This window comes from Sciurus vulgaris (assembly GCF_902686455.1).
Source record: "Sciurus vulgaris genome assembly, chromosome: 3".
NCBI lineage: Eukaryota > Metazoa > Chordata > Mammalia > Rodentia > Sciuridae > Sciurus > Sciurus vulgaris.
Genome location: NC_136463.1, coordinates 78,499,350 through 78,571,438, shown reverse-complemented (window position 1 = coordinate 78,571,438; position 72,089 = coordinate 78,499,350).

The following is a 72,089-nucleotide window of genomic DNA, read 5'->3' as shown; positions in this document are numbered from 1 at the left end:
AAATAAGTAAAGCCAAAAGCTGGATTTTGAAAAGAACAAGCTGATAAGCTTGTAGCCAGACTAACAAAGCAAAAAGAGAGAGATGCAAATTATTAATAATAAAAGTGAAAGAAGAGACATCATTACAGATCCTATAGATATTAAAAAGAAATAAAGTATAATATAAATAATGTTGTGCCCATAAATTTGACAATCTGCATGAACTGATTTCTTGAAAGATGCAATTTTTTCAAACATGTAAGAAGAAATAGTTAAGTTGAATAGGAATATCTCTATTAAAGTAGTTGAGGGCTGGGGAGATAGTTTGGTTAGCAGAATGTTTGCCTTTCATGCACAAGGCCCTGGGTTTAATCCCCAGCACCATACACACAAAAAAGTAGTTGAATCATTAAGAGTAATTAATCATAAAATAGTTGATCATTAACCTTCCAAAACAGCCTAAGTCCAGATGTGTTCACTGCTGAATTTCTTCAATCATGTAAAAAAGAATATATACCAATACTTGGTTCTTTTTCAAAAGATAGAAGTAGAGGAAATAATTCCTAATTTTATGAAGTCAACATTACCCAACACACACACACACACACACACACAAACACATACAACATTATAAGTAAAGAAAACTGTAAACCAAAATCTCTTGAACATAGATGCAGTGTTCCTTAGCAAAATATTAACAAATCAAATCCAGTAATGTATAAAAATAATTATATGCCATGACCAAGTGAGATTTATTCTACTTATGCAAGACTAGATCAACATTTAAATCAATTAATGAAAAACTCCTTACCTAAAAAAGTGAAAGATGCACATGATCACATCAACAGATATAGGAAAAGCATTTGCAAGCAATCCATAAAAAAACTCAATTAAGGAAAACTTCCTCAACTTGATAAATGGAAGACAGTAGAATGAAATGGACATAAATTTCCTATGTCCACATATGAATACATCAGCAGTGAAAGTTCACATCATGCACAGCCATAAGAATGGGATCCTAATAATACTCCATGTATGTATGTTTCAGAAGTACTCTGTTGTCATCTATAACTATAAATAAGGGGGGAAATGTAAAAAATGCATAAAAAAGAATACCTACCCAAAACACTACAGTTTGCATTATATGTAATGGTAAGAAAGTGAAAATTTTTGCTGGACTTCTTGTCTCATGCTTGTAATCCCAGTGACTTGGGAGGCTGAGGCAAGAGGATCTCAGATTCAAGGCCAACCTCAGCAACTTAGCAAGGCCCTAAGCAATTTAGCAAGACCTTGTCTCAAAATATAAAATGAAAGAGGCTGGGGATATGGCTCAGTGGTTAAGTGTCACTGGGTTCAGTCCCCAGGATGAAAAAAGGAAAAAGAAAACTGGAAAACTTTCCTAAGATCAAGAAAAAAGTCCAGGAAGAAGAAGAAGATAAGATCAAGAAGATAAAACTGTTTTGTACACAAACATCATATAGGTGGAAATCCAGAATAACCCCCACAAATAGTTTCTGTATTTCATAAGTGATTATAGCAAGGTGACAGGATACAAAGAATTCAAAAGTATCTTTTCTATAAACCAATAATGAACAAGTAGGAATGAATTTAAAATGTTTCATATTAATTGATTTTCAAATGCTGAACCATTTACATTAGTATACAGTGAAAGTGAAATAGGTATAAATGTGACAAAATATGAACAAAACCTATATGAGGAAAACTATAAAACACTATTGAAAGAAAGTAAGAGAGCAAAGTAAATGGAGACATGTTTCCATTCAAGGATAAAAAAACTGATATTGCCAAGATATCAGTTCTTCCCAACTTATTCTATAGATTCAATGTAATACCAATCAAAATCCCAGAAAGTAATTTTGTGGATATCAAAACACTAATTTTAATGTTTATATGGAGAGTAGCCAATATAATATTGAAGGACAAAGTTGGAGGACTGAAATGACCTGACTCAACATTTATCATACAGTTACAGCAATTAATACAATCTGATACTGATAAAAGAATAGACCAATGGAACCTAATAGACACCCCAGAAATAAACCCCTATAAAGAGCATCAAGGAAGGAGCAAAGGCAATTTATTGGTATAGACAGCCTTTTCAACAAATAGTCCTAGAAACAAATTGATATTCTCATGCAAAAAACAAAATACAAGAATGAAGACAGATTCTACACCCATCACCAAAAACAACTTAAAATGATTTGTAGACCTAACTGTAAAATATAAAACTAAAACTCCTAGAATACAACATGATTGAAAACATAGATTACATTGGACATCATTATGACTTCTAAGATATGACATGAAAAGCATAATCCAGGAAATAAATGATTGCTAAAATTCAATTAAAATTTCTCCAGAAGCAATGTTAAGATAAAGTGAAGACAAGTAACTGATAAAAAGAACAGATTTACATAGACACCTGGTATAGGACTGTTATCCAAAATATACAGAGAACACTTAACAGTAAGCCATTAGTTAACAAATAACCCAAAAGAGTGGGCCACAGACCTCAACAGAAACCTCTCCAAAGAAGATATACATAAGGCAAATAAGCATATAAATTACTGATGCACATAATCTTTCATCAAGACAGTAAAAATTATAACAACAATGTTACACTATTAAAATGTCCAAAATCCAGAATACTGACTATATCAAAAGCTGGTGAGAATGTAGAGAAACAGAAATTCTCAATTATTGTTAGTGAGAATGCAAAATAGCAAGCACTTTTTTAAAAAGATGGTCTCTTCCTTTTTAAAATTTTTGAAGTTTTTTTTCAAATTTTATTTTTACATACCATATTTTGATTCACTCTACACAAATGGGTACAACTTTTCATTTCTATGATTTTACACAATGTAGATTCACACCATTCATATATCATACATGCACAGGGAGTAATGATGTCTGTCTCAATTCACTGTATTCCTCCCCCCTGCTTCTCCCCCCTAATTTCCCTCTACACAATCCAAAGTTCCTTAATTCATCTCTTATCCCCCTACCCCATTGGGTATCATTATCCACTTATCAGAGAAAACATTTGACCTTCGGTTTGTGGAATTGGCTTATTTCACTTATCATGATATTTTTCAACTCCACCCATTTATCTGCAAATGCCATAATTTTATTCTTCTTTATGCCTGAATAATATTCCATTGTGTATACATACCACAGTTTCTTTATCCATTCATCCATTGAAGGGCATCTAGATTGGTTCCACAATCTAGCTATTGTGAATTAAGCTAGTATAAACATTGATGTCTGCGTCACTGTAGTATGCTGATTTTAAGTCCTTTGGGTATAAACCAAGGAGAGGGATAACTGGGTCAAATGGTGTTTCCATTCCAAATTTTCTGAGGAATCTCCATACTACTTTCCAGAGTGGCTGCATCAATTTGCAATTCCACCAGCAATGTATGAGTGTGCCTTTTCCCCCCACATTCTTGCCAACACCTATTATTGCTTGTGTTCTTGATAATAGTCATTCTAATAGGGTTGAGATGAAATCTTAGGATAGTTTCAAAGATGGTTTCTTATCAAGAAGCATAATCTAGCCATAAGATCCAGGAATTACACTCATTGATATTCACATGGTAGTTAAAAACTCCTATTGACATAAAAACCTACACACAGATCATTACAACAACTTATCAATAATTGTCAACACTTTGAAGCAACTAAGGTGAATATGTGAATAAATCATGATACATCCAGGCAAAGGAATATTATTTGGTGCTAAAAAGAAATGACCTATCAAATCATGAAAAGACACAGAGGAAAAGTAAATACATTTTACTAACTGAAAGAAGTTAATCTGAAAAGACTACCCTTTTCAGACATCAACCATATAATACTCTGAAAAAGGCAGAACTATGGAGACCTTAATAAAAGTCAATGGCTGACAGGGGTTATAGGTGGAAGGAAAGATGAAGAAGTTGGAAACAGAGGATTTAATGCATCAAAATTACTCTATGTAATTCTATACTAGTAGATAGTGGTGGTCACATTGTTTTGTCCAAACTTAAAGAATGAAGAACGGCAAGAGTTGACACTAATGCAAACTATCTCGGGTGATCATGGTGTAACGACAGAGGTTCAGCAGTTGTAACCAATGGATCACTCTGATAGGGATGCAATAACAAGGAGGGCTGTGCATGTGTGCGGTCAGAGGATGTTTGGGACCTGTGTTCCTACTCTCGATTTTGCTGTGAATCTAAAATTGCTCTAGAAAATATTTTTTAAAAATAAATAAAGGTAGTTTCATAATAATGTAAAGGATGATATAAAGCAAGATACCAGGATATTTGTCATTAACAGTTTCCATTTGTATTATGGTTATTTTTAAAAGGTAATATAGATGAAAACAAAGTACCTTTTTCCTTTAGTTATGTTCTTCTCTAATCCTGAGTATAAAATTACTTCACACAAATACTGTCCATATTTCCTTATTTAAAAGTGGTATCTGGCATATAATAACATTGTCTTTTATTTTACAGTTTTTTTTTTTTTTTAAATCAGGGAATATTAATAATATTGTGGTTCTCGATGTTATCACATTGTATTTCTGTTCTAGGCATTTGCATATATGCTTTTCAAACTGAAAAGCATTTAATTGGTATTAAAAGAATGCTTAGCAGAAAATCTCTAGTATCCCATTCTGTTTTCCCAGTTCTTTTACCATTCATACATTCTCTTTCTTTTGTTCTAAGTTGTTTCCTTCCCTCTCAATCCCTCTCACTGATTCTTTGTTCTCCATGCAATCCGGCCACAAACATCCCCAAAATAGCTGTGCTGGTTTTTAACACACACCTCTTGCTCATTCTTCCTGCTTAAACAATCCATCCTTTTCTCTTCTCCATGTGTCGTCTCCTTGGGACACATCAAAATCCAAACCGCAAGCTGTCTGTTTCTAGAGCTGATGAAGTGTTCACAGGTACAATAGGAACATTGCCTAATGTTTCTGAGGTTGTTAACTCCTTTTGTTCCTTGGGGTGTATTCTGCAACTGACAGGCTGGCTTTGGGACTCACCCAGAAGGAAAGACAGCCTAAAGGCAACAGAGGCCCTTTCTGACTGAGGAAAAGGACCCTCCATCCCTTGCTCCCCGAACAGAGCAGCTGGGTGTGAGCTGCCTGCCAAGGAGTGGTGCACCTGTGTGCTGCGTGGGACGGTTGTGTCAGCCCTGGGTGTCCCACAGCACTCAACAACCATCTGGAGAGCCAAGTGAGTGCCAGGGAATTAGCGAATTTGGAAACAAACCAACTTACTTAAAAGAAAGACAAAACTTTCTCAATGTTTCTTCTTTAGAAAGTGATAAAAAGTAATAGGTTTAGAGCCAAACAAAGATAGGTTAAAATTACCTCTTTACTCCTTAAAAGCTTTGTTATCTTAACTTTAATTAGTCTAATCTTACTGTACTATCCATAAAATTAAAAGATTAATAGTTACATAAAGCTCCTGACCTTTTATGTGTTACACCTAATATTCATTTATTTTGACTTCCCAAACTCTGGAGATACAGGTCAAGTTTGGCAGTTTGGCCTGGGAAAATTAGATACTTACCTTGTACAAATAATTATATAAATTCTTCCCTCTTGATAAATGGACTATAATGGCCCTCCTCTAAGTAAGGACTATAAAGGACTATAATGGCTGTGACTTCCTTCTTTAAAAACAGTAATGGAAAAGCCTGAGGGAGAATGACTTTTCAGTAAAGAGAATAAGCAAAAACTCCCTGGAGTCAGTGACAAGATATCTGGATAGCAGGAACTTTTGAAATGTGTTGAAAAGTGTGCTTTCTCCTATGGTCTTGCTCCTGTACACCCATTACCATAGTCTAATCATGAAAGAGAGATCAAATAGTCCTAAACAAAGGAACATTCTGCCAAAAACTGCTACAACTGTTCAGGGCATCAAAACATAAGGCAAGTCCAAGTAAACGCCATGGTCTAGAGGAGCCAGAGTCTGGTCTTCAGAATGGGATTCTAGAACAGAAAAGGACAATATGTAACAATTAAGGAAATACAAATAAGGTCTGAACTTTAATCATTCATTATGTGTCAATATCAGCCATTAGTTGTGACTTACGTGCTATAGTAATATAAGACAACAGTGGTAAGGGAGACTGAGTGTGATACAGACAGGAATACTGTGTACTTCCCTTTGCTACTGTTCTATACATTTAAAGTCATTGTGGAATCAAATGGTGATTTTTAAAAAGATATTATTATTTTGATTCATTGTACACAAATGGGGTACAAATTTCATTTATCTGCTTATGCACGAAGTAGAGTCACACCATTTGTGTAATCATACATGTACATAGGGAAATGGTACTTGTTTCATTTTATTATCTTTCCTTTCTCCCCACCACCTTCTCACCCCTCATTTTCCTCTACACAATCCATCCTTCCTTCATTCTCTCCTAACCACCGCCCCCCCTCCCAGTTTTGTATCATATTCCACTTATCAGAGAAATCATTCAGTGTTTGTTTTTTTTGGGATTGGCTTATTTCACTTAGCATGATATTCTCCAGCTCCATCCATTTACCTCAAATGCTATAATTTTATTCTTTATGGCTGAATAATATTCTATTGTGTATATATACCAAAGTTTCTTTATCCATTCATCTATTGAAGGGCATCTAGGTTGGTTCCACAATTCAGTTATTGTGAATTGAGCTGCTACAAACATTGATGTGACTGCATCACTGTACTATGCTGATTTTCAGTTCTTTGGGTATAGGCCAAGGAGTGGGACAGCTGGGTCATATGGTTGTTCCATTCCAAGTTTTCTAAGGAATCTCCACACTACTTTCCAGAGTGGCTGCACCAATTTGCAACTCCACCAGCAATATACAAATGTGCCTTTCCCCCCACATCCACACCAACACCTATTGTTGTTTGTATTCTTGACAATAAACATTCTAATTGGGGTGAGATGAAATCTTAGGGTAGTTTTGACTTGTTTTTCTCCTATTACTAGAGATGTTGAACATTTTTTCATATGTCTGTTGATTGCTTGTAGATATTCTTTTGTGAATTGTCTGCTCATTTCCTTAGCTCATTTAGTGATTGGGTTATTTGTATTCTTGGTGTAAAGATTTTGAGTTCTTTATTAATTCTGGAGACTCTGGTCAGAGCAATTAGACAGACCAAAGAAATCAAAGGGAAAAGAAAAACTCAAATTATCACTATTTGCTGATGAAATAGTTCTATATTTAGAGGAACCAAAAAATTCCACCAGAAAACTTCTAGAATTCATAAACACATTCAGCAAAGTAGCAAGATATAAAATCAACACTCATAAATATAATGCATTTCTATTCATAGGTGATGAATCCTCTGAAAGAGAAATTATGAAAACTACTTCATTCACAATAGCCTCAAAAAAACTAAAATGCTTTGAAATCAATCTAACAAAAGAGGTGAAAGACCTCTACAATGAAAACTACAGAATACTAAAGGAAGAAATTAAAGAAAACCTTACAAGATGGAAAGATCTCCCATGTTCTTGGATAGGCAGAATCAAAATAGCCATACTACCAAAAGTGCTATACAAATTGAATGCAATTTCAATTAAAATTCCAATGATGCACCTCATAGAAATAGAGAAAGCAATTATGACATTCATTTGGAAGAATAAAAGACCTTGAATAAGCAATGCATTCCTTACCAGAAAGAGTGAACCAGAGGGTATCAGAATACCAGACTTTCAACTATACTACAGTGCAATAGTAACAAAAACGGTGTGGTATTGGCACCAAAATAGACAAGCAGACCTATGGTAGAGAAAAGAGGACACAGAGACAAATCCACATAAATGCAGTTATCTCATACTAGACAAAGGTGCCAGAAACATACAATGGGGAAAAAAATAACCTCTTCAACAAATGGTGCTGGGAAAACTGGAAATCCATCTGCAGCAAAATGAAATTAAATCCCTATCTCTCACTGTGCACGAAACTCAACTCAAAATAGATCAACGACCTAAGAATTAGACAAGAGACCCCTGCACTTAAGAGAAGAAAAAGTAGGTCCAAATCTTCATCACGTCGGCTTAGGACCAGACTTCCTTAACATGACTCCCAAAGCACAAGAAATGAAAATGGGTATCGATAAATGGGATAGATTCAAACTAAAAAGCTTTTTCTTAGCAAAGGAAAGAGTCAACAATGTGAAGAGAGAGCCTACAGAGTGGGAGGTCTTTGCCACACGTACTTCAAATGATGATTTTAAAAATCAAACTTAAACAAATTCATAGTAAGGGAGATTGTTACATGGTATTGTCTCTATTTCTCTCTCTTACCATGACTGGTTCTTTATGAACATTAGGCAGAAAAGTGAATTTTTAAAAAATCATTGTATATAGGAAATCAATTTTGTCTAAAGCAAAAGTTTCACTTATAAACAAAATGCTTTTTAAACTGTTAATTATCAAAACTTGCTTTTGGTTAAAACTTTTATATAGGGTATAGTATACAATTCTGTTTAGGAAAATAAAATCTAGTAATACTTTGCTCATATTCCCACTTGAGTTTGGATTTTGCATCATGCAAAATTCAATGAGCTTCTTAGATGAAAGGGTAATGGAAGTCATAAAATCATGACAGGTAATTTATACTTGATGAATTTATCCTTATAAAAATTTGCAACAAAAAATTAAATTTAGGTAAAGCTTGTCAAAGCAAATGTGTATAGGCTCTGAATAATGTAGGTTAAAAAGGCCTTTGAACCAGCTGGATTCTGGTCATAGGAATTTTGGGGAAGTTGAAAGGAAAATGGTTTGTCTAATTTGTCTATGTTTCCAATATTTACCTTGTGGATTTGTCAAAGAAAACTGACTATAATATGAAATAAAATTTACTTTCCTATTCACCAAATTTCCATTTGGGCCAGAGAATTATCTAGTTACTTCCTCTGAGTCAATGATTTCCGTACCACATTTCTGGTGTATATCCATTCATATGAGCAAGTAGGAGAGGCTTGGGAGTCTGAAATACCTGTTTTACAGTCTGACTGTAATGTTCAAATGAAACAGGCAATCTGTTTGGCTTTGAAATCTTACTTTCCTCTCTTCACATGAACATTCATAATTACTCAATGCACAAGTGCCACCAGGCACTATTTATGAAACAAATATTAGCTTTCTTATTTTTTTATTTCCATACAGTCTCCTGCCCTTTCCTCCAAATCAAAACAAAACAGATAAAACATGTAAGGTCTGTTTAATCTACAGAGTATTTGCCAGTTTTTAATTATTCTGTCCATAATTTCCATCCAAAGAATAACATTTGTTGCAACCTGAACATGTTTGGAATAATGATGGTTATGTTTTTGTCTCTCTAAACTTAATTTGAAAATATTACTCTGTGTTCAGGTTTACAGGGTAAATCCTCACATGAAACAAAAGTGACAGAAGATGGAATGGATGTACTTATTAATATGGTATTAATATAGTGCTAAAGAGAGAATATTGAATCAATATTTGCCATTAGTAATGAGTTTGACATAGTTATGACTTTATTCCATTTAATTCAATTTCAAGTTTTGGATTGCAAACAAATGATAGCTAATCCTCAAAAGATATCCAGTCTGACCAGCTAAATAGCATCCTTTTATAAATATCATCTCTTAAGGTCCACTACAATTGACTTATTAGATAAAAAATTATCCCTTTTATTTCAGTATAACACATTTAATATATTTTTAGGTCTCTTCATTAATTCTTACTGCTGTGAGTTTACTACTACAAAAATAATACCTTTTTCCTTTTCTCCAGGAGCATCCTATGTTATGCCCCATGTGTCTACACAAAATAATTTCAAGTATTTCCACGTGGCCACCATCTACTTAACCTCCAAAGGTCACCTTGTGCCACTCACCTACTTGCAATTTATGTTCTAACAATGATGAATTATGTGAATATACCCAAACGTTCCATGCTGTTTTATGATTCTGTTCATTAACTTATCTTTTTCTATTTGTCTTAATGAATGCCACCTCTTGTTTAATTCTTGTTTAATGAATTCTTGTGACTTGCTCCATTATAGGTGCTGTTTTCTTCAGAAAATGATAAGCCTCAAAATCTGAATTTGTGTATTTTTTTCTATTGCCACAAAACATTTTTGCTTTATTCTAACATGGTTCTTAAATTATTGACTAGAATAATGTTTACCTACAGACCATAATGACTATCACCTTATTTGAATAATTATGATAAAAATTCTAAAATGATCAATATTTTTGTTTCATAGATATAAAAAAATTAGGCTCAGGGGTGTTGAATATGTTGCATGAGAACACATTGTTATAACACTCAAATATAAAGACTGTATTCTTTCAAATATGCCACTGTCTTAGTCCTATCTATCTCTTAAGTAGTTCTGTTTCATGATTGTTTTTCTGCTTATTGTAGAAATACAAAATGTAGCTACTTTGATACAAAGAGAAAATAATTAGTCATTGTGCCAGGGACTGGAAAAGAATTTATGAAGTGAAAGGGAACTTGGCAGATAACTGATATAGAACAGGATGTACAGAGGCAGGAAATTTGGAGAAAGAATGAGATTTCAAACAGGCACTTGACATCAGTAGGATATCATAAGGTTCATGTTTCTTGATTTTGGTATTTATTTTGTTATCAGGAGGGGAGGAAAGGAAGAATATGTTCACATAGAGAGATGATACTCATTAAAAAAAAAAAAAACTGAGATCAAAAACTCCAGATTATAAACCTAGATTTATGAGAAGATAGTCATTGAAAGATTTTTTCCTTTTACTTTTCAGATATTTAGATATACAGAATAAATGAGGAGCGACCAGAGATTACCTACATATACCATACCCAAATTTCCTTCTACCATCTTACATTATCCTTTAATTTTAATATCATTAATGAAACAATATTGAAATATTATTATTTAGTAACCTCTTTACATAGTATATTTAGTATATTTGGAATTTCTTAATATTTACCCAATGATCTTTTACTGTTGCGAATTCCATAATAGACTCGTACCTGACATTTATTGATATGTCTCTTAAGACGTTTCTTGCTTGTCGCAGTTTCTCACTTTCCTTACTTTTCATATCATTGACAATTTTGCTGAGGAATTCCGTGGGATGCCCTACTATGAGGTGTTCTCTACTATATCAAAATTTCTACTCTCCTAAACGGCTGTCTAGTAAAGATGTATGATTTATCAAAATTGCTTGGAAGAAATATACTTTACAAATAAAAATTATAAGCATAGTTTTATATTATAGCTATAAGCTGGGGACCAGGCAAAGCAGGAAACACTGGCAGAAGAATGGGCAATAGGGTAGTCGAAGTTGACTTCAGAATCTGTAATTAACACTACCTATTTGTAAGAATAATCTAACTCTTGCTTACTTCTTTAAGGGGAAACATCACCCTACAAAACTTTAACAGTGTTGGATGTGGGGAGAGTTCTTTTAAACTATTGGTGGGGAGGGGTCTTATTTAGGATGGGCATGATACTTCAAAATGGGTCAAATCTTTAAGGGAAAAAATTTAAGATGAGAAATTCAAGGAATCTTAGGGTGCTTTCTCAGTCAGCTTTTGCATTGCTGTGACCAAACTATATTATGAGAACAAATTAGAGGAGGAAAAGCTAATATGGGGATCTCAGTTTCAGAGAGCTCAGTACACAGATGGCCAATTCCACTGCTGTGGGCTCAAAGTGAGGCAGAACATCATGGGAGAAGGGTTCAGCAGAGAAAAGTTGCTCAGGATCAGGAAGTAGAGTCAAGGGAGGGGCTATGGGGGAGATGCACCCCTCCAGGGCAGGACCCCTGTGACATACCTCCTCCAGTTATGCCCTACCTGCCTACTGTTACCTCTTCACCATTTAAAGTAGGATGGACTGATAACTTACAGCTTTCATAATCCAATCATTTAACCTCCGAATATGCCTATATTAACAGTAGTTTTGGAGGGGACACTTACAAACCATAACATTCTGCCTGACCCTCACAATCAAAATACATTTAGCCCATTGCTAAAAGTCCCATTGTCTTAAAAGTCTTATCATTGCCCAAAATCCAAACCCTAAGTCTCCTCTGAAAAGCAAGGCCAACTCTTGGCTGTGAGTTTGTATGAAAAACAAAAGCAAGTTATTCAATGTACAGTGTTATGGAGTAAACATTCACATTCCAAAAGAAAGGAATAAAGTTGGAAAAAGAAGGGATGGTGCTGAGATAAGAAAGAAACCCACCTGTGCAAATAGGTCATGGAACACCACCTGTAACTCGACATTCAGCAGCTAGGAGAAATGCCTGTGAGATATGCCTCCAAAGAACTTGAGTCTCTTTGGCCTGCCTGGTTCCAGCACACATGGGCTTTATTTTAGCCTGGCTCTCTGAAAAGCCTGCAGCTTATTTTGGCATACAGTTGGCATTACTGGCAACACTTAGTACCTGGAGACTTCATTCAAATTTCAGCTTCACCTTCACAGGTTCATACATAAGTCTCTCAGGGGCAGCCCACAGGGACTCTGGCTTTACTACATATTGTCTGGTCTCCCAGGCCTTCCTCTGAAATCTCAATGGAAGCCTCTATGACCCCCTTAACTTTGCATTCTGTATTCCTGTAGAAGCAGCATCACAGAATGATGCCAAGGTCTGCTGCCACCTTGCTCAATATCTGGGCCACCTGGAATCATGGCTGTTGCAAGCTGTAAGTGCCAGTGTGGCTCAGCATGATAAAACAGTTTCTTAATCCATCCTGCGCTAGCAGGGTGCTCCCATGATCTCTCTTTAATTTTCTATTTGTTCTTTTTAGTTACACATGACAGTAGAGTATATTTTGACATGTTTCTACAAACATGGAGTACATCTTATTCCCATGATCTGTTCTCAAAGGGATTTTCTCATCTGTATTCTGAAGACTATGGTAGTTGTGTTCTTACAAATTACTGAGATATGCCTTAGGTATCTTTTCTATTATCTTTGTGTGAAGTACTTAACATCACTTTAGTACTCAGCTATAATCTCTTTAACAGGCAACATTCCTTGCTTCCAACTTTATACAAACTTATATCGTTAAACCTCAAGTTTTAAAATTATTCAGTTATGCCTGTCTAAAAGCTACCTTAAACATCTTGCCACTGTCTTAATTCTATGCTGCCTTAAGATTTCCTCCACTATATTAATTAATCCATCACTTTTAAATTCATCCTCAAGAAAGGTCTGAGGATATGGGAAAAAGGTAGCCAACTTCTTTTATAGCATATAACAAAAATGGTCTCTCTTTCAGTCCCCAGCAGAATCCTTATTTCCCTCAAAATTTTCATGAGCACAGTATGAACTCCTGTCAGCATTATGATCTTCTAGAGCTCCACCAGAATCACCCAGTGAGCTAAGGCTTTGCTAGCCTGTATTTCTTCCTGAAAACCATTACCAAAGTTTCTGAATCAATAATCAAGTTAGTCACAGCAACAGCCCCACTCTTGGTACCAATTTCTATTTTAAGCAACTTTTGCATCACTGTGATCAGAGTACCCAATAAGAACAACTAAGGTAAGTAAAAATTTATTTGGTGCTCATTATTTCATAGATCCCAGTTCATAGGTGACTGAGTTCATTACCCTGGGTCCAAGGTGAGGGAATACGTCACTGCGGAAGGGTCCTGCATAGGAAAGTTGCTGAGCTCAGAAGCATCAGAAAGCTGAGTTGAGAGGACATAGGGAAGGTGCAACCTTCCAGGGCATGACCCAGTGACATACCTCATCCAGTCCTAATTTACCTGGCTACATTTACCATCCTGTCAGTTCATACCAACTAGAATGAACTTCTTAGGTTACAACTCTTGTAAAATAATCATTTTATCTCTGAATATTTCTGCATTAACAGGAAATTTTGATGAATACCTCATGTCTAAAAGGCACAAACTATCTATCTTTTAATACTATGCAATGAAAAAATTGGATGGTCTTTTGAAAACTTCTTGCAATGAACAATTCAATTTACCTGGTAGAAGACTGAATGTCATGGCAATAAAAACAAAGGAATAGCAAAGTTTCGGAAACAGAAATAAGGTAAGAGCACTGACTGATGCTACTGTAGGCAGCATGATGCAGTTTTCATTCTCAGTATCCTGGTTAAATGTGGGATACTTTATTTCAGTTCTTAAAGTAGTTAAAATCATGCATAGCAAGTGAAAGGAAGAAATAAGATTAGCACAGTACAGCATACTCCACTGGATATAGAGTGTTCAGCCAGGCTGCCACTATATCTTTAACTTATTTAAACCTCATATTTACTGTTTCAGGTAATAGAGTGAAGGCATTCATACTCCCTTTTCCTCAAGTAATCATCTTTCTCAAAAAAGAAGAATGAGGAGCAAAAATATAAATTTATGTTTAATGAATCTAGGAGATATTTATAAACCTAAAAAGAGGTAAGTTCTATGGAAATTAAATAACCAAGTACAAGACAGATAAAAACATATTGTTAGCCTGCATATGAGACACTGCTAAAGCAGACTCCAATATTCTTGCTGAAACAAGCAGAAACAGTTGAACAGTATGATGGTGGGAGCTTACCTGATGTTCACTTGATACCATGAGCAATTAAGGAATAAACTACCAATTCGAGACAAAATCATGGTCCCTTTCAAAGTAAGACCCTGTCCATAGATTAAGTTCCTTCCACAGAAAGTGGAAAAGATTCTAAATTGTGAACATTTTTACACAGCTGGTGACTTCCTTGCACATGTAATTTCTTTTCATAAGAACTTGCATTTTAAACTTTGAATTATCATAGAAAACTTTTCTTCCCAGAACACTTTTCTGGTTCCTTCCCCAGAAGAATTTCCTGTAAAAAGTCCATTTAAAAAGAAATTGCCTCGCTAAAATGTGATTAACAGTAAAACATAAATCAATGCAGTGCTATATAATAATGCAAAAGGAAAGAGAGCTGAAAGATTGGGGATATAGCTCAGTGATAGAGTGCTCTTTAGCATTCACCAGGTCTTGACTTTTATCTCCAGCACTGCAAAAACAAAAAAGCTGAAAGCTAGGGATTAATAAAAATAAGACAAAAATATCTTTGCAGTTGAATGATTGCTAATTAATCAATAAAAATAGTACTCAATAATTCCCATGAAATTAAAAAAAAAAACAAAACTGAATGACCCACTTGTTATCTTCAAAGAGGATCCTAGACCTTAGGGGAGGAATAAAATAGCAAGTAAAAAAGTGAAAGTATGTGCCCATGTTGAAAATATATGATGTAACTAAAAAAAAAAAATAATAATAATAATTAAGTCAACAATAAAAGGATATGTCATTGTACTTAAATTAAATGGATTAGAATTAAAAAACACTGGATTCAGACTACGACTTATACAAAAATAAATTAGCAAAACTGAAAGAAAAAATATATATATAATGTGGGATGATTACTGTAAAAGAGAAAAAAAGTTTTTGATGTCTTTTCCTCAAAAAAAATCTTGCTCAGAAGATAAATAGGTGCATTTTTTTAGACATTTGAAAACTAGATGGCTCTAAAACCAGTTGAAACTTTCAATAGTGTGATGAAGGAATTTTCTTCAGTGCATTTTATGAAGCCAGCAGGATATCAATTCAAAAACAATGATGAAACAAGGATGAAAGAGAAAACTAGATATGTTTTATTTTGTAATACTATCTCCCAAATATTTGTAATCATAATTTAGTGGCATATATAGAGAATATATGACTTTCAAGAGGAATTGTTTCCATTTTTGTTAATTCATTATCATATTTTACCAGTGAAGAAGAGAAAGGAGAAAAACAGAGTTGCATATTTATATCTATAAATATTAAAAAGTCATCTGTGGTATTGTGACCTCATTCCTTGATATAAAACTATTGATAATCTATAAGTATTATAAAATAGAAGTAAATATTCAATATGAATTAATATAGATTTATGGAACATATCTTGGAATCCATACTCCAAAAGAATCTCCTTTATATGTAATCCAACTCTCTTTGAGAATACTGACAATCTTTGAATGAAGTTAAATGACTAAAGCAAGGAGAAAATCATCAATGAAATGTTTCTGAAAGTTTCACCAATAAAATACATGCATGAAGTCATTCTGGTGACTCATTAAATTCCCTTTGTCTTTCTTGTAAGCCAATCCTCAGTACTAAGAGAGTAAAATCTGACAGTCCTCATTACAAATCAGCAACTCTAGTGCACAACAACTCAAAGGACAAAGTCCCTTTAGTTTTTTTTTTCACTCCTGTGTTGAAAAGTTATCTGAAAGTACTGCTTATAAAATACAAGAATCTGCCAATAACATCTTTTTAAAAATAATACAAAAAAGCTTTGTAAAAAGAATTCAGAAGATTGAGAGTAATCGACCTTCATGAACTTGAAGATGATCATTTAATTTAGGAGGCAATAGGAAAATGCCTTGAACTTGGAACCTCCTCTTCTCTTACCCTGCTTACGCAGTCATGTTTGTAGTACCAGACTACTTCACTATTCTGTTGAATAATTCACAGGGTAGAAAGTTAATCTTGATACACAGGAAGCCTGAGTTCTGGAGCACTTGAAAAGAAGTATGGTTCTGTGATCAGTGAACACTACAGCAATTTCAATTCAGAATTTTTTTTCCCAACATTGCAACACAGTTGACCCTCTAAGGAAGAAAACTTCAGGATTTAACATGAATAGAAGAAAATAAGAGTGGGCAGGAAACCATTGTTAGAGGTCCTTAATATATTATTAGGCAACATAGTTAACCTTTATTTGTCTTGGTTTCACCCACTGGACTTCTCCTTCATGTTTATATATGGAATGTGAAAGTGGTGGATGTTATTGGGAGGTGGAGTTCACAGAGGAGATGTTAAAGTAACAATATTAATATGGAAAGAAATAGGAAGGAAAGTTTGTTGCAGATCCAAGAATTAGGGATCAGGATGCTGGGATTAGAGGCTATTGAAATGTGAAAGGATTTGATTCCATTTACAGAACACATTCTGAAATCAGACTACCTAAGTTTAAGTCTTAAGTGTCTCACCTAGCAACTGTGAGTTTAAACAAATCATTTAGCATTTCTACTATATAAGAATAATAATAGTAGGGTTAGTCTCTTTTCTATTATTATAACAGAATAGCTGAGGCTTGACAATGTACTTAAAAAAGAAATTTATTGAGATCACAGTTATGGCAGCTGAAAGTCCAGGACAAGGCAGCTCCATGTTTTGGCCTCTGGTGAGAACTTGTAGTGAATGTGTAACAGTGCTAACACATGTTAGAGGGGAAACCACATAGAGAGATCAGAAGCCAATGAATGATTGTCAGGATCATTCTTTCATAAGCACTCACTCTTCAAGGAGCTAACTCAAATATCCCCTGAGAAACACATGAATCCCTTCTATGTATAGTACTTCCAGTCACTTCTCACTAGGCTCAACACCTTCTAGGTACCACCACGTCTAACTGCCACATGGAGGTACAAATTTCTGATGAAGGAAACTTTGGGGTACAGAATCAAACTATAACTGCCTCAGGGAGATGTTGAGAATATAAAACAACATAAATATATAAAATGACTAGAGATAATGTGTTAGAAATATTGATAATGATGTTGTCTGAGGCTCCTGTTAAGTGGCAGGTGACATAGAATGTGAGTATATCAGACAGTTTAACATAGTGGGAGTGAGTGGCACTGAGTAGCTGGGGGAAAAATGCATCTCATAATTATTACTGTTTCTCACATATTTCTTTTTGCAGGTTTAAATAAAATGGCTAATATAAAAGCATAATAAAATTAGAGAAAATATTATAAACAAAATCTTCATTATATAACTAGTCATATTTATCTGCAAATAATGCTTGCAATATTTGGGTTTAATTTTTAGTATAAAATTTCTTTTATTTGATTAAGTCTTACAATGATGTTCCTTTATTAATCCATATTATTTCAAAAATAAAAGAAAAAAGAAAAAAAGAAGCTATATCACCCAGGATTTTATAAGCATAATTCTGTGATAGGCTATGCTGAGTGACTGAAAACTCTCTTTGCCCCAAAGCAAAGACTCTAAACTAAATTTTGGCATGAGGTGCTTTGATCACCCAGAAGGGAGGGCAATGTGTGAAAGAGAAGAATAGGGCTTAACTAACTCTGTGGAGTCAGCTGCTGTGGTAGAGGCCAGCTGGTGTGGGTCCAACAAAGAAAGGAGACCTACACTCATTTCGGTACCTAACTCTTGGCAAGAAATATTCACAAACTGGAAATATTAGAGCTAGATCAAGTATGTTTTTTCCAAGAATGAGCAGTGAAACTGCAAGAAAATTTAATAAATATCAAGAGTCATAATAAACCACTTAAGTCAGTCACATTAAAGACTGAATTAGTTTTATGTTGTTTCTGCAGAAAACATTGCAAAAAGTACTCTAAGTTCCCCTTTTTCATGAGACACAATCTAACACACCTCCAGCAAATGCCCAAAATTGTGGATAATAGCAAAACTTATATATACTGTGTTTTTTCCTATACATACATAATTGATTATAAAAAATATAAAAATATATAAATATATAAGATATATAAATTATGCCAGTAAGAGATTAATGATGATTAATGAGAAAATAGAATAATTATACAATAAACTATAATAAAAATTTTATTAATGTGGTTTCTCTTTATCTCCAAATATCATATTGTACTATTCTCATAGTTCTTCTCATGATAATGTGAGATGTCACAATGCCTATGTGATAAGACGAAGTGAAGTAATAAAATGAAAAATGGAGGCAGATGATGAAGCTTTAGGCTTCTAGGTAAGGGTTACCTGAATGCAAGCACTGCAATACCAAGACAGTTGGTCTTATAACCAAGATGGTATACCAAGATGGTGATTTATGGGCAGGTAGCATAGAGCGTATAGGTACACTGGACAGAAGGATGATTCCCGCCTCAGGCTGGGCAGAGTGGATCCATGTGAGTGAGGTTTGATCACACTACTCAGAGTAATATGCAGTTTTAAATTTGTGAATTGTTCATTTCTGGACATTTTCATTTAATATTTTCAGACCATGACTGACCATGACAATGGGAAACTAAAACAGTGGAACTTTCAGCCTTTGGATTTTTAGAACTGGCTTATTTCACATAGGATGATAGTCTCCAGTTTCTTCCATTTATTGCCAAATGCCATAATTTTATTCTTTATGACTGAATTATATTCCATTGTGTATATATACCATATTTTCTTTATCCATTCATCTGTTGAAGGTCACCTAGGTTGGTTATATAGCTTAGCTACTGTGAATTGAAGTGCTATGAATATTGATGTGGCTATGTCACTGTAGTATGATGATTTTATGTCCTTTAGGTATAGACCAAGAGTGGGATAGCTGGGTCAAATGGCAGTTCTATTCCAAGTGTTTTGAGGAATCTCCATATTGCTTTCCATGGTTGTGGCACCAACTTAATGCCAAAAAACGAAATAGCCCAATCAATAAATGGGTAAAGGTACTGAATTCACACTTCATAGAAGAAGAAATATGGTCAACAAATATATGAAAAATATTAAGTATCTATAACAATTAGAGAAATGCAAATTAAAACTATACTGAGATTCTATCTCACTCTAGTAAGAATGGCAATTATCAAGAATACAAGTAATAATTGTTGGTGAGGATACAGGGAAAAAGGTTCATTCATACATTGATGGTGAGCAAATTTCCACCTATACACATAGATATCAGTCCTGGCCTAATAAACAGATGCAACTATCTAGCAATAACAAGAAGTATCTAAATCAGGTGTCAATGGAGGCTGGATAAATTCTCTACACCCATCTTCCAGCAACAAGGTAATTTAGATTCCTATAGCCAGTGAAAATTTCTTTCAAAAGAAAATGAGAGAAAGGAAGAAAAAAAGGAGAGAAAGAAAGAATTCAGATGAGGAAAAACTAAGGAAATTTATTGATAGTAGAACTATTCTAAAATAATATCTAAAGAAACTTCTCTTTCTGGAAAAGAAACAAAAATTGTAATATTGGAATATCAGCAAAGAAAAAATAAAGTAAGATTAAAAATATGGGTAGATAGTAGATGCTCCTACTTTGAGTTTTTCTAAGCAAAAATTATAATAAAGTATAATGTGGTTCTAAATTGATATAGAAAAAACATGGAAGCCAAATGAAACATGGAAAATGGAATTAAAAATGAATATAACAGTAAGAATTCTATAGTTCACTTAAACTTTAAAGCATGAACAGAAAGCACACTGTGCCAAATCATGCACCAATAAAAAATAATGTCATGCATAGAAAAAATACTAAAAAGTCAATTCGAAGAGATTAACTTAAAAACTATAAAATAACACAATTATTAAATGGACAAATGAACTTAAAAACTATCGAATAACATAATCATTAAATGGACAGTGTTCAAAAGCACCAGAAATGACCAACATCCATAAGAAAAAAAATGTTCAACATTTTTAGCCACCAGAGAAATGCAGATTACTTTAAAATTTCATCTCATTCCAGTTACAATAGCAATTATCAACAATAATAATGATGACAGATGCTATCAAGGATTCTGAAAAAAATAAAACTTCTACTGTGGGTAGGGATATGAATTGGTACAGTCTGTATAGAAATCAGTAAGGAGGTTCCTCAAAAGACTAAAAATAAAACTAGTGTATGACCCAGGTTTATCTCTATTTGATATTTATCCAAAAAATAAAAAATAGATGATATCAGCATACTCTAAGGATACATACATACCTATGTTTATCACAGCACAATTCAGAATAGTCATGGTATGGAATTGGTCTAGGTAGCCATCTACCTTGATGAAAAGATGAAAAAATGAAAAAATGCAGTACCTGTATACAGTGGAGAAAAATGAAATTATGACATTTGCAGACAATGAATGGAACTGGAGACTGAAATCTTGAGTTAAATAAACCAGACTCAATATCTTTCCTTTCGTAGGTGGAAGCTACAGGGGAATTAAAAAAAAAAAAAAAAAAAAAAAAAAAAAAAAAAAAAAACCAGGGGAAAAGTGATACTATGGAAGAAGGGGAGTAGAAGGGTGAGAGGGATTTGGGAAAGGGAGGTGGGGGTACTGAAGAGTGAAATTGATGAAACTGTGTTTTTAGTCTATGTGCAAATTTATCAAATTGAAATCTGACATTCTGTGTAATTGAGATGCACCAATAAAAACTATTGATAAATCAAAATGGAATTTTAAAAATGATCCAGGAACCCATAGGAAAACAAGTAAACAGAACAAATTCCATAAAAGAGAAAGAATATACAATATGTAAAATGTCAGAACTTATGTACATAGAGATAATTATGTTCAATATAAATAATGTAAATATAATAACTAAACTACAGAGATTGGAAAAATGGATTATAAAACTTAACCCAATAAACATGTATATATATATAGTAATATGTATATATACATGTAATATATATACATATTATATATGTAAAATATATGTAAAACAATATATATAAAACTTAACCAGAGTGGATCCAAGATGGCAGACTAGAGGGTGACTGCATCTCCCGTCGCTCCAGAACTCAGGATTCAAGAAGGGGAGGTATTGAGAGACTTGGACCAACATAGAGCCACAGGGTGAGTCTCTCCCACCGTGTGAAGCTTGGCCCAGGTGGGAGACCTGGACAAGGGGCAGCTTCTTGGAGCAGGGCAGGACAGCAAGAGTCTTCCCCAAGCAGCCCTGCTCTCCCCGGCGGCAGGTACGATCCACAGCCAGCTTCTAAGAGCAGGCCCACCCAGTGAGAGCTTTTCCGCACAGAGCCAACCCCAAGCCCTGAACCTAGTGGTGGGCCCCGGCCCGCAGGCGGTTTCTGGGACCAGGGCAGGGCAGCCAGAGACTTCCCCAAGCAGCCCTGCTCCCTCTGGCAGGGGCAGGCCCTGTCTATAGCTTCTAGGAGAAGGACAGCCCAGTGGGAGGATTTCCACAAAGAACCAGCCCCCAGCCCTGGACCCAGTAGCAGTCTAGGGGCAGCGTTCTTCGGAAGCACTGCATTATCAAGTTCCTCCAAGACTTCAGGCTACCGAAGGCTGGGAGGTGATATACTGGAAATCTACAGGGACACTATAAGCCAATAGAGGAAATCTGCAATATCTCAGGGTCCCACTGACATCTGACCAATATGAGAAAACAGGGAAGAAAATGTCCCAAACAAACCTAGATACTACATCAATGAAACCGAATGACAGCACAGAAAAAGAAATGTCAGAGCAAATGCAGGCATTGAAGGAAGAGATGAAAGAGCAAATGCAGGCATTAAATGATCACAACAATCAATAGTTAAAAGAGCAAATACGGGAAACAAAAGATCATTTCAATGAAGAGTTAGAGATTCTGAAAAAAAAAAAAAAAAACAGAAATCCTTGAAATGAAGGAAACAATAAACCAAGTTAAAAATTCCATAGAAAACATAACCAATACGATAGAACACCTGGAAGACAGAACCTCAGACATTGAAGACAAAGTATTTAATCTTGAAAACAAAGTTGACCAAACAGAAAAGATGGTAAGAAATCATGAACAGAATCTACAAGAATTATGGGATATCATGAAAAGGCCAAATTTAAGAATTATTGGAATTGAGGAAGGCACAGAGAAACAAACCAAAGGAATGAACAAACTATTCAATGAAAAAATATCTGAAAATTTCCCAAATCTGAAGAATGAAATGGAAAACCAGGTACAAGAGGCTTATAAGACTCCAAATATACAAAATTACAACGGACCCGCACCAAGGTACATTATTATGAAAATACATAATATACAAAATAAAGACAGAATTTTAAAGGTTGCAAGAGAAAAGAATCAAATTACATTCAGGGGGAAACCAATAAGAATATCAGCAGATTTTTCAATCCAGACCCTAAAAGCTAGAAGGGCCTGGAACAACATTTACCAAGCCCTGAAAGAAAATGGATGCCAACCAAGAACCTTAGACCCAGGAAGACTTACTTTCAGATTTGAAGACAAAATAAGATCCTTCCATGATATACAAAAGCTAAAGGAATTTACAAAAAGTAAGCCTGCATTACAGAACATTCTCAGCAAAATATTCCATGAGGAAGAGATGAAAAACAACGATGCAAATCAGCAACAGGAGGAGCTAGCCTAAAGGAATAGCCAAATAAAGGAGAAACCAAATCATGTCAGAAAACAAAAATGAGTCAAATGACTGGGAATACAAGTCATATCACAATAATAACCCTGAATGTTAATGGCCTGAACTCATCAATCAAAAGACATAAACTGGCAGTATGGATTAAAAAGAAAAATCCAACATTATACTGCCTGCAACAGACTCATCTCATCAAAAGAGATACCCCAGACTAAAGGTGAAAGGTTGGGAAAAGACATACCATGCACACGGACACAGCAAAAAAGCTGGAATATCCATCCTCATTTCAGATAATGTGGACTTCAAGTCAAAACTAGTCAGAAGGAAAAAAGGACATTACATACTGCTTAAGGGAAGCATAAATCAGCAAGACATAACAATCATAAATGTCTATGCTCCAAACATTGGCTCATTCATGTATGTCAAACAAATCCTTCTCAATTCCAGAAATCAAATAGAACACAACACAATAATCCTAGGTGATTTTAAAACACCTCTCTCACCACTGGATAGATCTTCCAAACAAAAATGGAATAAAGAAACCATAGATCTCAATAACACAATCAACAATTTAGACTTAACTGACTTATATAGAATATACCATCTGCAAAGAACGAATACACTTTCTTCTCAGCAGCACATTGATTCTTCTCTAAAATAGTCCATATTTTATGCCACAAAGCTACTGTTAGCAAATACAAGAAGATAGAGATACTATCTTGTATTCTATCAGATCATAATGGATTGAAATTAGAAATAAATGACAGAATAAAAAACAGAATCTTCTCCAATACCTGGGGGTTAAATAATACACTATTATATGATGAATGGATAACAGAAGATATCAGGAGGGAAATAAAAAATTCTTAGAAGTAAATGAGAACAAAGACACATCATATCAAAATCTCTGGGACACTATGAAAGCAGTACTTAGAGGAAGATTTATTTCATGGAGCGCATTCAACAAAAGAAGTAAAAATCAACACATAAATGACCTAACACTACAGCTCAAAGCCCTAGAAAGAGAAGAGCAGACCAACACCAAAAATAGTAGAAGACAGGAAATAGTTAAAATCAGAGCTGAAATCAATGAAATAGAAACAAAAGAAACAATCGAAAAAATTAACAAATTAAAAAGTTGGTTCTTTGAAAAAATAAACAAAATTGATAAACCCTTAGCCACACTAACAAAGAGAAACAGAGAGAAAACTCAAATTACTAAAATTCGGATGGAACAAGGAAATACCACTACAGACACGAGTGAAATACAAAACATAATTAGAAGCTATTTTGAAAATCTATACTCCAACAAAACAGAAAACCTTTAGGATATAAACAAGTTTCTAGAGACATATGAATTATCTAACCTTAACCACGAGGACATACACAAAAAAATCAGTTTCAAGCAATGAAATAGAAGAGGTCATCAAAAGTCTACCAACAAAGAAAAATCCGGGACCAGATGGGTTCTCAGCCACGTTCTACAAAACCTTTAAAGAAGAGCTCATTCCAATACTCCTCAAAGTATTCTATGAAAAAGAAGAGGAGGGAACCCACCCAAATTCATTCTATGAAGCCAATATCACCCTGATACCTAAACCAGACAGAGACACATCGAGGAAAGAAAATTTCAGACAAATATCCTTAATGAGCATCAACCCAAAAATTCTCAACAAAATTTTAGCAAATCACATACAAAATATATTCAAAAGATAGTGCACGGCGATCAAGTGGGTTTTATCCCAGGGATGCAAGGTTGGTTCAACATCCAGAAATTAATAAATGTCATTCACCATATCAACAGACTTAAAGTTAAGAATCACATGATGATTTTGATAGATGCAGAAAAAGCATTTGATAAAATACAGCATCCCTTCATGCTCAAACACTAGAAAAAATCAGGATAGTGGGAACATTCCTTAACATTGTGAAGGCCACCTACACTAAGCCCATGGCCAATATCATTCTAAATGGTGAAAAACTGAAAGCATTCTCCCTAAAAACTGGAACAAGTCAGGGATGCCTTTTTTCACCACTTCTACGCATCATTGTCCTTGAAACTCTAGCCAGAGCAATTAGACAAACCAAAGAAATTAAAGGGATACGAATAGGAAAAGAAGAACTCAAACCATCCCTGTTCACTGATGACATGATTATATATTAAGAGGAACCCAGAAATTCCACCAGAAAACTTTTAGAACTCATAAGTGAATTCAGTAAAGTACCAGTATATAAGATCAAGTCTCATAAATCTAATGCATTTTTATACATAAGTGATGAATCCTCAGAAAGAGAAGTTAGGAAAACTACTCAATTCACAATAGCCTCAAAAAAAAAAAAATACTTGGGAATTAATCTAACAAAAGAGGTGAAAGACCTCTACAATGAGAACTACAGAACACTAAAGAAAGAAGTTAAAGAAAACCTTAGAAGATGGAAAGATCGCCCATGTTCTTGAATAGGCAGAATTAATATTGTCAAAATGGCCATACTACCAAAAGTGCTATACAGATTCAATGCAATTCAATTAAAATCCCAATGATGTACCTTACAGGAATAGAGCAAGCAATTATGAAATTTATCTGGAAGAATAAGAAATCCAGAATAGCTAAAGCAATCCTTAGCAGAAAGAGTGAAGCAGGGGGTATCACAATACCAGAACTTCAACTCTACTACAAAGCAATAGTAACAAAAACGGCATGGTATTGTTACCAAAATAGACAGATAGATCAGTGGTACAGAATAGAGGAAATGGACACAAACCCAAATAAATACAATTTTGTCATATTAGACAAAGGGGCCAAAAATATGCAATAGAGAAAAGATAGCCTCTTCAACAAATGGTGCTGGGAAAACTGGAAATCCATATGCAACAGAATGAAATTAAACCCCTCTCCCTCACCCTGCACAGAACTCATCTCAAAATGGATCAAGGACCTCGAAATCAGTCCAGAGACCCTGCATCTTATAGAAGAAAAAATAGGTCCAAATCTTCAAAATATCCACTTAGGATCAGACTTCCTTAACAGGACTCCCATAGCACAAGAAATAAAAGCAAGAATCAACAACTGGGATAGATTCAAACCTAAAAAGCTTTCTCTCAGCAAAGGAAACTATCAGTAATGTGAAGAGAGAGCCTACAGAGTGGGAGAAAATCTTTGCTACTCATACTTCAGATAGAGCGCTAATTTCCAAAATATATAAAGAACTCAAAAAACTCTACACCAAGAATACAAATAATCCAATCAACAAATGGGCTAAGGAAATGAACAGACACTTCACAGAAGATGTACAAGCAATCAACAGATATATGAAAAAATGTTCAACATCTCTAGTAATAAGAGAAATGCAAAACAAAACTACCCTAAGATTCCATCTCACCCCAATTAGAATGGCGATTATCAAGAACACAGACAACAATAGGTGTTGGTGAGGATGTGGGGAACAAGGTACACTCATACATTGCTGGTGGGGTTTGCAAATTAGTTCAGCCACTCTAAAGCAGTATGGAGGTTCCTCAGAAAGCTTGGAATGGAACCACCATTTGACCCAGCTATCCCACTCCTTGGCCTATACCCAAAGGACTTAAAATCAGCATATTACAGAGATCAATATTCATAGCTGCTCAATTCACATCAATGTTCATAGCTGCTCAATTCACAATAGCCAGATTATGGAACCAACCTAGATGTCCTTCAATTGATGAGTGGATAAAGAAACTATGGTGTGTATATATATATATACAATGGAATATTACTCCACCATAAAGAATGATAAAATTATGGCATTTGCAGGCAAATGGATGAGATTGGAGAATATCATGCTAAGTGAGATAAGCCAATCTCAAAAAAACCAGAGGACAAATGATCTCGCTGACAAGTGGATGATGACACATAATGGGGGGTGGGAGGCGTTAGTGTTAGGGTTAGGGTTAGGGTTAGGGTTAGGGTCAGGGAGGGTTGCAAGAATGGAGGAAGGAAGTACTGTATAGAAGGAAAAGAGGGGTGGGAGGGGTGGGGGGAAGGGAAAAAATAACAGAATGAATAAAACAATATTACCCTATGTAAATTTATGATTATACAAATGGTATGCCTTTACTCCATGTACAGAGAAACAACATGTATCCCATTTGTTTACCATAAAAAAACTGAACCATATATTTGTACATATATATATAAATATATATATATATATATATAGTCTAATAGAAACCTACTTCAAAAATAGCAACATAGATAAGTTAAAAAGAAAATAGTAGGAAAACTTAAATCATATAAATAATAATCAAAGAAAACAGGAGTAACTCTATTAATATCAGAGAAAGCAAAATTTGGAGCACAGAATATTCTTAGGGAAGAGATGAGCATTGTATAGTAATTGTCAATCTATCAAGAAGACACAGCTGTCCTAAAAATGTACATATTTAGCAGGTAATCAGCAGGTAAATCCCTGTCAGAAATGAAATGGGAAATAGTAAACACATGTTTTCAGCTGGAGTCTTAGACATCCTTTTGTAGACAATGAATACACAACTAGACAGAAAGTGAGCAATGATATGAAAATTCTGTGACCTCATACACCAGAAGGATTTAATTGGTATTTATGGAAAGTTCACCCAAGTATAGCAAAATACATATTGCCTCAAATGCCTATGGAGCAGACACAAATCTAGATAGACCATAATCTTGATAATAAGAGCAAAACCTCGACAAATTTAAAAGAATTGAAATCATAGAACTATATTCTCCAACAACAATGGAATTAAAGAAGGAATAACAGTTACAGCCAAATCATGTCCTTAAAACACTTAGAAACTAAAAAGAGACAAACAAAAAAAAAAAAAGAAACAAACATGGTTCTAAATATTCCATGAATCTAAAATGAAGTCCCAAGTAAAATAGGATTATACATGGAACTGTATATAAATAAAAATACAATATGCCAATATTTGTGTTACATAGATGAATTAGTATTGAAATAGACATTAGTACAATTAAATAAGAAAAGCTGATGTGCCTAAAAGTATCAACGATATAAACTTCCATCTCAATAATCTAGGAAATGAAGTATAGGCAAAACCCCAAACAAAGGAAGAATGGAAAAAATAAAAATTAAATACATAAATCAATAAAATGGAAAAGAGGAAAGTGATAGAGAAAATTGATTAAATAAACCTGTTGTAATTTTTATTGGACACATAATAATTATACATATTTATGGGGCATTGTGGCAGTGTACTAAAAGTATAGAATGAATAAATTATTGTTAATTATATTTACCTTCCTGCCCAAGATTTTTTTTAAATTAATAAGATTGATAATCCTCTAAGAAAACTGACAAAGGAAAAATAGAGTAAAAGATTGAAATTGCCCATATGACAATTTGCAGCTCCAGGCTTTACAGACTTCTAAACTAGAACAACACTATTATGGAAATATGAACAACTTGACACATACTAGTTTGACAAATTATATGAAACGGACCAATTCTTTAAAATAAAAGATTCATGAAGTACCACAACTCATTAAGTATGAAATGGATAATTTTAATGTATTCTATCTATTAAGGGAGTTGGATTCATTGATTAAAATCTCAAAAAAAAAGAAAACAAAGTTAAAAAAAAATCTCATTTCATATTGTTTAATCTGAAGAATTCAACAGAAAAATGTTTAAAGAGGAAATAATGATGTTCTATAAAGTATCTTAAAAAATGGAACTTGTAGTAATCTTAAAACTATCATATGAAGATTTATTACTCTAATTACAATAGTGGACAAATACAATATAGAAGAAGAAAATCAGAGAGTAATATTGACGATGAATATTGAAAAAAAAAACCTTTAGTAAATACTTGCAGATACAATTCAGCAATATAACAAGAATTATACATAAATAAATTTAAACACAAGTAAATCTGGCTGAATACTTGGAATTCAACCAATTCAATCCCCCACATTAACATGCTAAAGAAGAATTATTTGATTCTCTCAGTAGCTGCAGGGAAAAGTCATTGGCAAAATATAGCACACATTTATAGAAAAAGTTCTCGGAAAAATAGAAATAAAATCTTTAAAAATTCTTCTGTTAATATTATTTTTAAATGTACAAACCCAAACACCTTTTCTTGAAGATGACATGGTGATTAATTTCATGTGTACCTTTTACTGGGCTAAGAGATGTCTAGACATTCAACAAAGAATCATTTCTGGGTGTATCTGGGAGGCTGTCTCTGGAAGAGATTATCATTTAAATCAGAAAAGTGGTTAAAGAACACCACCTTCATCAGGAATAGAAGGCATCCTGCAATCCATTGGAAACTTAAATGGAACAAAAGTTTCAGGCAGGGTGAATTCACCCTGTTTGAGCTAAGATAGGTTCTGAACTACCTCCATGGCTTTCCTGATCCTCCAGCTTTCAGACAACAAATTGTGTGACCCCTTGTTCTACATAGCCATGAAGCCAATGCCTCCAGTTCATTTCCTCACATGGATACGTAGTCATTGACTTAACCATGATTCAGCTTAAGATTTGCTGACTTCATGGCTGTGCAGAAGGGATACACTTTCATTGGAACCCTCTCCTAAATTTTGAATTTCAGTCTTTCCCCAGGCTAGTAATGTGCAGTATGATCCTGTCTAGCGAAGCAGGGCAGCAAGCAGCAGAGCAGCAACTCCCAATGACCACTGATCAAGACAGGAAAAAACTGATACTCTCTCATGTACTGTGTTGGTAAATTCTGAAGCTTGATAGATTAAGTATTTCTATGTATTAGCAATGAACATATGGCTGTCAAAATTAAAAATATAAGTCCATTTACAAAAGACTCTCCTACAAAATGAAATAGAAGTATCCCAGTTAGAGGAAATTATTATGACTATCATAATTATCTTACAATAATTATTTTATAATATTTATAATGCTTCATTTTTATATTGGACTTTATTTATAATATGTCATTTAAAATTATCCCCAGTAACACACATACACACAAAATTATAGTATTCCATTTTAATATTTTATCATATTATTTTATAATTTTGCATTACTGTGAATGTGTTTGTTAAAAATGCTTGGTGTTGGTGCAGTTTTGGTGAACCATATGAATAAAAGTCATGTTTTTTTGTCTTTGAGTGTTGCTTTTGTTACTTTCAATCCGCATGATCTCAGGGGAATCATTTTACTTTATTTTTAGTTCTTCATAACATTAGGATTCATGTTGACATAATTACAATTTTCTCTAAATCAATTCCTACTATTTTCTTTGTCCTTCGCCTGTTCCCTTCCCTCCACTCTACGGAGCTGTCTGTTACTTACAGTTTTCTCTTCAAGTTAGAACCTTTTGGGTATACATATTGGTGAGATTCACTGTGATATATTCATACATGTACATGGGAACGTTAGATCACATTCATTCCACTGTTCTTCCTTATTCTCTTCTTCCTCCCTCCCCCTTAATCCACTTCCTCTACCGCACTGATCTTTCTTCTATTTTTCACATTTTTCTTTCTTTTCTTTTTTAGATTAGCTTCTGCATATCAGATAAAACTGATGTCTGGTGTCAGAAAACCCTGTCTCTGGGTTTGTCTCTGTATCTTCTATTATATTCCATTGATCTTCACTTCTGTTTTGGTGCTGTTTTGTCATGCTGTTTTGTCAGTATAGCTTTGTAGTATAATTTGAGGTTCAGTATTGTGATGCCACCAGCATTGCTCTTTTTGTTCAATGGTGCTTAGCTATTTTGGGTCTATTATTTTTCCAAACGAATTTTAGAACTGCCTTTTTTAGTTCTGTGGAGAATATAACTGGTATGTTGATGGGGATTGCATTGAATCTGTGAAACACTTTTATTACTATGGATATTTTGACAATATTAATTCTGCCTCTCTAAGAACATGAGAGGTTTTTCCCTCTTCTAAAGTGTCCTTCAATTTCTTTCTTCAATGTTCTACAGTTTTCATTGCAGAGATCCTTTACCTTCTGGGGAATATTTTAATCTGTCATGTTCTCTATTAATAATGACAAGTGAGACTTTTGATATTTAAATTCTCTCTCTCATGACCTTCAAGTTATATAATCTTTCCAGGTCTCAGTTTTCTTATCTGGAATATATATATATATATATACACACATCATGGAGTGACTGTCATGATTAAAATATCTACTATATTTAAATTACCTAAAATCATATCAGGTGCCTTATAACTTTTTTATTTTCAGTATTATGGTTTTGAATTCTGTTACCCACAAATTATTTCTTACACTCAGGAGAATATGAGAAAGAATAGGAGAGTCTCTGACTTATAGCTGTTTAAAATTTCTATTAACAATTTAACTGTGCATTGTACAAATATGCCTAGTGTTATAACATGGTGAACCCTAAGGAAGTGCACTCTTATTAGAGTTTTGTTCTTTCATTGTACAAATACTTCTGGAGTACTCCTAATATCCATGAACCTTTCTAGATTGTAATCCGACATATAAAATGGAAGGTGACTAGTGATACTATTGTTGGAGAAATTGTCTTGGTACAAAGGAGACTTCCAAACACACTACCAGGTAAGTGATTCCAGCAAGCGCCGAGTAGCAAAGTTCAGAGTTTTTTGCATCCACAGAAAGCATGGAGTGAAAAGCAAGGAAAAAGAGATGGCATGTGTTAAGACACATAGGATAGGATGCAAATAAGGTGGGAGGTCCTCACTCCCTGAATCTTGAGGCATGGTTGTACACAAACATCTGCCCCAACACTGCCACAGTCACCTTCCAGTTGGTGGTGTAGATTGAAGGACAGATTTTAGGTTCAAACAATCAGGCCCACAGATGGAAAGTGCCCTGAGCCATTAATATACTTGCTTTATTGGAGGAACACAGGGGCAAAGTAGCTTGGCACAGTTGTAGCTTGTCAATTAATGCTATGAATAACTATGGAATTTATTTGCACTTCCTGAGCAGAGGACACATATGAGGCCAGAATGGGTGTCACCAGCATATGGCTAAATTAAAACTTCATGAAAATTAAGTATTCATGGCTGTTGAGTGTATTCAGAACATTTAGTGACTCCTGCATACTTACAAATCATGAATATTTACTTCAAAAAAATCTCATAGTATTTCCATCCCTTCCTCTGTTTGTCACACACGTTCTTCTTCCTCACATGCTCTCTTGAACACATTACATAAATTTTGCCTGTATTGGGAAAAAGTTTTCTTTACTAACTAACTACTTCTTTTAAAATTTTTGGTTGTCCTACAAACTACAAATTTATTCATCAAAACGAATTCACATTATAAATTTGTAGAAAAACAAGGAGGATGAGTTCTTGCTTGTTTGGCTCTAAGTCACTTAGAACAACAATCCCATCCTCCTGGTACATTGTGGAGCTCAGTCCTTCCAAGGGGAAAATTTTCCCAACTATCTGCTCTGATTTTCTGCACTCTCTGCACTGATTGGTGTCTCTGTCCTGCTGCCCCAGGTATTGCTTGCTAGGTGGCCATGAACATCAGTCCCCATTCATTCTCTCTCTCTCTCTTTTTTTTTTTTTTTGATACCAGGAATTGAATCCAGGGCTGCTTAACCACTGAACCACATCCCCAGTCATTTTTTGGGTTTTATTTAGAGACAGGATCTTGCTGAGTTGCTTAAGGCCTTGCTAAATTGCTGAGGCTAGCTTCAAATTCATGATCCTCCTGTCTTAGCTTCCTGAGCCACAGGAATTACAGGTGTGAGCTCCCACACCTGGCTCTACTGACTCTTAACAGTGTTCAGAGACAGCCTGCTGGTCTGCTATTGGCATCCACTCTGCTCCTCCTGCGCTGAGACCCTTGGAATGATTCCTTTCTCTGCTGTTGCTTATGGGAGTTCTTTGCCTTCCCTACTGCCTAGCAATCTCAGGGGTGTCCCTTAATCTCCTTCTGGGTACAGAAAATCATTTTCCCTTTCACATGTCTTATATGTATTTGACAATAAATATAGCAATCTATCATCTATCTATTAATAGATATTAATCTATCCTCTATTTATTATTTTTTCTTTCTCCCTCCTTCCTACTTTTCTTTTCTTTCTCTTACCCTCCCCGCCCATTTTCCATCTCTCCCTCTTTCTAGCTTTCCGTGCATTTGTAAATTCATCCAGTTTAGACAAAACCCATTCCCTCAGAATGCAGGTCACAAGCGAGATGTTGTCTACTTCCGCTGTTTTGGCTTAGATAGGAAGTGTCCCTCAAGGCTCATGTATAAGATTACACACACGCGCGCGCGCACACACACACACACACCCTACAGGTGAGGAGATTGGGATAATTGAGCTTTATCCTAATTAGTGCATTATTCCATGATTATGAATTAAGTGGGTGGTAACTGAAGGCAGATAGGTTGTGACAGTAGAAAGTGGGTCATTGGGGGCATGCTTTTGGGTTTACATTTTGTCTTTGGTGAACAGAGCTCTATTTGCTTCCTGGTGGCCATGTCCTGGGCTGCTTTCCTCCTCCACACCCTTCCACCATGATGTGCTGCCTCACCTTGAGCTCAGAACAATGGATTAGGCCATCTATGAACTGAGACCTTTGAAACTGTGAAACTGTGAGTTTCTCTTCTCTAAAACTGTTCTGTCGGAGGTTTTTTTTTTTTTTTTTTTTCCCACAGCTGTGAAAAAGCCGACTAAAATATCCTAAAATATCCACAATATAGCTTTCAATGGGCAAACAGAAGTACATAAAAGAGGTTTGTACATATCTTAATTCCAACTATTCCACTGGGAATTGGTGTTAGTTTTGTGGGAGTGAATGCCTATGCAAAAAGAACCCTAATCATAAAAAAGACACATAAAAGTGCTATAATAAATCTTTGCTGTGGTATGAATAGAACAGTGAAAATTATACATATCTTTGGAAAATTAAAGAACACTTTGAAGAAGTAATATTTAAAATGAGACAAGAGAATTTTGACAGGTAGAAATTGGAGAAAGGAAATTCCTTATATATAAGAGTATAAATAAAAACATTTTTTAGGTGCTTCAGAAAAAAGTATGCAGATATTCATACACCCACAAACTATAGATGCAGGAACATTTACTTACAACCTGATGATCTCTTACTTTCCATTTTATTTTAACTATATTTCTAGATTGTACAAAGCAGGTTTGTTACATAAAGATATCTAGAATATGCTTATAATTAAGGTATTTTTGTTTTAATGCCACATTTATTTTTCTGAATCTATTAGTAAATATTTATAATTGAAATCAATGGGTTCCTATAATTGAAGAATCATGTTAATTATAATGCACTCTCAAGAACTCTCATCTAAAGAAAAAGGCATGGTTATAATCTAAAAAGCCTAAAAACCTCAAAGTAGCTGAATTGTTTTTGGAATATGAAATTACCTAGGACCTGGGCGCAAATGTACAAACCACTGATCTTTCCTTTTACATTCTGACTTCTTTGGTCCTTTCTTTACTCCTTCAAATTTGGAATAACTCCAAACTTCATGTTCAAAAATATTTACCTGATGAATGAGGAAATCTAGACAAAATCTTCATGAGTATTTGAGAAGACAGATTATCTACCCTTCTTGAAAAATCAACATTGATCAATTGCCTGTTTATTTACCATCCTCTTTCCCTTCATAAAGCATCAATTAACCAATCCATACATATATTTTTTAAACTTTAAAAATTCTTAGTGAACTAAAGAAGAACATAAAATTCTTTCAATGCCCTTTCAAATGAAGACGTCAATTTTATTTTTGGAATATTCTTAGGTGACTTCAGTGTGCTTTCCAAGATGCATGCATTTATATGAAATAGGATGCCCACAATCAGGTTGGCCTAAAAAAACCCAATATTTATTTCTACAGTAATTTCTAAATTACCATGTCCTAGGTAATTTCATATTCCAAAAACAATTCAGCCATTTTGAGGTTTTTAGGCTTTTTAGATTATAACCATGCCTTTTTCATTAGATAAGAGTTTTTGAGAGTGCATTATAATTAACATCATTCTTCAATTATAGGAACCATTGATTTCAATTATAAATATTTACTAATAGATTCAGAAAAATAAATGTGGCATTAAAACAAGAGGCCTAGTAGGACAGCGATCTACAGATTTGGTGAAGTTAGTGGTTGACCGATGGCATCAAGAATGCAGGCTGATACTTAATGTGGGGGAGAGGAAGTAAGGGAAGAAAGAAGGGACATTTGATTGTGTAGAGGAAAATGAGGGGAAGGCAGAGAGTGGGGGAAGGAAAGACAGTGGAATGAAATAATCATTATCCAATGTACATGTACGATTACATGAATAGCGTGACAACCAGAGAAATGAAAAGTTGTACCCCATTTGTGTTCAATGTATCAAAATGCAGTCTGTAAAAAGAAAAAAAATAAGAGAGACTGTTAAGAAAGGAGGATGGACACTACCCATGCATGATACACACATGCATGGAAATGTCTCTGTGTAACCCATTTGTTAGAATTAATACAGGTTAATAAAAATAAGGTTTTCATCATTAAAAAAAGAATGCAGGTTTTTCTTACTCTTTGATGGGTCCTCCTCTGTGTGCAACTTCTGCATCCACACTTGGTCCCGGAGTGTTAAAATGGTTACAGAAGTTGCAGGAATGAATCCAGACATACAAGCTACTAAGAGGATCAAAAGGAAAATCCCTTCTGTTTATTTCTTTTGTGGAAAACATTCCATCATGTCTTCTCCCTGTGTCATTAGGCCCCTGAAGCAGTCACTGTCATAGGAAATGAGACTGACAGAATTTGATTAGCCCAATTACTTAGCACTAGTATATATATTTTGCATGAAACCACAAAGACCTCTACAATAGGCAAATTTTAATAGGCATAGTAAACCAGGCACTGGCAAACATTTTTAGGTAAAGGATCAAATGGTAAATATTTTAGATTTTCTGGGACATCCAGTGTCACGAGCGGCAAGGAGGAGTCAATGAGAGTAAATTTGGTCCAAAATTAATTGGCTTCTATTTGATGTTGATCACACAATTATTATAGTTATTCTAACTTTAGTCACACCAATATCACACATAACTTATCACTAAATCATTATAAGTCCCGAATAAACAAGACTCACTCCTCACCGAGTCCCGTTCCTAAGGTCCACTCCTGTGGGACGTGTCTTGAGTCGAAGGGCAGCGACTCCCAGAGGTCAGTCAGGAAGACAGCTCAGGAGATCTCGCTGGGGATCTCCCTTCGGCCAGAGTCCTGATCAGTGAGGATGGTTGGACGGCGAAGGAGGGCGTGACAGGCAGGCTGGGCGGAGACGTCTCAGGCAGGATGCACAAGGGCAGCTCCGCTGTCACTTCCACAGGAACGTCTCAGTCACGGTCAGGAGACGGATGGTCCAGCAAGCAACGAGCAAGTCAGTGATTCCCCTTCAAGCTTGGCGCAACACTGGCGTCATTGGTGTAAACCGGGGACTGGAGCTAGGCTCATCATGAGTCCTTTTAAATCCTTTTTATCAGACCCTGCCAGCCGGTCAGAGGGAAGTGTTACCTTACTTGGGGTCAGTTGCACATGTCTCCAACTTGGGGGCAACATCAGTCTTATCTTGGGGCAACACCACATCATTACCTCATTACAGCACAGAGCACTCAAGTTATTTTTTGTAAGTTACACAGCACAAAGTAACAAGTTGTTTTTTGTAAATTACACAGCACACAGAATGTCACACATTTAATTTTTCTCCTTACATCCAGTTTTCATCTCAACCACTGTTGTAGCTTAAGAACAACCAAAAAAAAAAAAAAAAAAAAAAAAAAGAAGAAGAAAACAAAAATTAAAGGGTGTGTGCGTGCTACAATCCTTTACATAAAAGGTGGCAGGCAGTTTTTGCCAACCCCTGATTTGAGTCACGCTTTTCCCTTGGGAATACAGTTAGTGCTTCTATCAGTACTGACTGTGGGGAATCAGAAGAAAAACCTTTGTTAAGTGAAAGCGCTTCTTTCTCTTGTTCTTTTGCTATGAACCACATCCTTCCAAGCACTGGGGTAGCATTAAGGAGAACAATAAAATCGGAGATTGCCATTTCGATAGAGTTTGTACTCCATTGGTAGAGGACAGCTAACATATAAAATTAAGTTATGTCTACAGTATATTTCACAATAATCATTTCAGTGATAAAAGTAGAGCATAAGGGAGTTGGGGTGTATTGGGGTATGAGATTAAGTTTTAAATAGATTGTTGAGGGGAACTCTCTGAAGAAGGAGAATTTTGAGCAAAATTTTCAGTGAAGTGGGACGTCTGCTCATGTGAGTACCTGAGAGAGCTTGGGAATCAACCAAGGGCAAGACTCTTAAAGTAGAGCGTGGCCCCTGATAGACTGAAAGAACGTTGGCGAAAATGGTGTTAAGGGAAGGAGGGAGTCTTAAGAAATGGAGTAGAGGAACTAAAGTGGTCATGACATGTGAGGCCTTATAGACACGCGTGGGTAAGCTCTTCAACTTCTAATTTCAGTGAGGTAGGAAATCGTTGGAGAGCGTTCATTGAGAGTAGACATTTTATTTTCACTTCTCTCCTTCAATTTTTTCACTTTTATTGCCTTCGTTCTTCATGTTTTCTTTCCTTTATTTCCTTTCTTTTCTTCCTTTCATTTGTAAATATTGATGGATTCCACTGAGTGCTAAACACTGTACCATGTAACAAGTACCTGAAATACAGGGAAGGGATATTATCCTATCTATACTATAGTATCATACAAAGGAAAAAAAAGAAACATATGGAAAGAGTTAGAACAGAGGGTGTTAGGTACTAAGTGGCAAATAAAAGGAACAAATGAGACACTTGAAAACATCAATTTCCTCAAGATGGCAGAATGAGCTCCCACAGAATAAAACATAGATGCTTGGATTAATTTAGCTGACTGTTGAAAAAAAATTAGAATCAATGAATCATAAACAAGTATGCTTTAAGCTAAGGAATATTTCTTGTCAATTGTGAAAATTGAGAACGAATGATATCATTGATTAGTTCCCCAAAGTGCACAAGTGTGGTCATGTGCAGGTGATGCTAGAGAGGAGTGAAGCCACGTGGTTAAGGGTGCTTTTCTTTGGGGAATGCATTCTCCTTCAAATGGAATGCCAATCAAACAAAAAAAAAATTAACATCCTTTGACTATAAAACCCATGTATTTTTCAATAGGATCAAATGCATGCACTAATAAATTAAATTTTACCTTTATGTATTTTACTGTTAGTGTTGTATTCTGAGGAGAAAATTGCAAATCTCCATATTCAAATATTTGACTTTTTCAAGCAATAGAAGAGTTGTCGCCCACCTCTCTGGAAAATCTGAATGGGCTATTAATGATGGAGAGTTACGACTTCGATGATTATAGATCCTATCAGAAGTTGAAACCGATTTGGAAGTATATTAGGGTAGCCAGGTCTTAAATTCTTTGCATCTTATTAACATTTCACTTCAGCTCTAATTTACTATTTATTTCTATTGTACTTATTTGTGACATGTTTATAAAAGTCATAAATGTCATGCATATAAAAAGGCTAAGTACACCTCACATGACCAACAATAATCATGCAACGAAGATCTTTTTAACAAAAATTTAGTTGTGATCACTTTCTCTCAGTTCATGTATTAATTACAATTTGTATTGTTTTCAAAATATCCGGGAAGTATTTATTCATACTTTCTAATCATGATGAAAGAAATATGAAGTCTTCAACTTCAACAGCTAACGTTAAATCAATTTACTGTACACATTCTAAATGATCAAGACACTTTGAGTCTTTCAGCAAAAAGCGAAATTAAAATAAAGATTTCCCTTAACAATCATGGAAACATTAAAATAAATGCTATAAAATAAGGTGTCTCTTTTTCTAATACTTTTAGAAAATTGTAAGTATGGGTAACTTTGACAGAGTTCTCAAAAATTTATTAGGACCACACTTCATGTTAAAAATCTCATAGGTTTCCAAATATCAGAACTATTTTGCCCATAGAGCATTTGTTGAGGCTTTATAAAACCAGGAAATAAAGTTTATATATAATGGTAAGGGCAATTGCATATGAAACAAAAACAATGCATTCAAAACCTTTACCAGCACATCTCTCAATGGGATCTTAGAATATAGAGATGTTGGAACACAGGAAGTGTTGGTTTGGATGTCTATATCCACTTCATGAACCTAGAGATACATTGCAGACATTTAGTACACTAAGATCTTTTCAAATTTAATTTTTGAAAACTGTATGCTTCTACTAAAAGAATGTAGGCTGCGATATATTCACTGCTATGTATAATAATGACCTCAATTAATCAAGAGAATGAAAAGACAAGTTTCAAACTGAGATAAATTATATGCAACTATTAAAATATTAAGCTGGGCACAGTGGCATACACTTATAATCTCAGTGGCTCGGGAGGCTGAGTCAGGAGGAGGGTGAATTCAAGGCTAGCTTTAGCAACTTAGCAAGATTCTAAGCAACTCAGCAAGACCGTATATCTAAATAAAATACTAAAAGGGCTGGGATTGTGGTTCAGTGGTTAAGTGCCCCTGGGTTCAATACCCAGTACCACATATGTATATATATATGTGTGTATATATATGTATATATATATACACATACACACACATACATACACATATGTATATATATATATATACATACACACACACACACATATATAATACATATATATACACATATATATCAATATATATATCAACAAAGTTTAGGGGTTGAGGATACAGCTCAAAGATAGAATGAGTGTCTAGCACGCACACCCTGGATTCAATTCCCAGAACTGTAAAAAACAAACAAGCAAAAATAATATATAAATATCCATATATGTCAATAGAAACAAGCACAAGAACACAAGAAAACTAAAACATAAAACATGTAGCTAGACATTTCTCAGAAAGAAAATATGTAAGGTCAATAAACTTTAAAGCTAATAGCTTTAAAGATCACAGAAAATACATCAAGACCACCAAGAAATAACATTTTGCTTCTATTTAAGGGACCCAAATTAAAGTCTATTGACACCTGTATTCAAAATGAGAGCAATATCAACAAATATCAGTCTGCCTAACAATACCCACATAATTATCTTCATGAAAATAGTTATGATTTCAGAAATAGAAGTAACAACTTATTTGCTTCTACAACTATACTCAAAAAACCAAAATGAAATAAAAATCTACTTCATTAAATACACATTAATCTCTTCCACTCTTCTATAGACAACAAATATTTGAATATTAATATTTAAAATAGATTAAATAATCCAATAAAAAAGGAGATTAAAAGACTGGGTTGAAAAAATATATCCTGATATTATGCTGTATTAGATACTTCTAATTCAAATCCATTGAAAATAAAAGGATAGAAAAGGATATATTATGCAAATAGCAACTCAAGAAAGCTGGAGAACCTATACAAATATAAATAGAATGTTCAATAATAGTATTTGTAGACTTCAGTATTTCCCCTTTAATAATAATAAAACAGGCAGGTTATCAGCAGGACCATAGAAATGAACAAAACTTTAAATCAATGAGACAACTGGTATCTGTAGAGTATTCAACACAACAAATAGCAGAAAATATATTCTCCTTAAGTACACATGTAATATTTTTCAGTGTAGATTACATGCTACCCCTTTCTGAGTGAAAGTTGTAGTTATAAATGTGTGTATGAGGAAAGATGAAAGACCTAAAATCAGTAACCAAACCATTTACCTTACAGCATTAGAAAAAGAAGAGCAAACTAGATGCATAACTAACACAGAGAAAATAATATTAGAGATTAGAGTAGAAAATATTGAAATAGTGATTGGAGGAACATAATAGAGAAAGTCAATGAATTCAAAAGGTGGTTATTTGAACATATCAAAAAATTAGACAAAATTTTTACTTTTTCTGAGAAAACAGGAGAAAAATTGCAAGAATCAAATGAAGGAAGATTCATTATATAGGCCTTATAGAAATAAAAAAGACAATATGGACATACTGGGAAAAGAACATCCAAATGAGTGAAGAAAATTTGATTAGTAGGGAAATACGATAGCCAGGGAAACACAGTTTAAAACCATAATAATCTAAAACTTTATAGTCACCAGAATGGAATATGAACAAAGAAATATCAACAAGTACTGATAATATTAAATGGTAAAAATATTGTAAAACACTCATTATTTTAGATAGAATTGCAAAGCAGAACTAAATAGGAAAATGTTTTCATATTATTCACTGACATTAAAAATGTGCATATTCTATGACAAGACATTTTCATTCCTAGGTGTATATTAAATATATATCAGAGAGGATAATAACATTTCCATGTATTTCAAAGGATCGATATTAGCACAAACATTGCATTTTAACAAAACTCTTAGAAAGAGAGCAATCCAAATGTTCATCAAAATATAACAGATAGTTAGTGGTATATTTATACAATGAAATGGTGTACTACCATTAATATGAAGACAGCACAGTTGTATGTAGTAATGCAGATGGGTTTCATGCTGAGTAAAAGAAGCCAGACACAAATGAATACACAGTATGCTTGTCTTTTATTATTATGATAAATACTACTATGACAGGGAGAACAAAATGTAGGCTTGTGGATGCATGTTTAGTTATTAAGTTAGAAATTATTTCCATAAAAGTTGGGATATGATAACATTTCAGGTTGAGTGAAGGATGATGATCACGTGGGGCATGAATATCTAACATTTTAATGTTAGGCTGATGCATACATGGTTGTTCATTTAACAAAACATCTTGTGCACTTTTGCACAATTTTCTCAGGAGGTTTTTTATTTCACAATGGAATGTAAAAATGAATGAATGAAAAAAATGAATGAATGAACACAAGTATACATAAATAAAAGTACCTAGTGTGGTATACCAAATGTGATATTGTTTGAATGGGGAAAAAAAAAGAAAAAATGAAACACAAAGTTAATTCCTATACGGTTTTAATGAGGAGCAATGGAAAGGTGATTCATTCTATTTGACCCTTATTCCCAAGGCCCCAGTTGCATAAGATGTTATAATGTCTTTTGAAGAAGAATCACCTCCCTGCATATTGATAGAAAATTCTACTCATTTAATTATGAAGCAAAACAGTTGTGTAAACACCCTTTACCCTACCACCTACCAGATACTGGTTTATAAACAATATGCCATTAATACTCAATGACTCTGGGATGTTGATATTCTCTCCAGTTTACATGTAATAAACTTGATTGTTCATAGAATCTAAGTCATCCGACCAAATTGATAGGTGAAAGTACTAGGACTTAAATACAATGCTCCAAAAAGCAAAGTTCACCATGCCATAAAGAATACCAAATCTGGAAACACTGCCCCATTTACTTCAAATTAGAATCCAATATATAGGAGAATACATGGCTGATGCCTAAGAATGCATGGTTGTCAAACTCTTCCCGGCCACTTTTACAGAGCAAAATTTAATCTGATATACTCACTGGGAACTGCACCCATCTCTGTGCTCTGGGCGGGGCTCTAGAAGCTTAGTGAAATCTATTAGATGAATGTATTCTCTCTTGGAGTCTATATTCTGGTAGAAAATGAACATGGTAAAAGGAAAATAGAAACACCCCTATGCTGGGTGTTAACAGACTCTACTTATGACCTCTCACACATTGAAATCTCTCCTACCAAAGGCAGATTGTAATAAGAATTCCATGGTTTTGACATTATTATGCATCTCCTTGCTTCTTCTTATGTACAGTGATGTAGGTTTCTCCTGTATTTCCTACCTTCCTTGTTCCCACGCAAACTTGATATTCCTGCTGAGACCACACTTCAGCCACTCCAGAAAAGCCTCTACTTTGTCTTTATCCATTTCACATTCAGCCGTGTTGCTTCTAGTAATAAGAAAGGCCACCATACTCTGATTACTTTTTGTGCTAGGTGCTTTTCTATTTTTTTTTTTTTTCAGTTCTCTCAATTATCTTATTGAGTAGATATTATAACTTTCATTTAACAAGTAAGAAAACAGAAACAGAAGGAAGAACATGCAGTTTAAGGAGCAGACTTGGCTCTTTCATTCAGGTCTATTAGAACTAAAGGCCCACTCTGAGAACTGGAGGACTTTATGTTTTTGTTTTTGTTTTGTTTTTTTTTTTTTTTTTGATGTTGTTGTTTGTTTGATTTTGGTTCTTTTCTTGGTGCTGGTACCTCAAGCATGCTAGGGAAGCACTTTACTACTGAGCTGCATCCCCTGACCCTGGAGGACATTATGTTAAGTGAAATAAGCCAGACATTGAAAGACAAATACCACCATATCTTGTGTGAAATCTAAAGAAAATCAATTGGTATGTAGAATAGTGATTTACTAGAGGGTAAGAAGGGTAGAGTAGGGATTATTAGAGGTTGGGAAGGTTGGAGGACAGTGATTGGAATTGATCAGTACTTGCATGTGTTAATCACATTGTACCACACTGAATTCCATTAACACATGTAATTAATACAGGACAATAAAAACTAAAATATAAACTCACATTTTTATTTTATGCTCTATAATGAAATATTACTATTCCTGGACAAAATGTCATAAACCGGTTAAAGAGGACATGATTCTTTAAAAAGTCTTTTTAAAATATCTTTTTATTGATGTGCTCCATACAGAGAAAAATAAGGGCAAAGATCAATGTACTTATATCAAATGAGTAGCAGCACCACTAACATCATAAACAACATCCAGATAAAGAAAAAGAATATTTTTACCCTAGACACCTCAGCATGCTTCTCTCTAATCCTCTACTCCACAGGTAACCACTAACCTGAAAAGAAAGAGTATGAAGGTAAAATTAATTTTGAAGATTGAGGGAGTTAGTGTTGAGAGGCGCTTTCATCAAAACAGCTTTTCATATATTTCATCGGGCAGGCAGAAACTGGTGCTAATATCTCCAGAAAGTAGATCTTGGCTAAGCAGGTGGCATGGGATCCATCGCACACCCCATGGAGCACAGAGACATAGGAAACATTCAAGGATGATATCTGGAGAATTTATAAGCTGCAAAAAGACCAAGTCAGATAGTGCCTGGCTATGGGATCTCAAATTGACTGTTTGAATGCCATGGTATGTATTCTGTCCTCTATCAGCACTGTCACATAACTCAAGCTGCCAGCAAAGGCCAGCCTACCACAGAAATGTAGATAATTTATTTTACATCATGGTATAACATGTTCTACCTTGGGAAGCATTTAACTTGGGCAGACTTAGAATCAGTTCTAAATGTTTAGATAAATGTTTCTGAATGAATAGCAGCATTGTGACCAGTAAAGATGCTATAGATACTCGAGAGAAATTTTTAGGAAACCACAATGCATTCTCCTCCAGGAATATCTTAAAATGAAAGTATTGGTTGGATGTGCATCTCTTATTTTTTCTTTTCTTTTTATTTGACAAGCTGTGCTCCATTTATAACTGCTTGAGCTTTGATTCAATTAGCTTTGACAAGATTGATGTCTTAGAGGTGCAGCAAGACCTGCTTGTGACTGTATTCTGCTATTGGGGCATAAAGTATAAAGATCTCTAATAAAAAATATAGGACTTAGAGAAAAAAAAAAGTCATTCCACATCAGTGATTCCAGGATAGGTTGGAAAACAGCAATGATCTAGTTTATATGACTTTGAGTCTGTGTTCACAGTGATAGCATTAGAAAGGGATTGAGAGAGGGAGAGAGAAAGAGAGATACACACAATATACAAAAGACAGAGAGGGAATATGGAGTTAAACTTAATTAATCTTTATAGTCTGTACACTATTCTCTCAGACATATACATACTCTGGGATAAAATGGTCCATTCACATTGGTGGTGAGAGAAACAGAAGGATGCACACCTTTTGTACACAATACATTATCTACTAGGAAGAAGGATACTACATGGTACAAGGAAGAATGCCTAAAATTATCAGTGGGTCAGGGATTTTCTGAAGGAAAGAATACCCAAGTAAAGTGTTCAGGTCAAGAGGGAGAAAGCTAGTCTGAAAACATGGACAAGCTTGAGCAAAGCCTCAAAGCTAAAAAAAATAAATTAAGTATATAAATCAGAAACATAAATGCATCCTCATTCACATACACACACAATTTATTCTAGAAACTTGAAGGGAGGTCTGCCTCACAGCAGCCTTGAGTATTCTGCATGCCAGACCAAGGGAATGGGTTTTATTCTGAGGGCAATGTGGAGCCTCTGCAGACTACATGGTCAGATTTGAGGCACTGTACTTAAAAAATATATATATCCCAAGCAGATGTGTGGACATAGGATTAAGGGAATCTGTATTTGAGGCAGGGGTGAAAAAATAACTACATTTTATATTAAAGACTTCACTGACTTGGTGAAGTTTTGCAGTGAAGTCTCCTATTTTTAAATTTTTAAGTAGAAATTTAAGATTTTATAAGTTTAACTTTTTGGACCAATTATTTCTCTGATGTTTTTGACCAAAAAAGTATTTTGTGTGTGTGTTTTACAAGCAATACATATTAGCACAGTTCTTCTGAAAGGTAATAGGATGTTTTACATATTAAGGACTTAAGGGTCAAGCCTAGAGAATTTCATGTAGTTGAATTTCTGTGCAGAGGACAGCTCATGTTTCTATCAGAAGCCTGGTTAAAATATACACACTGGATTCTGGGAAGAGGGCAGAGCAGGAAGCACCAGGAATCCGTGTCCTTACCTAGATAATTGTGACTCTAGTAGCATCAGTCTGTGTAACTACTTTGGATCTCTAGAGTATTTTGAAGTCTTGCATCTTCCAGGGGAATGTCACTTGTGGTTACCTTTTGTCAAATTTAGCTCTCCCTCCCCCCAGGGAACTGAACCAGGCCCTTGCACATGCTAGGCAAGTGCTCTCCAAAGCAGCTACTGTCCCAGTCCCATTTTCAGCCTTTTGGCATAGTTGTAACTGCACTTCCTCTGGTCCCAGTCCCATGGCAGGAAGCCATGCTCACGTTCTTAGAACAGCCCGTTCCACTTGCAGAACACAGGATGGACAAAAAGATCCTGACTTCTAAATATTGTGATCTCTGCTGTGGTCTCTGATTGCTGCCTCCGGGGCAGGCACAGGCAGTCACTGCTGTGACCCCTTCCCACAAATTTTGCAAGCTCCTTCCTCTCTGGCTGAAGTGATGTCCAGGGGGTAAAGGAATATAAACAAAATCCCCTTTCTCCCATATCTTTATTTTTCTCTTTTTCCCAGTTCAGAAATCAGGCATTGAAGTCTGAGACATTCAAAGACAACTGTCACTATAGAAAAAATTATTCAGTATACCAAAAACCATAAAAGTATAAATCAAGCTGAAGATGCGTGAGGTTAAAATCAACTCCAACTAAGTTTCTTCTACTATGAATTCACAACATGGTTCACTTTTGACACATATTGGTGAAGGATTTTCTCAACCCCTGAAGCAAGCAATTCTGTAGCAGCAGATACCAGCTGAGTGTTTTCTAATCCTTTTCAGTTCTGACACAGTCTTCATGGACCTAGCATCAGATCCCATACATTGGGGGTCCATTCACCAAGACTTCCCCAACCCTACGTTAGATGCCATATTTCTGACTAAGTCAGGTCCCATAAGTCTCTCCTTGGGCTCAATTAAGTACTCGAGTGACTTATAGGCTCCGGAAAATGAAATTACCTGCTTATTTCAAAGGATATTATAAAGGATCTGGATGTGAGGTGAGGTGTGGGGAAATCGTAAAAAAGTTCATGTCCTGACAAGCATATCCACATATGCAGCTATCTCAAAACTCTCCAAACCTTGTCCTTTTGTTTTTTTGGAGACTTCATTGCATAGGCATGGTTACTGATAGACTGAGTCGGAAAATCTGGGAACACTTGTCTGTTCAAATTTTTCTTGGCTTTTCTGTTCAGCAATCTTCCCTGTAAAATATGGAAAATGGCAAACCCTAGAGTAGCGTGGTGTGGGAAGAGGGAATGAGAAAGAAGGCAACACATTGATAACATTGATTCTTTCCCAATACATCCTTTCCTAGTGACAGGACAATCCCTGGAAAGGAAGCAATCATCATCCTGTGACAAGACAATCCCTGGGAAGGAGACATCCATCAAGCCTAGAATGGCAGTCTTTGGGAAGAAGTCAAAGCACTGATCCTCTCCAAATAAATCCTGTCCTGGGAACAGTACAATGGGACACTGAAGGGAAAAAGATAAGCACTGAACACTGACCCCAGACCCTCCATTCTTCCCTAAGTAAAAATATTGCCCAGTAACAAAAAATTTCAAATTGTCTCAAACGTGTTTCCTGAGTGCCCAAACTGACATACTCTGTCAATAATTGTCTTCTCTCTATGTAACCTATCTAAGCACAGACTCCTTCTTTGGCCAGTGGATCATTTTCCACTAGGAAAGTGGTTCCACCAGTTGCATGATTTCATTGCTGAATAAAGGCTGTGCTGATCCATGAAGTTTGCACCTGGCTTGGTTATTTTATGCTAACATTCCCTCCAGGATATGGGGAAGGACCCGTCAGAATGAGGGTCATATGATGTGCTATCACACACGGCAGTTCAGAGTTATGAGACAGGAACAATGGATCAAAACCAAAATTGATAAAGTATCTATCACACTGTATCAAAGGAAAAATGATTAAATTAAAAAAAAAAAGTCCCTAAAAAAATAACTAATGGCTGATTCACTAGCATAATGTGTTAAAGATGCTCAGACAACTAAAGGCAGTTAAAAAACAAAAGCCAACTGACCTAAAAAAAGAAAAAAAAAAAAAAAGTGAACAAAATGTAATAACAATATAGAGCAAGAAAACCTAAAATAAAATCAAAAAGAATTCCTGGGATTAAAAAGTTTAAAAGAAAAAAAAATAAATAACAAGAAAACCAGAAACACTGAAATGAAGAATTCTCTAATTCACTAGAGGTTTTCAAAGGAAGATTTTTAACAGAGTGATGAAACAATTGGTGAACTTGGAAAAATGGACAATAGAGATTATCCAGTGTGAAGAGCAAAAAATAAAAAGAATTAAGAAAAGTAAAGAGAGCCTAAGGACACCATAGCATGTTCCAAAGTAGACACTATAGAAATCTCAAAAAAGGAAATGGAAGATGAAGGGGTGAAGAGAATATTTGAAGAAAAAAGGTCTGAAATTTTCCAAATTTGATGAAAGACTAAATGTACACATTTAAGAAGAGTAATGAAATGAGCTTAAAGATAATCTACACTGAATCATATTACGATAAAACTTCAAAAGACAGAAAAGAATATTTTGAAACCAATAAGAGAGAAATAACTGATTCCACAGAAGTGGTCACTGATAAGATAGTTAGCAGATGTTTCACTCAGGAATTGCAGATGTCTGAAGACATGGGAAAATATTTTCAAAGTGCTAAAAGAAAAGAAAAAAATCTAAAACTACCAACCAAGAATTCAGTATCTGGTACACTGATACAATATCTGTTGCTCAATAGTGAGGGAAAAATTAAGACATTACAAGCTTAAAAAAAGACAAAAAACAAAAACAAAAAACACCTGAGGGGAAATTAGTATATGGTTGAAGTCTTGAAAAGTGAAATGAAAATCAAAAGACATATGAAGAAATAAAGGTCTCAGTAAAGGTGAGTAAGTGGGAAATTTTAAAAGCTAATGTTGTAATAGTGGTTGATAACTGCACTTCTTGTTTCATTAAAAAAAAATTAAAACTGAAGAATTCACAAAATTATGGAAATCAAACAACATATTCTTAACCAATGTATAAATAAAGAAATCACAAGAGAAATTAGAAAAGACAAATAGACAAATAAAAATGAAAATATAATTAGACACAAAAATATATCAGACACAGTAAAAGCAAGTGCTAATGAGGGAATTTATAGTTAGAAATGTTTCATTACTTAAAAACATGAAAGATCTCAAACCAACAACCTGACTTACAGTTTAAGAAGATACAAAAAGTTCATCCATTCTTCTCTCATACCCCAGAGGAACTTTAGATTATGTAGAGGGAAATGAGGTGAGATACGAAAAATGGTGGAATGAGTCAGACATCATTACCCTATGTACATGTATGATTACACGAATGAATGATGTGAATCTACATTGTGTACAACCATAGAAATGAAAAGATCTACCCCATTTGTGTACAATGAATCAAAATGCAGTCTGTAAAAATAAAAAAAAAATAATAAAAAAAAGAAATTGCAAAAAGAATAAATGGATCCCAGAACTATTAGAAGGGCAAAAATGAAGATCAGAACATACATAAATGATATAATCAAAATACAACAGAGAAAAATCAATGAAATCATAATTGTCTCTTTGAAAAGATCAATAAAATTGACAAACCTTTAGCTAAATGGATGAAGGAAATGAGAAATATTTCAAATTACAAAAACAAAAAATGAAGGTGGAAACATTTCTCCTTGTTCTACAAAAAATATATAGAAGATTATAAAATATTTCTATGAATAATTGTATGCCAACATATTGAAAAATCTACATGGAGCAGACAAATGATTAGAAACACAAAACCTACCAAGACTAAAAAGAAAAGAAAATCCCAAAGACCTCCAAGTAGTAAAGAGAGAGAATCAACAATTAGTAATCTCTGACAAAGAAAATCCCTGAACACCATGGGTTCATTGGCAAATTCTACCAAATTTTAAAAGAAGAAATGACACCAATCCTGGAAGCAACCCCTTTATTCATTTGAGTGGACAGGCAAAATATAATATACACATATGATCTGATAGTATTCAGCCTTAAAACTGAAGGCAACTCTGACATGCTTAAACATGGATAAACACTGTACCTTAGGCTAAGTGAAATGTTAGTTACAAAAGGATAAATACTATATAATTTCAATTATATGAGGTATTAAGCTCAGACAGAATTATAGAGACAGAAAGTAGAATTATGTTTTCAAGAGCTGGGGAAGAGAGTAACAAGAAGTTATTTTTATGAATACGGAGTCCTGTGTTACAAGTTGAAAGTTGGAGATGGATATGGGGTGATTTTTTATAACATCACAGTTATACTTAATACCAGTGAACTGTACACTTAAAAATGGTTAAGATGCTAAATATTATGTTGTGTGTATTTCAGCACAGTTACAAATGACAAAAGAAATGCATGCCCTCATGAAAAGAACATTGACTTGGAGCCGGTCAGACAGATTTATCTGTTACAGCCCAGTCACCACCAGCTCGGTGACCTTGAGTAAATCTCTCAAACTCCCTTTGCTTTAGTTCCTCCGTATGAAAAATGATGCTGAAAATAATATCTGTATCATTGAGTTGTATTAGGAACTAGATGGTTTCCTCTGTGTAAAACCCCTAGAAGAGAACCTTGCACTTACCTGGAGCTCATACATTATTAAAATCAAAGAAGGCATATGGATTAAGAGTCAAAGGATTTGATCTTTCCATTCAAATTAGGACCTGACTAAAGGCGACACTGGCAATGACTATGCGTCCTGCAGAAAATATGAGGAAATGATGCCTGAATGTTATAAATGACAATGCAACAGCATATTTTAAATCACGACAGTCCCAAGACCAAGGCCTATTATTTGCCTTATGGATAAAGCATTCATTTGTTCATATGGTGTGATTTGAAGGGTTAAAAGAGCAATCTGATTATACAGTGATCTACGCCAATATCAAAAGGAAACAACCTTTTCTTAAACAAAGAGAAATAAGGATACCATCTACAATCCAAAGGGCATTTACAATGAACCAAGTTGCACTTTACACAACTTCAATATCGACCTCACCACAACTTCACGTTATAGGTTACTCTCTGTATATGCAGAGGTTAAGTAATTGGTATAAAGTCAAACCAATAATATACAGTAGACCCAAAATTAGAAGGAGTCTTAATTTGAATTCAAATACAGCAAAGGGAAAAAAAAGTAATCACAATTAGATTACTTAAAACAAAATCAAATTAAATAAAAACAGAATTCCAAACCTCTCCCCTGTAAGATCTGATTCCACAGGTCTGGCGCAGAACTCAGAAATATGAATATAAAGCAAGTGCATTTTCTTATTATTTCACAAATTTAGGGCATGCTAATATATTTTTAAATTTTACTTTGTTATTATGAACTGAGGGACTATAAAATGAAAGATATTTGAATATTGTTTTTACAATGGTGACATTGAGACATCAGAAGAATGTAATTTATAAATATAACATATCAAGTAGTCAAGTTATCATACACTTTTCTTATTAGATCTTGTGACAAATATTTTACTCTTTGATCTAATTATTATTAGAAATGTCAAGTGTATGGTTTTGATTCATGGTTGACATGCAATCATATGAACCTCCACAATACCATTCTAATATTCCTTATTATTCTTTTTTCATTTTATCTCTTTCTTTTATTTTAACACAATTTTAATAAGTGTGTGTACACACACAACAAAGCACACACATTATTGTGTTTGCCAATGTATATCTATATATTTTAAACTACCTCATTTATTTCGTTGTCACAAATAGGAATAAAAATATATGTAAACATATATGATAAAACATGTGAAGATTTCATTAAAGTAAAAGTATAGTACTGTAAGATCCACTCAGTCGAGTCGAGCTCTTTTTTCACAAAATGATCAAGGAAGCAACAGAAGGAGAGAAATCAGAAATTGCACTGAGGAATGACTTCTCTGCCATAGTTTCTCAGAATCAGCCTTACAACTAAGATAGATATGCTCTGATCCAAACAACTCAGTAGCATGAAAAGAAATAACCCAATTAAAAAAACAAGCAACAGATACAAATAGCCATTTTTCAAAAGAAAACATGCAGATGGCTCACAGGTATATGGAAAAGTGATCAACATCAGTAAACATGGAGGAAATGCAAGTTAAAGCCACAATTAGGTATTGCCTCACACCTGTTAGAATGGCTATTATCAAAAAGGGAAAGATGAATGAGGATGAAAAAATGGAGAAGAGGAAGTCCTTGTATAGTATTGGTGGGAATGGAAATTGGTACAGCTGTTACGGATACAGTATGGAAGTTCCTCAAAAAACTAGAAGAAAAATAAACAAATAAAACAACCATATAATCAACAATTTCACTTCCAAAGGAAAGGAAAGGAAGTTAATATATAAAAGAGATATCTGTATCCTCATGTTCTTTGCAGAATTATTCATAGGAGTCAAATATAAAAGCAGTTTAAGTGTCCATCACCAGTTGAATGCATGAAGAAAATGTAGTACATATATATGTATGTATCCACACACCTAAACACATGTATGCATAGACACAGTGGAATGTCTTCAGCTTTAAAGAAGCAGAAGAAGGAAATTCTGTCATCTATGAAGGGCAGAAAGGAGAGTATGGCAAGTAAAATAAACCAGGCACAGAAAGACAATACTACATGATCATTCTTAAACAGAGTGTAAAGGAGCCAGGGTCGTAGAAATAGAAAATAGAATGGTGATTATCAGAGATGGGACTACTTGGGTGGGCGATAGATGGGCAGATTTTGGTCAAAAAGTGCACAATTACTAAAAGAAAGGAAGAATTCATTTTTTCCCATTAATTGCACAAAGTATAATGTGCATGTTAGGTGATAGGTATTTTAATTAGCTTGACATTCCACACGTGTGCATGCATCAAATATCATTGTTCCCCTTAAATATATATAATTATTATTGGTCAATTAAACAAAAATAGATATCTTCTATTCCAATGGTGTTATCTGTCAGAAATATTCATTTTTTATATGTAACTGGAAGCAAATGCTCTCTCGAGAAGATTGCTTTCTGAAACAGTTGGTTGATCCCCAGTGCATCAGCTATAGGCAACTCATTTCTATGTCATGATGATTATTTTTTACTGAGAGAAAAAGAATGGGTGATGTAATCAACATTTGCTATCCATGAACTCTTCTTCCTTATAGTCAAGAAATTTCTACTGCTTGAAGAAATTTTGACAAAAAAATAGCATTTGTCTGATTGTCTCTTTTCCTGCAGTTGCAATAAGCTAATCCTTGTTTCAAATCATTTTTTTTCTTACAAACAACTGTTTCTTTAGTACAGTTGGAGCCACGGGAATTTTGTCTGAAATGGAGATTAACATAATAAAATCTGATTGAAGAGCAAATATTTTTTTTCCTAGATAAAACAAAGGTCAGATATACTTGGGCAGATTTTTCAACTTTATCCAATAGCAAAAAATAAAAGAAAGAATTGTATCTGAATAAACTCATTATAATCAAAACCACAGAGAATAACTTTAGTTGCAAGGTTATTTTGCATGGATAAGAAAATGTTTAAATGACATCTTATCCATCTGTAAACTCTGAAAATGTTTCAAGTCAGCAAGGAGGAGGCAGATATAATACAAACATGTTATCCTTTTTTCAGTAAACTTCTGGGTTCTGATGAAATGCCTGATCCTTTAACTGGTAGTTTAGGATTTCAGTAGGTTTTCTTTTTGGTTATTACAAACATAGGGGGAAAGATAATAATAATGGAAGACATGTGCTTTATGAAAATCAGTATGGTCAAGAGAACCATTGGTAAAGAACCAATAGAGAGTCCTTAAAATACACATTTTTCTTGTAAGAGTAACATTTATAAAGGAAACAAAAAGGTCCTTTCTCATGTTGGATTGTGTACCAAATTCACTGTAAGGAGGCTGATTAAGTAGAAATATGCAGGCTATTCACCAGTGGCATGGTCTTGGCTTAATTACATAAGAAAAGAGACATCAGTATTTATTAAGAGGTGTTCCAGTGTATTGGTTGATTTCATTTCACATATCTTGTTTTATTATATTACTCATGTGCTATAAATGCTGCTAATCTCACTTTTCAGAGGATCAAATTAATTACCAAAGAAATTTTCAAGTAACTCAAAGTCACAAAAGTAGTAGGTTATAGATATGGGTTTACCATCCCTACACCCATCTGACCTCAAACCCTCTTTCCCACAATGTGTCAGCCTATGGCTGAATGAAGACTGTATCCTTACATTATTAAGAAAAATTAATTACACTTTGGGGGCAATTATTTTACTTCTGTAATATTCAATATTAAATATTCTTCCTGAGTCTAAAATTCTTATCAGAAATTTTATGATTGCTGTTTACAGTATTTACTCAAATGGCAGATTGCTTTGACACTTGTTACTAACTTGTTTAGTATGTTTTCAATGATTAAAATTATAGTAGTAAGTTCAATAACTTTTCATAAAGAAGGTTCAGAAATAATACAATATGAAATTAATTTTGCTATGGTTTAGATATGAAACCTTTAAAACTGTGACCCCCCACACCCCCACACCCCATCACCACCCATATCAACTTTTCCTCCTTGAAATTGTTCTTGTCATATCTTTTGGTCACAGTGCTGAAAATGCTGACTGAAATAGAAACTGGTAACAAGAAGAGGGGTCATTTCTGTGACTAACTTAACCATGTGGTTCAGAAGTGTTTGAAATTTTGTGGAACCTTCTGGAGGAATTTTGGAAAGTTTAGAGATGCAAGCTAGAAAATATTTAGGTAAATAGGCAATTTTGAAGGAGATTCAGAACCAAACTATAAATACTGGTCTTTTGAGGTTTTAGATGACACGAAAGACTATTGGAAATTGGACCAGAGGCCATTTCAGTTAGGTTATATCTAAGAAGTTGTCTGCACTTTACTCATGTCCTGAGACTTTTTGTGACACTGAATTTAAAGATGATGTACTAATTAATCTGGTGAAAGAAATTTCTAGGTAGCATTGAGGTAGTGGCATGTTGTTGATTACTTTTAGCCAAGTTCAGTGTAATAATCAAGAGCAGAAAACAGAGCAGAAAGATGTGAAAAACTTGCAGTTTGGTCTGAAAACTGGGAATAAAACTGGGCTAAGGAAGTTATTAAAGACAATACAATCACTAGAGACATTGTTAAGTACTTGACTCATAGACAATAGGAAAGAACTGGCAAGACCACACCCATCTCAGGCTCAAGGTATAAATAAATAAAAATTTCTTTGAGAAGGGACCTGTGGGATACCCTACTTGCACAGGGTGGCCTAGGAATTTGTTTCACCAGGCTCAGCCACCCAGCCACTCAGAGGTTGCTGCAACCAGGGTCCCTGGAGGCTTGGCTACCGTGTAAGATGACTGGAGACCTTGGCATCAACCATGTGGTGCTTATTCTGCAGAAATGGAAGATGCTAGAGTTAGTGGATCATGGAGTCTTCCAACAAAATTTCAAAGAAGACCTGGGAGGCCAGGTAAAGTGCAGCAAGGTCAGAGTCTCTGCAGGCAATCCCTGAGAGGGGGATGCATGGAGATGTGAGGAGGAAGCCAAAGTTGCAGTGGAGACCCCTGAGATTGAGAAATGCCAGTGATGTGGAACGTCTGCTGAGGAAAGCTGCAGGAATTGAACAGATACAAGCCAACAGAGAGGCCATGTTGGCTGCAAAAAGCAAAACCTAAGGGGAAGCGCTGCACAAGCCCTTTGGAGAGAATATGGTGTTGCATGTGCCTTAGGTGCTAGACATCTACAGGATCTGTTTGCCAGCTGGATTTTGGTCTTCCTTTGGTTCCATCTCTTCTTTCTATGCCCCTTGTTCTCCCTTTTGAAATGGATATGTTTACTCTGTCCCTTTATATATTGGACGTATGTAACTTGATTTTGATTTTCACAGGAGTTCACACTGAGAGTTTGCCTTGAGTTTCAAAGGAGACATTGACCTTGGAGTTTGAGGCAATGCTAAACCTGTTAAGTCTATGGGGACTCTTGAAAATGGACTAAATATATTTTACATTGTGAAATAAGCATAAGCTTTTGGGAACCAGAGGAGAAGTGCTCTGGTTCTGATGTGTGGGTGTCCCACAAAAGTTCATGTACGAGAAAATGCAAGAAAGCTTACAGGTGAAATGATTGAACCATGAGAACCTTAGTCTAATCCTGTGATAGGGATTAACTTGGTTGTAACTGTAGGTGGCTAGTGGAGGTGGGTCATTGGGGATGTGTCTTGGGTGTACATTATGTTCTTCGTGAGTGTAGAGCTCTCTCTCTGCTTCATGGTGACAAGTCCTGAGCTGCTTCCCTCTGCCACACCCTTATGCCATGATGTCCTACCTCACCTCGGGCCCCCAAGAATGGAGTCAGCCATTAATGGACTGAGATCTCTAAAACCATGAACCCCAAAGAATTTTCTTCCTCTAATTGTTCTTGTTAAGGTTTTTGGTCACAGCAGAAAAAAAAAAAAAAAAAACTGACTAAAACATTTCTCTTCTCCCCAAATCAGGTTTTATGCCCAGTTCTATCTAATACCAAGTATAAGTCACTGCTCTGTCTGGTGCCAAGCACAATAATTGTCTTACTATACTTATAATTTCAGCAGTATCAGCAAATAGCCTGGACCCCTAGTCACACAGGCCAGGGTACAAATGTTGCCTTGTTTCCTCTCTGACTAGACTTCTGGATGAATGCTTAAAAATTTGTCCATTTAATCAGAGGAATCAGTTACTTATAAAGGTAAAACTGGCAATTCTACACAATTTTTACTCTGACCTGGGAAGAGCACACCATGAACTGTAATAAACACTGTCTTTGACATTAAAAGACCAGACTATAAATACTGATTTAACAATATCCTTGTGGGTTTCAACAAATTAGTTCACTCTTCTGAGCCTCAGTTTCCTCTAATGTGAGATAAAAATCATTTGAGTGATTTTTGAAGATCATAAATAATTGTTTATATAATACTACTGGAACATTGCTTATTATCTCCTTTCTAAATACTTACTGATATCTCTATCTGGTCTTTTCTCCAAACCCCAATGTGATCAAGGAATCTGCCAATTCTCTTTGTACATTTACTGAATGTAATTAAAACAATTTTTTAAATGGAACACTATAAATGAAAGGAGTTATTTACATAAGTCAATTTTTTAATCTGTCATATTGGTTTGATTATTTGGAAGCAATGACTATTTCCTTCTTGTTCAAGGGAAAACAGGGTGACTTTTCTAGAACTGCTAATCCACGAACAAAGCTCTGAGCTCTAAGAGGGTTGCCCCTCAAGTCAAGGAGCAAAACTGGAGGCAGTAAGCCTTCACCTTTTCCTGTATGACAGAACATGAGCCAATACTAACAGGGAGTCTAGCATTGGGTTTCAGTGTTCATATCGGAAACTCCAATATGAAGTAGTTGCTGCCACAATTTTTTTTTTCTTTTCTTTCTTTCTTTTTTTTTTTTTTTTTTTTGATGTACTGCTTGTTCATAGGTTTTCAGGAAAAAACAACTCAGAACTATGGTGGCTGATAGGGTTTCTTGTAGATCCTGATACCAATCCTAGAAATTACTTTGTTCATCACACAAGGATAAGGGATAATGAATTTTGAAACTGACCCTATTTACATGAAGGACAGGTAAAGACACAGAGGTCCCCTTTGAACCCATCGGAGCTAGAAAATCCCTGAATGGCAATCATGCTACATTTACCATCCTCTACAGTTTGTTAAGTACTTTTCTTATTTCTGAATTCAGTGCACCCTCGGTGTTCCTTATCTGTTATATGATCCTTATCATTAGTTTTTGACAAAAGTATTGGCTATTTTTGTGGATGGAGCAAAATGCTGATCCAATTTTGGATGCTAAGCTGGGAGCAAAGTTAAAGGCTGCAAAAGGTCTCAGTCATGATTTTTGTTAAATTTGTTTTGTCCCTAAATCAAGGAACTTATTTCTCAGACCCTTTGTGTTAATGTGAAACACTACAAATTCAACAACCAATGAGTATAAGTCTAAGATACACTCAATGCTAAGCAAATCACCATGACTGGGTTGGTCTACCTCCAAAAACACACTTTATTTGTAATTTTTATGAAAATATCCATTTTCCAACAGATTTTTATAAACCAACTAAACTAGAATGAGATTTCCCCATTAATATAAAAGACATAGATCTGAAATGATTTGTTCTATATATTCAAATGTACAAAATTGTTTTAACACAGAAAAGAAGTTTCATAACACAATTGCATTATTGTGCTTCTGTACAAACATTGAGTAATACAAGGCAGCAGTCAATAGAAAGTCAAGTTATAAAAGTTAAAACCACAAGCAGTTGTATTGCACACTTGGAATTTACATAGAAATTAGAATGAAATTTCTTGTGTAACTCCCTTGTAATAAAGTGGAATATGGAGCATTGTAATTTTAAATGTCCTTATAAAATAATTTGTATGTAATATTAGAAAAAATAAATATGTGGAGACATATGGAAAGAGAGGGCTTCTTTGTTTTTTATATCAATACTCTTTATTTTTTGTCATTGTTGTTTTTGTTGTTTGCTTTTTTACATCAGGCCTAAGTTGCCAACATAGGCTTCAGTGGCAAATGAATAAATAATGTTTAAATTCCAGTAGTAACTGTGCCAGCCTCTACTCTTGAGACAAGTCAGACAGTGGCTTGCAATTCAGAATAAGGGTGAATAATCAAAGGAGCGTGTGCTGTGTGCTGTGAGAAGAACTGACCTTGGTTCCAATCTTGGATTCACCACTTATTAACTGCATGAACCTGAACAAATTCTGCTAGCCCTCTGGCCTCAGGGCCCTCACCTCTAAAACGATTATAACACTGCCTTCCTAAGAGTACTGTAAGGCTATGAAGACAGACACTGACATAAAACAAACCAAAGCAGATGCAAGTCCATAACTTGGGCTCAAACTGGCCTTTCTTGTGGGACACAATGAGGTGACCACACAGCTGTGGCACCCACCCGGAGGACACCCACTTGGTAGGCCACACAGCCCGAACCCTGCAAACATGATCATCCCACTCTACAAACAACATGGAAGGGAAATTTTCTTTTGTAATCTATGAAGTTTCTCAGTCTTTGATTCTCATTTTCTATGAAAAATAATATGGTCTTTAAGCTCCAGACTCTATAGTAAAATACAATTTCTCATCTCTACCCTTAGGCAAGGAATCAGTCTTTCTTTCCTATTCCCATTTCATGAAGAATATGATGTCAATATTAGTTTTATTTCCTTCTGCCTTATATTATTAGTATATTACTTACATCTCTATTTTTTCAATCATATATTAGGCTCTTAAAAGAAAGGCCTTGTCCGTATCTATATCTCTACTATATCTCTAACAGTTTCCTCTGATTGTATTCTAATGTCTTCTACCCTACTCTCATAATAGGTAACGGGATTATAAAATGAAACAGAGATTATTCCCAATGATATCAAATATACACTATAAAAATGAAATGGTTATTTCTTAGAAGATAAGACTTGGATATCACTTTTATGAAACCAGAGACATAGCCCTTAACATCAGATACTTTTGGGGAAGCATTTACTATTTAGGTAATTTCCCCAGTATAAGCCTGTTCCATATAACTTATTGGCTCACCTTCTATCAAAATATGAAGAATAGATATAGTTTTCAAGAGTAGAAGAGTTTTAACAAATTTCACCAGATTAAAAAAAGTCAGATGCCAGTTTTATTCACTTACAGTAAGCCATGTTATGAAGTTTTGATATTTAAAATCTTTACAGTGAGTAAATTTCCCTTCTCTTTTCTTTCACTATGAGGAATCACTTTCATGTGAAGATTAAGAATAAAAATTGACATCAATATTCTGGTCTCTGTTAATCCAGCCTTGAGTTACTTTGAAAACATAAATCAGGAGAAGGATCATAGGCTTGGGATAAATCTAAGTTCTACAAACTAAGATGGTGGATGGCCTTCGATAGAGAATCCAGAATTTGTTAACTGAATGTTCCCTTTTTTCAGGTGAATGTACTCTTCCTGCCCATCACAGCCTTACTCTATCCCACACTTCTAAATGTCACTAATTCTCTGGCTTATTATGCCATATTTGTCTTTATGTGTGTTGATACAAATTGTATCAAGTACTGAAAGTTCAAAGATCATTTGAATCATTTTAGGTACGTTTTCCATGTTTCAATAGTTTTGATAATTTTGATAATCTATATTCTATTTCTATTTGTGTTGACCTTAATTTTATTTTACAAGGTAGTATCTTGTCCTGAATTTAAAAATCACTTTTTTTTTCCTTGATGCTATTTGCAATGGTTCCCACATATCCAAGTATTGTGAATAGTATGTGCATGCATGCATACACACACACACACACACACACACACACACATACACACACACACAGCTGTGTGGGAAGAATGCATGGCATCCCAAAGCTCCATGTGCTTGCTGGTAACACGCCTGCATCAGGCCCAGAACCACTGCCTTCCTTGCACTCTCCAGTCACACAGGACAGAAGAAGCAAAGCTCCCACTCAGAGAGTTCTGTTCACATTTTGTTGAATTTTGTTTTTGGTGAGTGGGAACATCCCATTCCTCACTTTTGTATTTATGTTTTAGACCCACATCATCTCTTATTCTCCTGCTTTAAAGAAACAACCACATAATATTTATACATGTTTATGGAGTATAATGCGATTACTCAACATACATACATAATAGAGAATGATCAATCCAGGAAATTAACATTTCTATATCCAATATTGATCTTTGTAAACTGTGACTATTGTGCAAATTTTGAACAATTACTTGTAGACTTGTTGCTGCTGGAAGAGATTTACTGTACTCAGACTAGGCACCTCCAAGTACAGAACTGTAGACTTGAGTAGCAGGATGCTCTTGCTTTATAATTCTGATCCTGTTACTCTTCACATCAACAACTAATGATACACATGCACAAACACACACACACACACACACACACACACACACCCCCCCTCTCTCTCTCTCTCTTTCACACACACACATATCATATATATGTAATAATGATGCTATAAAGACTAGCTACTGGGTTGGGGAGATAGCTCAGCTGGGAAAGTGCTTGCTTCACAAGCACATAGGCCCTGAGTTCGAGCCCCAGTACCGCAACAACAACAACAAAAAGACTAGCTACTATTTTGCCAATTAACAATATATTTGGGGTATACAAATGATCAATCATGAAGTGTACATTCTAGCTTCAGGAATCGACTGTCGTTTTAAGCATTTCCTTATCACATGCATCACTTACCTTCCCTCCAGTCTTTGCCACACCTCCTGATATTTTCAGGTCAGAGCTTGTGTTTCTCTAAGGAGTGAAAGGAAAAGAACAGGTATCAAATGGGAAGATAAACCAGGTGATAAGAAACTAAACACAAACTTACACATAGTGGACTCTTATTGGCATTCTACTTAGTGCTAAACTAAAGTGTTTCCAGGAAGGGTATTCAAAGTGGCTCAGAATCGAGTCTATAGGTCGAATTCAGAGACTTAGAAAAATAGATATCTCTAGTGTATAAGTTCCTCTGATTGCAGCAGTAACTAGAGAATAGGAACACTCTGTCTTGATTTTCATGTGCTCTTTGATTGCATTTAAATGCTGTGTCACAAGGAGGTAGTGGCCTCAGTGTTTTGATAAGCTTTTTTCTTCAAATTATATTTTCACTTAGGAGTCAAGATAATGGATATAATAATCCGTGCAGATCTAAAGTTGCTTCCTCTGTTTCTTCTGTTGCTTCCCATATGACTGTTCACCAGGGGGTTTTGGGAAAATTCACTGGAAACAGGGAGGTTCTGGGTATTTACTAATTCTGAGGCGTGGAGATAGCGCAAGACAACTGACACAGTTTAATTTCTGCATAGAGGATGGAACCAGCAATCTAAATGCTAGAGCATGCACAACCTGTGTCCTCTCTGATCTTGTCCACTTTGATTTATGTGGCCACCTCTTAGTTCATGAAGTTTCCCCAAGTTGTGATTCCCCCAAGTTGTGATTCCTCACATAGAATTGCAGTTTCCCCCAGGTATGATTTCCAAGTCTCTGTCTGGTTCAGCCATGCTGTCACCCACCTCTGTCTAACACACTCTTATTTATTACTCACTGGGAAGTGCCCTGGCTTTCCATTTGGTTTTGGACCAGACAGAACACAGTGGCTAATACTTGCATGTGAGCACATGAGAAAGAGTCTTTTAGGTCCCCAGGGTTTGTGAGAAGGCATGAAAAATGGTTCTAAGCAAATCAAACCACAGAAAATGTGATTGGGATTTTTGTTTGTGTGTTTTGTTTTGGTTTTGGTTTTTCTTCCTCACTGAAGACTCTAGAGATAAACTTCAGTTTCAGCAGGTTTATTGTCTTGGAAGTTTTCGAACTTCCAAAATGTCTTGATATTTGCCCAGATCAACCCTATTCCTAGGGGAAAATTATAAACATTCTGATGAAATTATTATTGAAACAGCTTTAGTAAGCAGATCTCTGAAAACCCAGTATAAAGTTCAAGCACTGTCTTAACTTTCTGCTGAACAGAGTGACCTGCATGAGAAACCAGAATATTCCACATTAGATCAAGATTGAAATTTTCCCGAGACCTCTTTCATGGGCTTTGAATAACTCATATTCTAAAAACAACAAACTTATATTTGGACTGAAGAAAGGCATGCCAGTGGGAATAGGAAGGAAAAGAAAGGGATTCATTCTTCACTCTTTCAGGAATCACATTCGCATTCAAAGCACTTTCTAAGACATTTACTTTCAGAAGTCTTTGCATTTTCCTGAGGGGCAGGTAAGTGTTTTTATCCCAATTTTACAGATGAAAAACTTGAAACCAAAGGTTAAGTGACTCGCTTGCAGCAGCACTGGGAGCCAATGTCAAGATCAGACTTCCAACATCAATGTTTGATTGCTCAGACCACTCAGCCACGGCTCTGTCTAAGAGTAACACAAATATTTGGGAAATAGTTTGAACTGTTTTTAGGAACACAAACATTCTGAACCGTGTTCTGGGTCAAACAGACTTTCCAAAGGGTTGAGAAACATAAAACTAAGGAGGGGAGAAAAATAGAGACAGTTATATTTACCCAAGATTGTTACCACTGTAAATGATTTGTTGGTTCATTTGTTCATCATTTATATCTTCATGCAATCATTCAACAAACATTTGTTTAACATCCCACAACAAAATTATGAGTTTAATTGCAAACAGATACACATCCAAATGTTAAGTGTATAAAACACACATTTATAGTTATTACTTATTGTAATTATCCAGCATCTGATTGTCTGGCAAATGATTCACATATGCTACCCAATATATCCAAGTGTCTATCATCTCATTTAAGTATTACAAATCCTTTCATAATAGGTTTTATTGTTCCATTCTTATAGGTGATAAAATTATCAATTTATACAAGAAGTCACTTGGTAAGCCAAGGTTCAAATCTGGTGCTTATCAACTTTTTCACTGTTGTGACCAAAGACCTGACAAGAAGAATTGAAAGAAGGAAAAGCTTATTCTGGGGCTCATGGTTTCAGAGATCTCAGCCCATAGGTGACCAACTCCATCCCTCATGGAGGAAGGGTGTGGTGGAGAAAAGCAGCTGGGAACATGGTACGAGGAAGGAGAGAGAGAGAGAGAGAAAGAAAGAGAGAGAGAGAGAGAGAGAGAGAAAGAGAGAGAGAGAGAGAGAGAGAGAGAGAGAGAGAGAGAGAGATTACCCTCACGGAGAACAAAATGTATACCCAAAACATCCATGATCCAATGACACTAAAACAATTTCCATTCTTTTTTGCTTGTTTCCAATTTTTTTATGATTAATTGTTTCATTGGTACATTATAATTACACATAATAGTTGGTTTCATTGTGATGCTCACATACGTACATAACAAAATTTGGTTGACTTCCTTTCTAAAAATGCCCCCCCCCCACAGACACTTTATTTCCCCTTTTTCCCTCTAGTTTACACATACAGGAGAAAACATAATCCCTGACCTTCAAAGTTTGGCTTATTTCTTAATACTTTCAAGTTCCATCCATTTTCCTGAAAATGACGTAACTTTGTTCTTTATGGTTGAGTAAAACTCTAATATATATATATATATATGTATACATATAGAAATATATATATGTATGCATACACACAGAGCACAGTTTCTTCATTTGTCTGTTGTTGATGGCCATATAAGCTGGTTTCATAACTTAGCTGTTGAGAATTGCACTGCTTTAAAAATCAGTATGCATATATCACTATAGTATGTTAACTTTAATTCTTTGGGATAAGAAACAAGGCATGGAATATGAATAAAGCTCCTTTTAAAAAGATATTAAAATTAAAAGTGATATGGTAAACAAGTAGTTTTCAGATTAAGGATCAAAGGAAGACAAAAATTCAGAATGGCAAACTGAAGTCAGACATTTGCTTTCAAATTAATGATCAAGTTTAATGTCAGCTTCAGCAATTTAGTGAGACCCTAAGCAACTTAGCAAGACCCTATCTCTAAATAAAATAGTAAAGTCCTGGGAATGTAACTTAGTGGTTAACTGTCCCTGTGTTCAATCCCTGGCTTAAACAAAATAAAAAAAAAGAAAAAGAAAATAGGCAGCATATAATAAAAGTTATACACTCTCAAATATGTAAGAAACCATGAAAAAGAATCAGCAGAAACAAAGAAAACTGAACTAGGACCATAATAATTTCAGATATGGTTCTATTATTTGTACATAAAAAATGTTGAGTTTAAAAGGATGTAGAAGAAACTATAAAGAACTGGCAAGGCAATTGGAGAAATAACCAATATAATTACCAGAAATGAGCTGTAAACATAATTAAAATCAAAACTTAATTGATAAATTTTGAGTAGGTTAACTTACTTCCCCACAAAACAATTATAATGTTTGGAAAAACATTTTTAAAGCCCTGTTCCATGGAACTGAAGAGTAACTACAAAGAGGTTAGGAGTATTCCATTGAAAGAAGAAATTAGGTGGTGAGATTTACAACCACTGACTTTCCCCTGAATTCAGAAAGCCACCACCTTAGTAGTTGGAAATATCAAAAGTCAGAATCTATGGCTTTCAGAACAACTAACATAGGAGGGTGGGGATGAATGGTATCCTAGGAAGAAATTAGTCATACAGGGTTTGGACGCCCAAAGCCACTAATGAAATCCTTTGCTGACTACTAAATTATGCATACATGGGATGACCCCGTAAAGACCAACAGAAAGAATATAAAGAATGAAAGAAGTCATTGGTCATTGCAGGTGAGACAGAATTTGAGTTTAAATCAAGCCAGATTAACTAATTTGTAGAGCAATAACTACATAATTTTCAGAGAAATAGAAGATCAGATTCTAGAACCATATGAGATTGCATTTGAGTTTCAGAAGAAGTGGAAAATAAATCAAAAAACAACTAATGCTTCAAATCTTCCAACTTTGATAACAGATATCAACTTAAAAATCCAAAATGGCATGAAACTCAACTCAAAGTGGATCAAAGACTTAGGCACTAGAATAGAAACCCCATGCCTACTTGAAGAAAAAGTAACACAAATCATCACCATGTTGACCTAGGATCTGACTTCCTTAACAAGATTCCCAAAACACAGAAGTTAAATCAAGAATCAATAAATGGGATGAATTAGAACTAAAAATCTTCTTTTGAGCAAAGGAAACAATCAATAATATGAAGAGAAAGTCTACAGATTGGGAGAAAATCTTTACCATGTGCATCTCAGATAAAGCATTAATCTCCAGGATATATAAGTAACTCAAAAACTGAATACCAAAAAGACGAATAACCCAATCAATAAATGGGCTAAGGAACTGAACAGACACTTCACAGAAGAAGATATACAATTGATCAACAAATAAATGAAAAAAAATGTTCAGCAACTCTAGCAATTAGAGAAATGCAAATCAAAACTACTCTAAGATTTCATCTCACTCCAATCAGAATGGCAATTATTAAGAATATAAGCAACAATAAATGCTGGCAAAGATGTGGGGGAAGAGGTACACTCATACATTGCTAGTGGGACTGCAAATTGGTGCAACCATTATGGAAATTCCTCAGAAAACTTGGAATGGAACCACCATTTGACCCAGCTATCCCAATCCTCAGTTTATACTCAAAGGACTTAAAAATCAGCATTCTACAGTGACACAGCCAAATCAATGACTATAGCAGCTCAATTCACAAGAGCTAAACTATGGAACCACCTAAGTATTGTAGAAAACCATCCATGACTAGCAGAATCAGACTTGACTGAGCCATGGGACACGGAATTCTGACTTTCAGGAACCGGTAATCATGAGAGACTGTTTCAGATAGCCTGGAGTATGTGACTGCTATGCAAAGTGACTCACTGCCTGAGAAAATATTAATTCTGCTGGGATGACTCACTAAAGCATATAGCTTCCTTAACTCCACCCCATCTTGTTCCTCATAGAAGAAGCTCCTCCTGGTCCCCCTTTACCTATACAAAGATAAATAAAGGAAAAGTGGACTCCTCCATATTGTTATAAGTCAGATCTTATCATGGCTCAATCATTCACACCCCTTTGATTTATAAAGATAATTGTCTCTTGTGTTTATTTTATTAAATAAGTTTCTTAGTGATTAATCTACAGCTAGCAGAAGCCCTTTCCCTCACCCACTGTGGACGTGGCTAAAACCCTACAAGTGTCCTTCAACAGATTCAGGGATAAAGAAAATGTGGCATATGTATATTCAATGGAATATTATTCAGCTTTAAAGAAGGATGAAGTTATGGCATTTGCTGGTAGATGGACGGAACTGGAGACTATCATGTTAAAGGAAATAAGCCAAACCGAAAAAACCAAAGGCCAAATGTTTTCTCTGATATGTGGATGCTAATTCACAATAAGGAGTGGGAAGCACTATGGAAGAAACTCTAGATTTGGTAAACAAGAGTGAAGGGAGGGGAAGGGGCATGAGAGTACTAAAGATAGTAGAGTGAAACAGACATTATTACCCCATGCACTTGTATGACTACAGGACCAATGTAATTCTACAATATGTACAACCAGAAAAATAAGAAGTTATACTCCTTTTGTGTATGATTTATTGAAATGCATAAATACATTCTAGTTTCATGCATAACTAATTAAAAAAAATTTAAAAGTTAAAAAAAAATCCAAAATGGAAATGCGTACCTCAAACAGGAAAATACAATGAAAACAAAAACAAAAGCAATCTACATCTAGGCACATTCATGTTAAACTGCAGATGTTCAGTAGTTAAAAGTTTGTCTTGAAAGCAGCCCAGGGAAATCTAACAATCAATCTAGGGGAGTAATTATAGGAATAATGGATAAAATTCATCAAAGATTATGAGGGTCTTCAAATATTGAAATAACACCTTTAAGTTAATGAGAGAAAAGTTAAAACAGTCAATTAGATTTCTGTAGAGAGCAAACCAACTTAAATCTGAGAGTGAGAGTAATATTAAAACACGGAAACCAACACCCCTCCCCAAGAAAGGCACTAATGGATGAGAATGAATAGAAATACTAAAAAATGTGATATATATTCATTGTACTCAGTCTCAGAGAAGAATACAATAATGTTATTTGCTGGCAAATAGAGTTAGTGAATATAATGCTAAGTGAAAGAAGTCAGAAAATAAAGGGTCAAATGTTTTTATCAGTATACACATTAAGTGTAAGTGTATTAAATTCACAACATAAAAGACAGAGCATAAAAGAATAGGCGAAATAATATGATCCATTTGTAAGGTGTCTAGCAGAGACTGTTGCCTTAAATTCAAAGATAGATCGAAAATGAAGAAGTCAAAAAAATCAATTCAAAAAAGGTCTAAACTACTATCAGAAGTAAATGCTAGCTAAGTAATTGTTATCAGAGACACAGAAAGACTTTACACGTTGATTAAGGGGTCGATTCATCAAGAGGATATAATACCTATTCACATATATTCACTGAAGAGCAGAATCACAAAATGATCCAGACATCAATGGAATGAAAACAGAAATAGACAGATGTAAAACCAGTTGAAACTTCAATAACCTATCTTAAATAATGAATACATCAATCAGACGGAACATGATGAACAAAAAGACTGGAATAACAATATGGTCAAACTGGAAGCAATAGTACATGACATCTAGCAATAGTAGAAAACATATTCTTTCCAAGAACAAATTGAGCAATATTCAAAATAAATAATGTTAGTCCATAGAAAAATTATCAAAAAATTTTAAAAGCTTCAAATCATAAAAATATCTTCAGGGATCACAATGGAATGAAGATAGAAATTGATAGCAGAATGAAAAAAAATTAAATTCTTAAATATGTGGAAATCAGACAACACAGTCTAAAAAACAAATGACTCAAAGGGGAAACTGCAGGGAAATTAGAAAATACTTTCACAAACAATAGTAGATGAAAACACAATTTGCTAAAATTTGTGAGATGCACGGAAGACTGTGTTCTTAGATATGTCACTGTAAAAGCCAATACTGAAACAGAAGATTTCAAAATAAATAATCTAGCTCTACTCCTGAAAATTAGAAAAACAAGCAAATGAAAACTAACAAAAAGGAGGAAATAATAAATGTGAAAGTAGTGGCAAATGAAGTAAAAAATAGGAAATAATAGAATCAAGAAAATAAAATGTTTCTTTGATAAAGCTGTGTGTGGTGGTACACACCTGTAATCCCTGGGACTGGGAAGTAGAATCAGGAGGATCACAAGTTCTAGGCCTTCAGCAACTTGGCCAGTCACTAAGCAACTTAATAAGACCCTGTCTCAAATATTAAAAGTGCTGGGAATAAAGCTCAGTGGTAGAGTACCTCTGGGTCCAATCCCTGGATAGGGGGAACAGGTGTGTTCATAATATTAACAAAATTAGGTTGTGCATGGTGGCACATATCTATAATCACAGTGGCTCAGGGGGCTGAGGCAGGAGGATAGCAAGGTCAGAGCCAGCCTCAGAAAAAGTGAGGTCCTAAACAACTCAGTGAGACCATGTCTCTAAATAAAATAGAAAATAGTACTGAGGATGTGACTCAATGGTCACACGCCTCTGAGTTAAATCCCTGGTGGTACCAAAAAAAAAAAAAAAAAAAAAAAAGCAAAGAAAAAAGAAAAAACATTAACAAAATTGATAAACGATAAACCTGCAGCTATATTAATACCAAATAGGAGGAAAAACTAAAACTCGTATTACTGAAATAAGATGTGAAAATGGGGACATTATTACCAATTTTACAGAAACAAAAGGAAATATAAGAGAATACTACAAACAATTGTACACAAGTAGATAATCTATATGAAATGAGAATGCTCTAAGGGCACACAAATTACAAAAATGACTTAAAAAGAAATAGAAAATCTGAATAGACCTGCAGGATTGAGATTGAACTAAACATAAAAATCTCATATCATAGGGAAATCTACAATTAGATGGTTTTGCTGGTGAATCTAACAAATATTGACATAATCCAGATGGTACTTTTCAAAACCTTCCAAAAAAATAACAGAGGAGGGAATAATATTCTGAGACCAGTGTTTTTCTCTTACCAAAGACAGACAAAGACATTTTAAGTCTCATATCCTTTATTGACTGATACAAAATTTCTAAATAAAATATTAAGAGGCTGAGGATTGTAGCTCAATGACAGAGCCCTTATTCGGCAGCCATATGGAAGACCTTTTCTTCAATCCCTAGCACTAAAGTGATATAGCATATACAACATATATACGTATATATATATGTGTGTGTGTGTGTGTGTGTGTGTGTGTGTGTATTCATAAAGATAAACATAAACCCAGTAGCATAGCATAGTAACAGTATGACATACCAAGAACTCATGGAATTTATCTCAGCAATGTGAGACTATTTCAATTGAATAAAATCAATCATTGTGATATTACTGCATGATACGTGATAAGAAAGAAGAAAAATCTCACACTGGATCATGTCTGTTGGTTAAAAAGCACTTGACAAAATTCAACATGCTATCAAAATGAAAACAATCATAAAATTACAAGCCCTACAATTAACATAATATTCAATGGTGAAAAATCGAAATCTTTTTCCCTAAGTCCAAGACCAAAACAAGAAGCTCATTCTCAATACTGTTAGTCAACACTTAGAACACATTACTGGAAGGTCTATCCAGAGTGATTAAATTAAAAAACAAATTTAAGTCATTCACATTGAAAAATAAGTAATACTATATATATATATAATATAGTAATATGTATACATATATATACGCATATATATAAAGAAAAATATATATTAAGAAAAATCCCAAGAAACACATATACACACAAACACTAACAACTACAGTTAATAAACAAATTCACCAGTTATAGGGTATAAAATCAGCACATGGTAATCAGTTGAGTTTTTACATAGTAGGATGAACAATCCAACAGGAAATAATTAAATTACTAATTAAGGAGAGTAAGAAAAGTTAGGCAGAGGAAATTACAAAGAATTGCTGAAAGTAATTAAAGAACTAAATAATTGTTCTTTGTATATTGTATACACATATACACACAATGGAATATTGCTCAGTCATAAAGAAGAAGAAAGAAATTATGGCATTTGCCAGTAAATGGATGGAGCTTGATATTATCTTACTAAGTTAAATAAGCTAATCCAAAAAAGGCCTAAGGTTGGAAGTTTTCTCTGATAAGCAGATGCTAATTCACAATAAGGAGGGGGCTAGAGGTATTTTGGATTAGGCAGAGAGGAATAAAGGGAGGGGTGAGGGTAGGAACGATACTAGAATGAATTGGGCATTAATACCCTATGTGCATAAGTGACTACATGACCGGTATAATGCTACATCATTTACAACCAGAAGAATTAGAAGTTGTACTTCATTTATATATGATGTGTAAGAATTCATTCTACTGTCATGTGTAACTAATTAGACTAAAAAAAAAATCATGAAGACATAACATCCAAAATGGCAGAAAATCTTTGCTACCAGTAGTTCAGCTGGAGCATTAATCTCCAGGACATATAAACAACTCCTTAGCACCAAAAAGCCAATAACCCATAGTAAATGGGCAAAGGAACTGAACAGACACTTCATAGAAGAAGAACTATGAGTGGTCAACAAATATATGAAAAAAATGTTCACTTTTAGTTCTTTAGCAACTAGAGAAATGCAAATTAAAACTACACTGAGATTTTTATCTCACAGAATGGCAGCAATCAAAATACAAGTAACAATAAATGTTGGTAAGAATGTGGGGGAAAGGGTACACTCATCCACTGCTGGTAGGACTGAAGATTGGTGCAACTTCTCTGGACCGTAGTACAGAGATTTCTCAGGAAGGTTAATGGAACCACCATTTGACCCAGTTTTCCCTCTCTTCAGTATATACAAAAAGTACTTAGAAACAGCATGCTATAGTGATGCAGCATCATGTCTATGGCAGTTCAATGCATAATAAAAATAGTTTTTAAAAAGTTAAACATAGAATTACTCACAAAACATAGGACTCAGCAATTTCAATTCCAGGAATATACCCAAGATACCTGTACACATGTGTTTACAGTAGCCAAAGGTGAAAACTACTAATGTCTATCAAAAGAATAATTGAAAAAAATTGCTATGCACATTTAATGGAAATGTACTTAGCCATTAAAAAGACTGAAGTTGCAATAGATGCCACAAAACGGCTGAATTTCAATAACAGTATGCCAAGTGAAAGAAAACAGACACAAAGTCACATAATATATGATACTCTTTACATGGAATATCTATAATAGGTAATTAACAGCGATTATACAATGAATCTGAATTTTTAATCCTGTTTTATTTTATATTGTTAAATAGATTATTTAAAGCGAATGTTAAAAATATGACCCTGCTGCATTTATTTTCATGTTAAATTCATTAAAAATGGTCACTGAATTTTATTTATAAGTGATTGCTATGAAAGCTATTTTAATTTATTTGAAGATACTCTGATTTCTGTATTAGGTTAACAACTTCATCTGCAATTTATGAAAATGTGCATTTGCTAAGCAAATCTATTAAGCAGAGCTAATATTAAGATAAAATCTACATCAGTTTCACAGTTTCTTTATCACATAAGCAATTCTCATATCTTTAGATAGAAGGACTGCAGGGATGG